Source organism: Ceratotherium simum, chromosome 7 (genome assembly GCF_057802395.1).
Source record: "Ceratotherium simum simum isolate JZ-2026a chromosome 7, ASM5780239v1, whole genome shotgun sequence".
NCBI lineage: Eukaryota > Metazoa > Chordata > Mammalia > Perissodactyla > Rhinocerotidae > Ceratotherium > Ceratotherium simum.
In genome coordinates, this window is record NC_141906.1 from 74,459,555 (window position 1) to 74,531,643 (window position 72,089).

General features: G+C 35.1%; 3 protein-coding genes and 1 pseudogene across 3 annotated transcripts; 1 reads left to right on the forward strand and 3 right to left on the reverse strand.

Annotated features, from left to right (window-relative positions):
* The first annotated feature begins 4,480 nt into the window (after positions 1-4,480).
* LOC101397142 (olfactory receptor 8G5-like) lies at positions 4,481-5,440 on the forward strand. Its single transcript, XM_004443613.2, has one exon. It carries the CDS (start codon positions 4,505-4,507, stop codon positions 5,438-5,440), a length of 936 nt encoding a protein of 311 aa, XP_004443670.1. The 5' UTR covers positions 4,481-4,504.
* A 30,782-nt stretch (positions 5,441-36,222) lies between these two features.
* LOC101397394 (olfactory receptor 8B8-like) lies at positions 36,223-37,203 on the reverse strand. Its single transcript, XM_004443614.2, has one exon. The coding sequence runs from the start codon at positions 37,156-37,158 to the stop codon at positions 36,223-36,225; it is 936 nt and encodes a 311-aa protein (XP_004443671.2). The 5' UTR covers positions 37,159-37,203.
* Positions 37,204-47,839: 10,636 nt separating this feature from the next.
* On the reverse strand, positions 47,840-48,828 carry LOC101397646 (olfactory receptor 8B3-like). Its single transcript, XM_004443615.2, has one exon. It carries the CDS (start codon positions 48,767-48,769, stop codon positions 47,840-47,842), a length of 930 nt encoding a protein of 309 aa, XP_004443672.2. The 5' UTR covers positions 48,770-48,828.
* A 21,482-nt stretch (positions 48,829-70,310) lies between these two features.
* LOC101397905 (olfactory receptor 8B3-like) lies at positions 70,311-71,241 on the reverse strand (annotated as a pseudogene).
* Positions 71,242-72,089: the final 848 nt, after the last annotated feature.

Below are 72,089 nucleotides of genomic sequence, written 5' to 3' on the forward strand. Positions count from 1 at the left end.
TGTAAAGAGGAAGATTGGCAACAGATGTTAGCTCAGGGTGATTCTTCCTCAGCAAAAATAAATAAATAAATAAAATAGCTCCTCAAGTAATCTGGAAAGTTGATTTAAGGTTCAAAGTTGATAATTTTAGAAGTAGTAATATGAACAAATTATTTAGAGTTGGGGAGGTAACTTTCAAAAGTAGAAAAAAACTTTTTCAGAGCTATTCTACAGAGATTACATTATCTCTTGGGAACAGAGCTAAGAGCATAGCGAGGGTGATTAAGGAAGATTTGTCTTTCATTATAATCATGTTTACATTCTTACATTCATCGTGTTTTGTAAATACTGTAATCTTCCTAGATGACACTGATGATCAACTATATTGAGAAGTCCCTGAATTAATAAACACTCTTTGTGTTCAGATATGGTCTTCTACATCTGACTGTAAAGCACCCAGCCCACAGATCACTATCTTACCCACCAACTTATTATGAGAGCCTGTGCCACCAGCTTATATGAAATAATGGTGAACTGTGCCTGTGTCATGTTCATATTGAGCAACTGAAGTACTGACCTTGGCATAAAATTCCTGACTTGGACAAATTGGATTCGAGAAAGGAAGACATTTACTGATCCAATATGTGGATTTTAAATGGACACGGATACAAGGAGAAATGGTATAGAGCATGAAGGCTAGCACATTAAAATATCCACCTTGAGTTTGTAGAGTACAATATTTATGACCTTTGAGAATCAATATCTTGATTCTCCTCCAATATTGGCCTGAGATGGTATTTTTTATAAATCCTAGGAGATGACCAGAAGTAGCCAAATTATCTCTTCAGGATTTCACTGGTGTCTTAAGATATTGATTATCTGTTTGGACATTATATCCAGGAATTGAATTACGTTGAATTTATAAATATGTTTTGTAGACTTAATATCTTTACACTATTCAATCTTCTAATACAAGTGTACAGTATATCCCTTTCCTTATTAAGGTTTTCTCTAGTTTCTCTCAGTGTATAAGCTTTGCACATATTTTGTTAGTTGTATTCCTAGGTATTTAATGATAACTTGTTGCTATTTTATCTAATACGATTTTTAAGTGATCATTTCATTTGTTGCTTCTTTCAAAAAATACAGAGAAATATCAAATTGATGGAAAACAATATGCTCTGCAAACTCTAATGAAAAATAAATATTGTGATAATATACTGATATCAGACAAAAGAGGGTTTAACCACGACACGTTAATAAATATAAAGTGGGCCATTCCATAATGATAAAGGGTTTAATTCAAGATTTGAACAACTAAAGGGATAAACAGACAAATCAGAAATTTTAGTGGGAGATATTAGCATACTTATCTCAATAGCCATTAGATCAACAGACAAAATAATCACTATGCATATGGAAAATCTAAACAACATAATTAATGAAGTGGATATAATTGAGATATATACACCACGGGACCTCAAAAACAGATAACATATTTGATAACATATTTTAAGATGGACTGGGAATATTTATAAAAACTGATCTTATGCTTTATCATAAAGATATCCTAGCAATTTGCAGTAATTTAGATAATTCAGAATATGTTCATTTAACACAATGAAATTAAGACAAGAACTTAAAAACAAGAATAGCTTAAAAAAAAAATCTCACCAACTGTAAAGTTAATTCACTTCCACATAATCCATGGGACAAAAAAAAAAAAAATAGAGCAGAAATTATAAAATATTTTAAACTGAATGATATTGTAAATTTGATATATCAAAACTTATGAGATATAGCTAAAATGGGGCTTAGAGAGAAATTTATACCTAATATGTACATATTAGAATAAATAAAATTTCAAGATGTTGATTTAAGCTTTAATATTAAGAAGTTAGGAAGAGAAAATTATATCAAAGAAATGTATAAAGAATAAAATAATTAAGTTATTAGAAATACTTTAATAGAAAATAAATGTATAATTCATAAAATCAACATAGCCAGAAGTTAGTTTGCTTGAATCAATTAATAAATTTGGAAAACTCCTAGAATGAGAGATCAAGACAAAAAGAGAAGAACCACAATTTACTGATTTCAGGAATGAATAAGCAGAAATCTCTGCATAGTCTACAAATATTTTTTTAAATATTAAAGAAATCATTATGAAAAATCTATTGCAACACATTTGATAATTTTCAAAGTGGATGAATGTGTTGAAATTTCAACTTAGAAAAGCTGAGAAGAAAGATAAAATCTGAATCAGTGATATCTATGAAGTAAATTCACTACCTTCCTAAAAATTCTCACACAAAGAAAACAAAACCACAGGTCTAGTTTGTTACACTGATGAAGAGTTCCAAATATTTAAGGTAAATTTTTTGCAATTTATTCCAAAAAACAATGTTTTTAAGATTTCTGTTATTGCATGTATTTTTATTTATTCCTTTTTTAATGTTGAATAGTATTCCATTCTCTCTTTCTTTCCATATATATATATGCAGATATGTATGCATGTATATATACCACAATTCATTTGTCTATTCGTCAGTTGATGAACATACGTTTGAGTTGTTTCCAGTTTTCAAATTTTATGAAAAAAGCACATTTTTGTATGTCTTTGTGTATACAAATGTTTACATTTCTTTGGGGATAAATACTGAGGAGAAAAATTGTTGGATTAGAGAGTAAATGTCCCTTTAAGTTTATAAGAAATTGTGAAGTTATTTTCCAAAATGGTTGAAAAGTTTTACATCCCCTCATCAGCTTTGTACGAGAAGTCGCGTTGCTTCTCACCAACACTTGGTGTCGCCAGGGGTTTCTTGGTGGGTCTCTTTTACATCTTCCAATATAGGTATGTAGAGAGGTCTCATTATGGTTTTGTTTTTCATTTCCTTGATGACTAATGACATTGAGCATATTTTCATATGCTTATTGATTATTCATATATTTTTTGTGAAGCATATTTTCAGATATTTTAAACCTTTTAAGTTTGCCTCTATTTATATTAAAAATTGTAAATATTACTTACATATTTGGGATAAAAGCCCTTTGTCAGATATATGTATTGCCATGGGCTCACTTTTTCATTTTCTTAATAGTGTCTTTTGAAGAGCAGTATTTAATTTTGATGAAGTACAATTTAACCATTTTTATGGTTAGTTTTTTTATTTGTTTGTTAGTTTATTTTGTTTTTATTCTTATTTTTGTCTGTGCATGATGTCCTTGATAGAAAATCTTAAACCACATTATGATCTCAAAGATTCTTCAGTGTTTTCTTCCAGATATTTTACAGGTTAGCCTTTGTGCTCAGATCTGTTATTTCAGGTTTATTTTAGTGTAGACATGAGATAGAAAATTTTAGATTTTCTATATTTCCTATATTTTTATAATTCAACTGTAATCCATTTGAAAATTTTACTTTGTTGCATACAATGACTAAATCATTGGTTTTCCATTTAACAGAATAAGGAACCACATTTATAATCGTATGTTTGTTAACTGTATGCCTCTACTGTGGACAAAAGATGAAGGAGAAGAAAAGAGGATTGTGATATTAAGACTTCTGTTTGTTTCTGTAATTTGAAGTGAGTAATTGTAGCCTATTTTCCAATTGATAAAATGTTAATAGGTAATAATGACATCACAGTAATGATCATGCTTACTTTCTGATTGATAAATCTCTCTCAATTTTACTACAAGTGGGTGACATTATTTCTCTTTTACAGATTTGGAAGTCAAGACACAAAGAGTTTGTTTTACTTGTCTAATGGTATCAGCTGGTAAATGATGGGATCAGAATATGAGCACAGGCGCTTGGACTTTAAGGCCTGTCCATTTAACTGCTACTCATTCTGCTTCTCTCAAGCAAAGGCAGAAGTACTTGGTCCAGAGACCACAAATTTGCTATCTGTGGGCCAATCCACTTGGTAGATCTGCCAATGATTGTTGTAGGTGTTGTTTCATCTTAATAATATTTGAACTTCTGAAGTTTTATGTAGAATTCAGATTTCCCAATAATTATTTTAAAAATTGAAAGGTCTGAAAATAATAAGGTCTCTGTTCACCCCTTCTAGAAATTAATTGCAGGCTATTAAAGACTACTTATTACCCTTAGTCAGGGCTTGCTCTCCCAAGTTGTCACTCAGCCAGTTTTCCTCATTGACATTAGCTTCTTTAATATTTAAGTTTGTGAGTCTCAACTGAGAAATATTGGCTTGATAATCATTGAAATGTTCAAAATAGGAAATAGGCACTTAAAAAGTTTTCAATGATTATAAACATGGCTAAACTATATTTATATGAAATATATTTATTATATTTAAAAATGAGGGTTAGTAAATATTAAATCCAGATGAATTTTATTTGCATAATTTGACCCAGAGTTAAATGTTCACATATACCAAGAAGATACCCAACCATGAATCATCTATATGGAGTACCCTACTCTAAATAGACAAGAATAATGAAGTCCCTCCAACAACCACGTTTTCCTCTCTCCTCTTCAGAAACTCCCCAGAGGAAAATGGCAGCAGGAAATCACTCCACAGTGACTGAGTTCATCCTCACTGGGCTAACACAACAGCCAGAACTCCAGCTGCCCCTCTTCCTTCTCTTCCTGGGAATCTATGTGGTCACGGTGGTGGGGAACCTGGGCATGATCACACTGATTGGGCTCAGTTCTCACCTGCACACCCCCATGTACTATTTCCTCAGGAGCTTGTCCTTCATTGATCTCTGCCAGTCCTCTGTCATTACCCCCAAAATGCTGGTGAACTTTGTGACAGAGAAGAACATCATCTCCTACCCTGAATGCATGATTCAGCTCTATTTCTTCCTTGTTTTTGCTATCTCAGAGTGTTACATGTTAGCTGCAATGGCATACGATCGCTATGTTGCCATCTGTAGCCCCTTGCTTTATAATGTCATCATGTCCCATCAGGCGTGTTTCTCCCTCATTTGGGGAGTGTATATTATAGGCCTAGGTTGTGCATTTGCTCATACAAGCTGCATGTTTAGGGTTCATTTCTGCAAATTCGACGTGATCAACCATTATTTCTGTGATCTTCTTTCCCTCGTAAAACTCTCCTGCTCTAGTACCTTTGTCAATGAATTACTGATTCTAATCTTTAGTGCAATTAATATACTTGTCCCCACCCTGACCATTCTTAGCTCCTACATCTTCATCATTGCCAGCATCCTCCGCATTCGCTCCACTGAGGGCAGGTCCAAAGCCTTCAGCACTTGCAGCTCCCACATCTCAGCTGTCGCTGTTTTCTTTGGATCTGCTGCATTCATGTACCTGCAGCCATCATCTGTGAGCTCCATGGACCAAGGGAAAGTGTCTTCTGTGTTTTATACTATTGTTGTACCCATGCTGAATCCCCTAATCTACAGCCTACGGAATAAAGATGTCAATGTTGCCCTGAAGAAAATGCTAGAGAGAAGAATATTCTTATAATTAGAAATAACATAAGGATGATTTATTAGTTCAAGTCATTGGCTATTACTTTGTATGAATTGATATGTTTAATTTTAACTCATCTGTCATAAACATATGTGTGTATATATTCTCAAAATATATTTATATGTTGGATATATATCAAACATATATCCAAGTATCCATATATTGAGTGGAATTCTATTAACATTAGTTCTTATTCCAAGGTCTTTTCATGCCATTTCTCTATGGATTCTTCTCTCAACTTATCATTGAGACATGAATTAGAAGAAATACTATGGACGAACTGGATACATGGATGAGCTGATGCTATCACAATCACCTCCTCCCATTTTCTTCCATACAAATGATAAAAACACTTGATGAATGAAAATATCTTCTAGCAGTGATTACTAACCTCCTTGCTTCTATCCAGTCAAAAACAATAAAAGTTATAGGAATATGCTGACTGCAATCTTTAGCTTTTACACATGTCTAGTTAGGAAAAGTCTCTCACTGTATCCCTCTCCATACCTTCTTTTTCTGAGTCAATTCCTCTATTTCTTACCTAAGAAACCTAATCAGAACTTTAAAATCTGAGTTACAGACCCATGTACATATTTTTATTGTGCCCAATTCAATATCCTCTGCTTTAACATCTATTATTCTAGTTTGTAATGATCTGTTTATTGCCCAAATCCACACAGCACTGTAATCTCCATCAAGGTAGCCCCCTGTACATTGGGTTTACTGCCATATCTCCAGGTAGCAGAATGCCTGCTACCTAGTTGGTCTTTGATAATTTTCTTGATATTTATTTTCCCCCTATAAAATATTTATATAAAAACTGCTATGTATCCAATGCAGTCTTCACCCATTAACCGCTTCATCTGCTATATATGTTCTTTTGGTTTTAGTTCAAACCAATTAGGTGTAAGTTTGGAGAATTCTTTAAGGATCTGTAAGATAACTGATAACATTTTTAGTTGTCTCTACACAAGGATTAAGAAATAGTAGTTCTGAGTTCCTTCTCTGGCAAATCTCAACACAGATGTGGTAACTTGTGAATACCTGATTTTTTAAGTCGTTAAATACTGTCAACAACCAAGGAGTCCCTGAAGCAAATATAATTTATTCTTGAATTCAAGTATGCAGCGTCAGAGACTCAAAAATTTTTAATTAGATTTTAAGTCAATGAGTCAATTTAGCAAATCACGTGGGAGAGTGATATCCAGGGCCCAAACAACTCCATCTGGGGCATCACAGGCAGAACAGAAAATAACTTCACCTACGTTGGCATAGAAGACATGCTTTTCTCTTTAGACTTAAGAAAAGAGGACATTAAATGTTTAAATATAAAAGCCTTGGTTACTGCTTCCAGTGAACACACTTTGCCCATCTTTTGTTTTTTATTTTGGGTTTTTGGATTTTTTAGTGGAAGTGGTTAAGTTTCTCTGCTTGACTTCCAGTTTACGCAGACTGCTTTATCTATATGTGTATTCACAGTCTTGTAGTTATCCAATTTGTAGTTCCTCCAAATCATTAGCTGGAGAGACGGTAGGAAAAGGAGCCACAGCTTTTATGGGCTGTTTCCTGGAACTCTAAAAATGTTTAACACTAAGCATACCAAGTACACTAAGCAGACCCAGTAGACCTGGTCAAGATCCCGATCAATCATGGATCCTATTGTTCTGAGCCAACAAAAATCCTACTGTGAATCCATTTCTTCTGCTTGAGGTTGAGTTAAATGATTTCTCTAAGCTAAACCAATCCATTGGCTTATTTGGTTTTATCAGTGTACCTTGAGATAACCAATAAAATGTGCCAGAATCTGACCTGAAAAAATATATCTTTAAAGGCTATAAGAACTCAAATGTCATTTCCTCAGAAAATTCATCTTTTAAACTCCAACTAAATTATTTCCTATGCTATCTCTCTCTTCTAGCTCTCAGATACTACCTCCTTTCTTCTTAATACCGACTGTTTATGGTAATTGTGTGAACTGAATCTTTATTCTTTAAATCTCAGTTCGCTGAGGGGCTGGCCCAGTGGCGCAAGCAGTTAAGTGCACAAGGTCTGCTGCGAGGGCCCGGGGTTCACAGGTTCAGATCTTGGGCATGCACTGACACACCGTTTGTCGAGCCATGCTGTGGCGGCGTCCCATATAAAGTAGAGGAAGATGGGCATGGATGTTAGCCCAGGGCCAGCCTTCCTCAGCAAAAAAATAGGAGGATTGGCAGATGTTAGCTCAGGGCCGATCTTCCTCACCAAAAAAAAAAAACCTCACTTTGCTGAATTGACTGAAGCTCTAATAGGGCATAGAGTACGCACTCAAATAGTAATGATTGACAATTGTACCAGACACCTCTGATAACCCTATCACATCCTCTGAAAACCTCTCATTTCAGCTTCATATACATTTGTTCATTCTGTGCAGGTGCAAACTCAGCTTGCATCGACACCCTTCTATTTAAGTATGCACCATGATTTTCTTTTCATATTTTTAAATTAACGTTAATTTTTAGAAGTGTTAAATTTATTGAAAATTATGAAGATAGTAGATTCCCATTTACCTGCACCTAGTTTACCCTATTGTTAACATTTTACATTAGGATATCACACTAATTACAATCAACAAACAATTATTGATAAATATATTAACTAAAGTCCATATTTATCCCTTAGTTTTTACCTAAGGTCCCTTGTTTGCTCCATGATCCCATCCAGGATATCAAATTAAATTTAGTCATCATGTCTCCTTAGGTTCCTCTTTGCTGTGACAGTTTCTCAGATTCTCCTTGCTTTTGACAACCTTGAGAAGTACTAGTTAGGCATTTCGTAGAATGTCCCTTAATTGGGAAATTTCTGATGTTTTTCTTATTGTTACACTATGGCCATGGGTTTTTGCAAAGAAGACTACAAAGGTCAAGTGCCATTTCACTATATCATATCAAAGATACATACTTTCAACATTCAACATGACTTATCACTGTTGATATTAAACTTTTTCACCTGATTAAGGTAGTGTCTGTTTGGTTTCTGCACTGAAAAGCTACTCTTTTTTCCCTCTTTTGTGCGCTCTTTGGAAGGAAGTCACTAGATGCAGCCCACACTTAAAGAGTGGGAAGCTATGTTCCCACTCGTTCAAGGAAGAATATCTACATAAATTATTTGGAATTCTTCTTTATGGGATTTTTCTTTTTCTCTGTTTACTTATATATCCAATCATTTATTTATATTATCAGTATGGACTCATGGATGTTTGCTTCATACTTTGGGTTATAATTCAATCTACTATATTTATTTTGTTGCTCAAGTTGTTTTAGCATTGGCCATTGGGAGCTCTTTCAGTTGGCTCCTGTGTCCCTTTGACAAACCTCCGTTGATCATCAATGGGATGTTTTTTATGATAACTTTCTAGCACTACAACATGCTTCAGTCTCATCTTACATAATTCCTGCCAAGTCCTAGAGTCAGCTATTTGTCCAAGGAGTCCTGCTTCATTTCATTGGAGAATGGTCTTAGAGACCAAGATCTAGGGACTAGGTGTGCTTGTTGCTAGCATGGTGTCATTGCTTCTAGGCCCTCTTAGCTGACAGAGCAAGAAAATACATATATGCCTATTAACCTATGTTGATACTTATATCTGTAAATATTTCTATGCATAGTAATCTGTATCTGTATTAAGCTAAACATGAGTTCATATTGTCTATAATTCTATTCTGTTACCACATGAATTATTCTAGCCTCTTCTGCTTGCTTACATGTAAACTCCAACTCAAAGAGTAAGAAATCTGGCTTCCATTATCTGCCATACATTTACTTAACTGTTCAATTCCACTATATGTGTATAGCAGTGTCGGAATTGCTACCCCATATCACTACAGGAATCAACTTTATCAACTACAGTACAATACCTATGTAAAGTTTTTTTTTCTTTTAGTTTCCTAAGTTAATTAGATTAGCATTTTTCCCCACCTCCATTAGTGAGATTGTTTCATACATTTGTAATATATTTAGATTGTTTTGTCACATTCTGCATCCATTCTGACTTCCTCAACATGCTAAATGATTTTGTTCTTTAAATTTGCATATGTTAAAGTTTACTCTTTGTGCTACAAAGTTCAGTGGTTTTTGTTAATGCATAGTGTTGTGTAGCAACAACTACAGTATCGTATAGAATCATTTCACTGCCCTGAGAAATCTCCTGTTCTTTCCCTAGTCAATCCTTCCAAATCTTTGGCAACTACTGATCTATTTATTGTCTCTTTAGTTTTACCTTCACCAGAATGTCACATAGATACAGGTTGTATCCACTTCAAACCAGCTTCTTTCACATAGCACTATGCCTTTAAGATTCATCCATGTTTTTTCATGGTTTGATAGCTCATTTCTTTATATCGTTCAAATATTCCACTGTATAGATATACCACAGTTTGCGCATCTATTTATCTATTGAAGGACATTTTGTTTGCTTCTAGTTTTTTGGTGATTATGCATAAAGGTGCTAAATTTATTTGCAGGTTTTTGTGTGGGCATAAGTTTTCAAATCAGGTAGATGTATATGTAGGACTGCATTTGCTGGATCATATGGTAAGAGTATGTCTAGCATTGTAAAAAACTGCTGAACTGTCTTCCAAAATGGCTATGTTGTTTTACATACCCAACAGCAATGAATGAGACATCCTTCCTCTCCATATCCTCATCAGCAATTGGCATTGTCAGGAATTTTTTGGATTTTAGCCATTCTACTTGGTATTTAGTGGTATCTTGCTGTTTTTAATTGAAGTGTCCCTAATGACAAATAATGTTGAGAATATTTTCATATGCTTATGCATATAGAAGATACATCTATGTATCTTCTTCAGTTATTTGTTCAGATCTGTTGCCCATTTTTAAGTAGGTTGGGTTTTTCTTTTTTCTTTTTTTTGAGTTTTAAGTGTAATTTGTATATTTTGAATACAAGTCATTTTCAGATATGTATTTTTTCTTCAGCATTGTATTGACTATTATGGTCTTTTGCCCTTTTCTGTGAATTTTAAGATCATTTTGTCAATATTTACAAAAATGCTTGCTGGGATATTGTATGAAATTGTACTTGATGTGCAAACCAAGTTTTGAAGACGTGACATATTAACAACATCCTGTCTTCTGGTCCATGAACCTGAACTGTCTCTTTATTTATTAAGGTCTTCCTTGATTTATTTCACCAGAGTGTGGTAGCTTTCCACATATGATTCTTGTACATATTTTGTTAGATTTATGCCTAAGTATTTCATTTTTTGTGTTATTATAAATTGTAATATTTTTATTTCAAATTCCAGTTGTTCATTGGTGGTATATAGAAAAGCATTGACTTTTATATATCGACCTTGATTCCTGTGACCTTGCTATACTTGTTTATTCACTTCAGGATTTTTTGTGTGTATTCTTGGAGATTTTCTATAAGGACAATCATGTCATCTGATAATAAAGAGTTTTATTTCATCCTTCCCAATATGTATATCTTTGATTTCTTTGTATCATTGTACAAGTAAGGACTTCCAATAAGATGAGTAGGAGTGTTGCGAGAGGTACATAAGACCTTGTTCCCAATCTTAAGGAAAACATTTAGCATTATCTGTTCATATTTTCCTGGGGCCTTCTTCCCACTGCTGGAGCCAACCCAGAATTTTAGGAGAGATCTTTCTCTTGGGAACAACCCTTAGCCAATAGAGCCTGTGTATAAATGTTCCATCTTCCAGTCCCTCAGGGTGACTATAATAGTCAGGGTTCTCTGGAGAAACAGAGACAAGAGGGATTAGTTCATATGATTTGGAGGCAGAGAAGTCCCACAATCTGATGGTTGCAAGCTGGAGACCAGGAAAGGCAGTTGTGTAATTTCAGTTTAAGACTGATGACCTGAAATCTGCAGAGCTAATGGTGTAAGTTCCAGGCCAAGTCAGGAGGCTGAAGAAGCAGAAGTGCTGATGTTAGAGGGCAGGAGAAGACTGAGATGTCCTAGTTCAATCAGAGAGAGTGAATTTACTCTTTTTCCACGTATTTCTTTTATTCAGGCTCTCAAAGATTGGATGATGCCCACTCAAATTGGTGAAGGAGATCTTCTCTGCTCAGTTTACCAATTCAAATGCTAATATCTTCCAGAAACATCCCCACAGATATACCCAGAAATAATTCTTTACTAGCTCTCTGGGCATCCCTTAGCCCAGTAAAGTTGACACGTAAAGTTAAACATCACAGTGATAATTCTGGGAGGCACAATATGCACTCCTCAGCAAATGCCCATAAAATTGAGCTGCCCTTGCCTATAATCAGCATTTCAATAACATACTCTTATATTGGATTTTTTCTTCCTGTCTTATTCCCCTGGATTCTCCACTCCTGATTCCTGGACCTGTAGATTGGCATAAATTTCCACTTTTAAAACAGTTAGTCAATATCTAGTAGAATTAAGATACGTGTTGCTATACTCCAGTCATTCTATTCCATGATATTAAACCTACAACCAAATAATTTTCTTAGCACCATTGTTTATAATCATTTTAAAGTTCATCAAGAGTAAAATAATAAATTATTATAAATTTATAAAATAAAATATTATATCACTGTAAAATAAAGGATCTACATACAGTGAAACGGTTGAATGTCCATAACATAATTATTAAAAAAAAAGGATTTTGAAAAAGTATGTATAATATGGTTACATGAACTTAAAAAGTTCAAAACCTGGGGGGCCGACCAGGTGGCATAGTGGTTAAGTTCGCATGCTCTGCTTCGGTGGCCCTGGGTTCATAGGTTCAAATCCCTGGTGAGGACCAACACAGCACTCATTAAGCCATGCTGTAGTGGCATCCCGTATACAAAATACAGAAAGATGGGCACGGATGTTAAGCTCAGAGTCAATTTTCTGCAGCTAAAAGAGGAGGAATGGCAACAGAGATTAGCTCAGGGCCAATCTTCCTCACCAAAAAAAAAAAAAAAAAGTTCAAAACCTGGTAAAAATAAACTATAGTTTAAGGGCACATATATGTGGTAAAACTATAAAAATGTCAAGGATTTGTTTGTCATTACAGTCAAAGACATGTACAGATATTATTGTCAAGTATGATACTGAAACAATTGTATATATTTCTATATATAGACACATATATTAAATCTGTACAGATATATGCTATAAAGGTATACTAAATTTTTTTTTTATATTTTTGTAGGTATGCTATACTTCAGAATGAAAGGGAAAATTGACATTGGATTAAAAAGACTAGGCAAGAAAGAAAATATCAATCCAATAATTTATATATGAAAATTCCCTGATATAGGAATAATAAAGGAGAAATATACCATTAGTTGAGGGAGGCTTACCTGGAGCAACAGTATTGGAATGGCACCAGTTGAAGGGACTATCAGAGGAAAACTAGAAACCCTCAGATAAAGATCTGGGATGTGCCTTCTATCTGTTCTTGAATCTCTCTCTCTCTCTTTTTTACTAATGTTGATAACAAACTAAATATATTTTAGAATTAAATTACATATCAATTAATAAAAATTATTTCAATTAATTTAAATTAGTAATGTAATTTTTATCTAAATTTTAAAAATTAATTTAAAAATAAATATTTTTAAGATGAATAAAACTCTTTTATCACTGTGATGAAAGTGGCTCAACGTTGAAGTTGACTATTTGAATATCATATACCTAACACATGTTGTTAACTGTTTAATATGGCGATACTGCACTAAATAATATAGCCTCTAAGGTCTGCATTTTATAGAAAGAGAGCTGTCTTAGATCACTACTTCTCTGCGACATGGGAAAGCAAATGCATTTATTTATCAAATCCCACAATAGGAATTAAAATAAAATTCAAATACAATTTGACTTATCCTTTTTTTAGTCAAAAACCATAAAGATATGCCTCCCAATAAAGTAATGCTTTTATTTTTTAATATATTTATTTGAATATCTCTTAAATATAATCTTGAATTAAATAAAATTCAAAGAGATTCATAAAGTCTATTAGATAGAAAAATAAATATTAATTTGGTGGTCAACTTTGCATGTATGAAGATGCCAACTTCTCTCCTTATTCCTATTTTGAGGCTCGTGTGTTATTTATTTATTTACAACAAAAGAACATACAGAAACCAATGAACGAAATTCACGAATTCCCTAAAATCAGCTCAATATCCTCTGGATACTGACAAAATGATTCTAAAGTTTAGATGGAGAGGCAAAATATGCAGAATAGCCAACACAATATTGTAGGAGAAGAACAACGTTGAAGGACTGACACTATGTAACTTCAAGACTTTCTGTAAAGCTATAGTAATAAAGACAGTGTGAAATTAGCAAAAGAATAGACAGATCAATAGAACCTAATTGAAAGCCCAGAAAGAGACCCACACAAATACAGTCAATTGATCTTTGATAAAGATACAATAGTCATTTGATGGGAATAATATAGTCTTTCAACAAATGGTGATGGGACAATCAGACATGCATGAGTTATAAAAAAGGGATCTAGACACAACCTTACAACTTTCATAAAAATTAACTCAAAATGGATTATAGACCTAAAAGTAAAACAAAAACTATAAAAACTAGAAGATATCATAGGAAATATTCTGAGTGACCTTGTGTTTGGTGATGACTTTCTGTATATAACTCCAAAAACCTGATCCATGAAAGCAAAAATGGATAGGTTGAACCTCATTAAAATTAAAAACTTCTGCTCTGTGAATGACATTGTCAAGAGAATGAGAAGGCAAGCCACAGGTTGGGAGAAAATCTTTGCAAAAGACATATCTGATAAAGGACTGTTACCCAAAATACATAAAGAACTTAAAATTCAACAATAGGAAAACAAAACAAAAAAAACACATTAAAAATGGCAGAAGTTGTGAACAGGCAGCTCACCAAAGAGGATACACAGATGGTAAATAAGTGTGTGAAAAGATGTTCAACATCTTTTGTTGTATATGAAACTTTAAAGTATATGAAAAGATGTTCAACATTGTGTTATCAAGGAATTAAAAAAAGTAAAACAACAGTAAGATAACACTACACACCTATTCAAACGGCTAAAATTGAAAAACTTAGAATACCAAATGCTGGTGAGGATATGGAGCATCAGGAACTCTCCTTCATTGCTAGTGAGAATGCAAAAATGGTACAGCCACTTTGGAAGACATTTTGGCAGTTTCTTACAAAACTAAACATACTCTTACTAATATGATTCAGCAATTCCACTCCTTAGTATTCACCCAAATAAGTTGAAAACTTATGTCCACACAAAAATCTGCACACAAATGTTAATAACAACTATATTCATAATTGCTAGAACTTTGAGGCAGCCAAGATGTCCTTAATGGGTGAATGGATAACCAAACTGTAGTACATCCATACAAGGGAATAGTAGTCAGGGCTAAAATGAAATGAACTACGAAGCCACAAAAAGACATGGAAGAACTTAAATACATATTACTAAATGGAAGAAGCCAATTTGAAAAGGTCACATACTGTGTGATTTCAACTGTATGATATTCTGGAAAAGGCAAAACTTTGGAGGCAATAAAAAGATCAGTGATTGGCAGGGGTTATAAAGGAGGGAGGATGAATAGGTTGAGCACAGAGGGTTTTTAGGGTAGTGAAACTATTTTGTATGATACTATAGTGGTGGACACGTGATTATCCATTTGTCAAATTCTACAGAATGAACAACAACAAGAGTGAACTCTAATGTAAACTATAAACTTTGAGTGATAATGTGTCAGTGTAGGTTCATTGATTATAACATATTCTGGTGCGGCATGTTGATAGCGGGGAAGGCCGGGGAGGGACAGGAAGTACATGAGAATTTCTACTTTCTACTCATTTTGCTGTGGTTCTAAAACTTCTCTAAAAAATAAAGTCTGAAAAAAAAACAAGTAAAATTGATTAAGACTACGTATTAAGAAACACAAGTTAGTAAACCACAAAACCAAAGTTTTAATTTTATTTTATTTGTTTGTTTATTTATTTATTTATTTATTTATTTATTTATTTATTTATTTATTTTGTGAGGAAGATCAGCCCTGAGCTAACCACCATGTCAATCTTCCTCTTTTTGCTGAGGAAGACTGGCTTTGAGTTAACTTCCATGCTGATCCTCCACTTTATGTGGGACGCCACCACAGCACGGCCTGACAAGCGGTGCATCAGTGTGTGCCCAGGATCCAAACCCGGGCCACCAGCAGCCGGGCGTGCGCACTTAACTGCTATGCCATGGGGCCGGCCCTGATTTTATATTTTAATTGAAGGCCAAATAACTAGGAGGAAATAAACAGCCTCTTGAAAGTATTACAGTCCAACATTGTAACTCCCATACTCAGAAAATCAATTCATATCTTAAAGTCTATCGGATTGTGACAGGCAGAATTCTATAACAGTCCCCTGGTATATAAACTCTGTATAAAACTTTGAGTGTGGGAAGGGCCTGTGAATATGATGGGCTTTCTTTCATCATAAGTATGTGAGTACGCTATGTTATATGGCATAGGTGAAGGGATTTCGCAGATGTAATTAAGGTCCTTAATAAATTGACTTTATTTAATTTATTTGTGTTTTGTTTTTAAACAGTCAATTTTTTTTGTAGTTGTTTCTAACAATTTTATCTTTTTTTTTAAATTGAGATATAATTGACACATAGCATTCTATTCGTTTCAGGTGTATAACAAATGATTCAGTATATGTGTATATTGGAAAATGATTACCAGAATAAGTCTAGGTAACATCCGTCACTACACATAGTTACACATTTTTTTATCTTGTGATGAGAACTTTTAATATCTACTCTCTTAGCAACTATCAAATAATGCAAAGCAGTGTTATTAACTATAGTCACCGTGCTGTACATTACATCCCCAGGACTTATTTATTTTATAACTGGAAGTTTGTACATTTTGATCACCTAAACAGTTAAATTTTTAAGGACAAAGACAACATAGGTTCAATGCTTGAAATTTCTCAGGCTCTGGAATTGCTGTTGAGGGAATTATGAAGTGTAGAATTTACTAAAGCATAGCAGATGCAGAAGATGGATGGTTCAGTTCAATCCTATAAATATATGTATGACAGGCTTCATGCTAGGTGGCGATACAAAGAGAAATAATATCTAGACTTTTCCATGGTGGTTCTTGCAGCCACCTGGAAGATTTCCATAAACATGAGCTCATTACCTTAAGGAGTATAGAGATATTGCTCAAAACTTCTATAAAGCCATTTCTGTAATTTTTCCCAGGAAAAGAGATTGGGCTAAAGTCCACCAATGCAAGCATAGACCCAAAGAAACTATCTTTGATTGTTTTGAAAGGCTTAAGAAAACCTTCAAACAACACTGTTGGATGGCTTCTTGAGAGTTTTCAGGATCATCAAAATGATCCTAATTCAAATTTAATTTTCTGACAAGGATTAGATGGGGAATTAGCAGTTAATAAAGAAACATGAATTGGATTGGACTTTAATGCATGCTAGTGCTCTTGTCACTATTGCAGATAAACTATCTAAAACCCTACAGAAAAAAAAAAGCCACTAAAGTTATGAGTATACAACAGCAATTGTTTAGTGGCCCAACAAAAGCCATCCTTTTAAAATCTAACCAGAAATGAAATGATCCTACCTGTTACTATTGCAAAATCCTGGTCATTTCAAATGAGATTGCTGTAAACTCAAATGGGATTTAGGGCATGACACCAATAAACAGGAATAGGGGTGCTCTGAGGGTTACAAAAGAAGGCATTTCCCCTCCTCCTCACAAATAACTTAGGGGAAACTGAGATAACTATCAGAGGGGAAACTTCAAAAGCCCTTGTATCTCTTGCCCGGTCAGACATGGTGCTTGAAAATATGTTGCTAAGACCGATGTCGAAGAGCATACTGCCTATGTTTTCTTCTAGAAATTTCATAGTTTCAGGGCATACATTCAAGTCTTTAATCCATTTTGAGTTAATTTTTGTGTATGGTGTAAGGTAAGGGTCTACTTTCATTTTTTTGCATGTGGCTATCCGGTTTTCCCAACACCGTTATTCACAATAGCCAAGACTTGGAAGCAACCTAAGTGCCCATCAAGAGACGAATGGATAAAGAAGATGTGGTATATGTACACAATGGAATACTTCTCAGCCATGAGAAACGATGAAATCCAGCCATTTGTGACAACATGGATGGACTTTGAGGTATTAGGCAAAGTGAAATAAGTCAGAGGGAGAAGGTCAAATACTGTATGATTTCCCTCATCAAGTAGTAGATAATAACAAAAACAAACAAACACATAGAGACAGAGATTGGATTGGTGGTTACCAGAAGGTAAGGGGGGAGAGAGGAGGGTGAAAGGGATAATTCAGCACATGTGTGTGGTGATGGGTTGTAATTAGTATTTGGATGGTGAACATGATGTAATCTATGCAGAAATAGAAGTATAATGATGTACACCTGAAATTTATACAATGTTATAAACCAATGTTACTGCAATAAACAAAAAATTAAAAAAAAAAACAGCCCTTGTAGATATCTGGGTTACATTATCTATCCTCAACCCTACCCTTATTCTTTGCCCTCTCCCTCAGAGTAAACAGACAGCTCAAATGATAGAGGTTTCAAATTTTCCAATGCAGGCTTTTAAATCAGAACCACTAATTTTTCAATTAGGAACCATCACAGGAAAATATGTCCTTCTCCTGGTAAAATGTGCTCCAATTCATTTGATTGGATGAGATCTTCTAGAAGCATAAAATGCCCATATTGCCTTTTCACAAAAGGGTGAAATGCTTCCAGGTTTAGAAAATCAGGATGCTGACCAAAATGTACTTACTGAAAGGTTGATGATTGTGAAATCAACAACTCAAACAGAAGAGAAAACTGATGACCTGTTACTACAAGTGTCTAGAGAATTATGGTCATCATCCTCTTCAGATATTGAGAAAATTAAATCACCCACTCCTATTAAGGTGACTTTTGACATCTCTAAGCCTCTACCTAATATTCAGCAATATCCACTTAAACCAGAGGCACTAAGTGGGTTAAGGCCTATCATTTGGGAATTTCTTGAAAAGGGACTTCTAATTCCCTGTACTAATCCCTGTAATACATCTAACTTGCCAGTAAAAAAGCCAAGTGGGAAAGGCTGGAGTTTGTTCAAGATCTGAGAGCTATAAGTAACATTGTGATTCCATAACATCCTGTGGTTCCAAACCCACACACTTTGCTCTCAGCCATTCCAACTAACAGCTTCTATTTCTCAGTCATTGATTTATGAAGTCTTCTTTAGCATGCTCATAAAAAGGAATAGTCAATATCTTTTTGCCTTCATGTGGGAAGATCGCCAGTATACCTGGACAGTTATGCCACAGGGCTAGACTGAAAGCCTGACTTACTTTTCCCAGATACTCAAGGATGACTTAGCTACTATAGAGTTTCCTAATGACTCCACTTTAATTCAATATGTGGATGACTTTCTCTTATGTTCAAAGACCAAGTTGGATTCTCAGGACACAATTTTTCTGTTACAATAGTTAGCAACTAAGGGACATAAAATGTCCAAGGTAAAACTATAGTTTTGTCGGGCCGGCCCCGTGGCTTGGTGGTTAAGTGAGCGCGCTCCAGTGCTGGCGACCCGGGTTCGGATCCCGGGCTCGCACCGACGTGCTGCTTCTCCGGCCATGCTGAGACCGCGTCCCACATACAGCAACTAGAAGGATGTGCAGCTATGACATACAACTATCTACTGGGGCTTTGGGGGAAAAAATAAATAAATAAAATCTTTAAAAAAAAAAAAAAAAAAAAAAAAACTATAGTTTTGTCTGCCTACTGTGAAATATCTAGGACATTTAATACCTAAGGATGAACTGTTTATTGATTCTGAAAGGATTAAAGGAATCTTGGCTTTTTTTTCTCCCTAAGACAAAGAAACACTTAAGGAGATTCCTAGGACTAACTGGATATTGCAGGTACTGGGTGCCTAAATTTTCACTTATTGCCCAACCTTTATATACATTACTTAATTCTGTCCAGCCTGGTTTAATTGAATGGATGCCAGAAGGAGAGAAGGCAGTAACTACCATAAAGTCTGTTTTGGCTCAAGCATCAGTCTTAGGACACTCTAATTACAGCATATTGTTTTTCCTCTTCATACAGGAAGATAAAGGAAATGCCTTACCTATCAACTCAAAAACAGGGAGATTAACATTGACCTATAGGGTATTATAGTTAGAAATTAGACTCAGTGGCAAAATGGCTTCTGCTTTTTCTGAGAGACATTTCAGCAGCAGCCCTCTTATGCAATACCACTGAAGAAATAATGATGGGGTCTCCTTTAACTATCTATGTTCCTCACTCATTTGAGTCTCTCCTAAATTCTCATCACACTCAGCATTACTCTGTAAGCTGAACTAGCCTCCTGTGAGGTTCTGTTTCTCTCTGCCTCTAATATTACTTTAGCCTGATGTAATAATGTTAACCTTGCAACTTTACTTCCAGCATCACAGGAGGAAGATGCTAATGACTCCATTTTGTTAACTGATTACCTACTTAATCCTAGTAATGGATTGCAGGAAACTCCCATTGATAAGGCTGATCTAATTTTGTTTAAAGATGGGTCTTACTTAAAAGATGAACAAGGACGTTATCAGGCTGGATATGCAGTAACGTCCTCAGTGGACATAATTGAGAGTTCTTATTTACCAGAGATAAAATCAGCATGGCAAGTTGAATTAATTGCTTTAACTCAAGCTTGTAAATTGGCCGGAGACCAGGTAGCAAATATCTACAATGACAGCCATTATGATTTCAGAGTAGCACATGACTTTGGAATGTTGTGGAAACAACGAGGGATTTTTAAATTTTTTTTTCTGAGGAAGAGTCACCTTGAGCTGACATTTGTTGCCAATCTTCCTCTATTTTGCCTGTGGGCTGCTGCCACAGCATGGAGACTGACAAGTGGTGTAGGCCCACACCTGGGAACTCAACTCAGGCTGCCAAAGTGGAGTGCCCTGAACTTAACCACTAGGCCACCTGGGTTAGCCCTACAATGAGGGTTTTTAACCTCTTCAGGTCAATCTATAAAGAATGGGAAACAAGTTGCAGAATTATTTAATTTTATACATCTACAGAGACAACTAGCAATTATTAAAATACCAGGGCATTCCAAACCTGATAATTTGGAAGCTAAAGGAAACTGACTTGCTGATGCAACTGCTAAACAAGCAGCCTTGAAGCCTTGCCCTATCCATCGTTGAGCATGACTGCTCCTTCCTGTGCTAACCCAATAAAAGATTTCCTTCTACGGGCTCAAGAAATCATCATGGAAGACGAGAAACAGATATGGCAGTCAAAAGTGGGAATTTTTGACACCCCCTCACAGATGTGGTTTAGGCCCAATAGAGACCCACAGTGCCTATTGGAGTGCAATTGCCACTGCTCCAGCATATATGCCAATTAACTCCATGGGCACCTGAAAAGATGATTTTATGGGGAAAACGATACTTTTGGTAACTTTCTCCCACAGCGGCCCATACAGCCTATACTTGTTGTGTTATACGCCCAAAGTATAATCCAAGGAAACAACTTCATGGGTCACAAGGCCACTTTCCCCTTCCTAAGGGACCCTTTGAGGTATAGCAATTGGACTTTGTCCAAAAGCCACCATCTGAAGAATATAAAAATATCTCTAATGATCTGTGTGTTCTCACATTGAGCTGAAGCCTTTCCTTGCAGAAAAGTAATAGCTCTAACAGTAGGTAAACTACTATTGGAGAGAATAATTCCTGTGTGGGGAATTGCTACTGAGTTACCTAGTGACCAGGGAACTCATTTCACTGGACAAATAGTTAAATCTATTTGCAACACTTGACCAATAGTGCAGCATTTCCACTGCGCTTACCATCCCCAATCCTCAGGATTGGTGGAAAGAACTAATGACACAATCAAAAGTAAGTTGGCAAAGCTTTCAGAAGCATTTAGTCTCTGGCCAAAAGCTCTTCTGCTGGTGCTCCTCAATCTTAGATCTACACCCTTTGGTAAACATCAGCCATCTGCTTTGGTGATAATAACTGGATGGCCTATGCAATTAGACAAAGGAATGTATAAACCAACTTAACTTAAAGGAGATATTTTACATTATTGTCAAGGTCTCATTGAGTCACTTAAAAGAAATGGGACATTGGTAGCTGATTCTTTTCACAGTGAGCTCCTGGGAGATGAAAACCTTAAGGATTATGGATTACAACCTGGAGATTTTGTTTATTTGAAAAGACACCAGATAAAGGATTCTTTCCAGCCCCATTTGAAAGGACCATATCAGGTGCTTTTAACCAACCCACGTGCTGCAACATTAAAAGGTGTAGACTCATAGATTCACATTTCCTCTTTAAAAAAGGTTTCTCCACTTGAGTGGGCTTCAACTCTAGTCTCTGACACCTGGCTTTGACAGACCAAGATGAATATCTCCAAACCAGGGTGAGAAGAAGACAGCATCAGCTGTAGACAGCTGTCCCAAGACTCCGGACCAGGCTTGTATTCCTAAGCTTATATCTCCTTATTTAAACTCTTTGTTGTAAGACTGGCGTGCAAGCCGGAGTAATGATTGCTCAGTGACAGGAGATGGTCAATTGATCTTATAACCCTGGACAAATTTCCTTTTCTGATAAGGATTGTGCCTAAGACTTCATTTTAAACTAATCTTTTCAAATGTTGAATTATTATCATTGTTACTGTACTTGTTCCACAATTACGAGCATTGTGAAAATAAGAAGCCATAGAAAAGCACATGTACATTTGTGCAACAACCTAAAATTAATCAAGAAACCTATGAAATGCTTCCTCTGTTACTATGTATACCTCTATGTTTGTCCACTATATCCAATTATTTTCCCCCAAAGTGGACAACTGGGCAAATAAATGAGATAAAAGCCTGGCACTGAGGGACACGATTGACCCAGGGCAGGCAGCAACCTCCCTGGTGCTGAGGGACAATATTTTGATCATCAATGCAATCATCTATCAAAAAGTTATAGATCCAAAGGGGGAAAATGATAAATAAATGACAAGCAATAGGGTATATTGGAGTATACGAGGAAGCCGTTTGATGTAAAACTAATTTGGCCTCAACTTGTTTTTTTCAAAAGGGCTTGACATGGCCATTAAGCATGCTTTGTATATCTGCTTTAAGTGTTTGCTATTTCCCAAAGACAAGAACAATGCCCTTAAAGATAAGGATGTAACTTCCCCCACATTGGCATTTCCCTATTGATAAGCATCTCTCCCTAAACTAAGGATTGATTGCTGACCTGCTGAGCTCACCTCGTGAGCACCCACCTTGTGACCACCAACGTGCTGTGTTCACCATATTGCTATACCAACCTAATTGCTGTACCAGCAAAGCAAACTCGTGACTATTATAAAAGGGATATTCAAATCATATGTGATGCATGCTCTTTGCTGGTATATAACTGCTCTGTACACCCCCACTTCTTTGGAGTGCTCCCTTCCTTTGTGATAGGGCTCTCCTGGGCTATATGGTCCTCAGGGTTGACTCATAATAAACTTACCCCAATTTTGATTTATAGATTGTTTATGAATTTGTGTTGACAGAGGCAAAACTCAGATGGTGAGAGACATGGACACAATTAGATTGTGCCCATATTTTTATGCTTTGCAAAACTCTTCTATGTATACATTATTACCTTTGTTTCTCAAAATAACTTTGCTAAGTTGATAAGGCAGATATTATTATTCATCTTAGAAAATAGGAACCATAGCAAGACTGCCTCCAATATATTAGGAATCAGCAAATTACATTCCCTTCTAAGAGTTAAAATTTTATACAAATTCATACATTATCACACAAAAGACTCAAAGGTACCTTCATGAACACGGTCATTTCCAGGATAGTATTAATTGTTTATAATTTATTGAATATGTTAACTTATCTTAAAAATAATCTATCTTCAGGGGTGAGTGGGAGGTGAGAGTTGATCAGTCACAGAATTTTAGAAAAACCAAAGTCATGGAGACAGATGCTGGAATCTAAGGAAAGAATGGAAGCTTAATCAATGAACTTGCAGTATTCTGGTCTCTGTCAAAACCATCTTTCAGAAGAAAGGAGTGTAGGAATTTAGATATACTATATTCCAAGTATTCTTCTATTGCCAAGTGATTCATAATGCAAAACATACGCATCAGACAATCAAATTATCTAACTGGATCATTTCCCTGCATTGGTTCCTGCCTGCTATCAGTCTGTGGTAATATTTTCACCAGTTTGTGGTGAAAATGTGGTTTAATGTTACCTTCTGTCCTTTCATGGGGTGGGCTTTTAGAATGAAAGTATATGCTCCCCCATGTGTTTAATGTTTAAATATCTTTTTTGTGATGGTAGTTACTTTTAAAAATAAAAATTATTTCTGTGCTTTTAAATGCAATAACTTTGCAAAATAAAAATAGTTAGTCCTATGCCTGTCCTAGGTTCTCCTCCTCCTTTTTCTTCAATTTACTGATACACAAAACCCAAAAGTTTGAGAATAGATGATTTTTTTCACTTTGTTCCATTTTCCAACCTAATCTGTACTTCTTATTTGGCTGCATACTCAGACCTCTTTACAGGGAGAAAATAAATCATGCAGACTGCATTATACAGGTTCCTGTAACAAATAGAGATCTCTTTTTAAATTAATACATTGGCCTTCAGGTTATGGATCAATCTCCCCATAGCATGACTACATTAAGAGACTGATAATACCTTCAAGGGTCTTGAGTTTTTTGTAATTTAATAAGTAGCATTCTGCTTCTGTACATCAGCTTATTGAACTTGGTTATTGTGAAATTCGTTCCCAAAAGAACAATTTCTTGTCTGCATGCAGAGAATATTAGGTTTCTAAGCTTGCAAGGCTGAGGGCAGATTCTAGACCATGATTAATATTCCAGGGTAGTGACTGCCATTCTGTGGAGCCTCTTGAAACAGCCTGTCAGGCTTCTTCTGATGACATGTTTATCTATATTACAGAATCTCTACACAATTATATTGATAGAACTGTGGAAGACAAAGGCTAAGGCATTTTGTGATGGAGACAGGTTTCAAATGCACGTCTTCTAAGTCCTGGCCCTATGCTCTTTTGATAATTCTTCAATTTTTCCACTAAAGTAACTCCATTGGCACACAAGAAATAATAATAGGGACAGGGCATCAGGAGGGGAAGACCATTTAAGGTTGTTGCAATATTTAAAAGTCTATTTCATGTTCTGTTTCCTAGTAGATGTACAATTTTCAGTATAAAAATTGCTGTTTTCGTTATCACATTTTTAAGTAAACTTAGATCTTTAAGAAAATGAGCCTTCTTTATCCTTTACATGGTTTCCCAAGCCTACCTTGAATTGCGCCTTGTCCTCAATTTGAGAAGCACTGTATTGTTTCCCTCTGGCCATTTTAAAAGACATCCTGTGGATGTTCCGTGAGGTATTTGCATGTGTAGATGATGTTATCATTCCTAAATAGATTTTAAACCTGTGTGCAGAAATGTATGTATATTTTGTACACATTAGGTGTGATATTCCGTTACAAATAACTCTGTTTCCCAAAATGACAATATACTGAGATGCTTCTGTAACTAAGGAGTTATAGTCATTAAAGAGAAAGTTCCTGAGAAGTGAACACACATCTTGTTTGTATCCATTTTAAATAAGAAAATCCAAGCCCTGAGGAGGGAAGAACTTCATAATTTTCAAGTCAGAGGGATAATAACAAATGATGATATGTCGAATTGGTAGTGATTTGCAGTTTGATTTGTTTACACCTTTAACTCATCTTACTCTCATAGGAAAGGCTGGAGTAGTGCAATCTTTTCATTGATAAGAACATTCAGGGATATCATTTAACAATTGAATTTGGAGCCAGATTTTCCTGTCTTCCAACTTACTTAGGGCCTTTTTACTAAGAAAGAAGTGGGAGACTAGAACTATGGCCAGCATAGCACTGAGTCCTTGAAATTTGGTACCCTGAGCACTCATGTCAGGCTGGTTCCATGAAACTAAGTTCTCTCCACTTATTTATTGGCTGTTGGGTTTCCTGTTCTGGGAAATCACTGCTTGTATCCTTTGCCTATTGTTATATTTGATTGTTTGCCTTTGTTAATCTGTGGAGGTTCTTTATAATTCTGGATATCAATCCTTTGCTGGTTGTATGTGTCTCAATTATTCTTTCCCAGTTAGTAGCTTGTCCTTTAACTTTATGCATGATACTTTTGTTCTGTAGATTTTTATATGGCTATATTCATGAGTCATTGTCTTAAAAATTATGCTGACTTGGGGTCATATAGTATTCTATTATTTTTATTTTTACATTATAATCATTTTTAGATAATTATATAGTAAAATGAACAGGTATTAAGAATACAATTTAGTGAGGTTTGATAAACACAGTCACTCAAGTAACTAGCACACCTATGAAGATACAGAGCAGAGGTTGGCAAACTGGTCCTTGGGCCAAATCCAGACCACAATTAGTTTTAATATTGCTCACGAGCTAAGGTCTTTTTATTTACGTTTTCAATGGTTGAAAATATCAAAAGAACATTATATAAATTTCAAATTTTAGTGTCCATAAATAAAGTTTTATTGGACACAGCCATGTCAATCATTAACATATTATCTACAGCTGCTTTCTCTAGAGGGTAAGAGTTGAGCAATTGCAACAAAGACCCTATGGTTCATAAAGCCTGAAATGTTTGCTATCTGGTTCTTTATAGAAGAAGGTTGCCAATCCCTGATGTAGACCATTGCTATCACCCCCGAAAGTTCTCTTGTGTTTATTTCCAATATATATGTATACTTACCCCAGAGAGGCAACCACTACTACGATTTTTATCTTCATAGATTTGTATTGCCTCTTTATCATACTTGAAATAAATTGGATCATGCAGAATGGCTTCTTTGGTGTGTGATTTTATCTGTCTTATTGCATGCACAGATAGATTTTTCCTTTTTATTAATTACTAAATAGTATTCCATCACTTGCATACACCATAATTTGTTTATCCATTCATCAGATGATGGACATTTTCCTGATTTTTTGTTATTATTTATAAAGTTGCAATAGCATTCTTGTATGTTTTTATTTACATAGTGTTTGTAACATTTTATACTCCAGCATGTAATACTTGAGAGATACTGTTGCTCTAAATCCTCTCCAATATTTGGTATTTTTAGTCTTCCTAACTTTAACCCATTTAGTGGGTGTATAATGACATCTCTTTGTGATTTCAATTTGTATTTCCATTGATATTGAGAATGTTTTCATGTGTTTGTTAGCCCTTATAAACCCTTTATTGCAAAGTATTGGTTTTTACTCATTTTTACTGAGATTTTTGTCTCTTTATAATTGGTTGTAGAAATTATTTACAAAAGTTGATTATGAGTCCTTTGTTGGACACGTGTGTTTTTTTTGTGTGTATGTATGTATTATTTTCTTCTAGTCTGTGGTGTGCCTTATTTTTTCTTTTTTAATGATGTCTTTTGATGATCAGAAATTTTTAATTTTGATGAAATTGTGTTTATAATTTTTTCTTTGTATTTTTTCTGTGTATTTTTGTTCTTTGTATTCTATCTAAAAAATGTTTCCCTACCTCCCAGTCACAAAGATATGCTTCTCTGCTTTTTTCTGTAATCTATCTGTAGTGAGTATGTGTGTATAGTGTGAGGTATGAAATCAGGTTCTTTTTTTTTTTTTTTTTTTTTGGTGAGGAAGATTAGTCCTGAGCTAACATCTGCTGCCAATCATCCTCTTTTTGCTGAGAAAGATTGGCCCTGGACTAATATCCATGCCCATCTTCCTCTACTTTATGTGGGATGCTGCCACAGCATGGCTCAACAAGTGGTGCATTGGTCTGCGCCTGGGATCTGAACCCATGAACCACGGCCCGCAGAAGCAGAGTGCATGAACTTAACTGCTACGCCACCAGGCCAACCCCCAGGTTCAGTTTTTGTATGCAGATATCCAGTCAATCAGCACCACTGCTGAGAGTATTTTCTTTCTTCTATTGAATTACGCTGATGCCTATATCAGAATTTATTTTTACTGAGCAATTAAGGGTCTATTTCCACACACTCTATTTTGTTTAATTATGTATTTGTCTATTCTTATGCCACTTCTACACCGTCATGAATATGGTAGCATTACAATAAGTCTTAAAGTACTGCAGTCTAAATCTCCCAACTTTGTTCTTCTTTCAGATTGTTTTAGCCATTCTAGGTCCTCTCTATTTTACATAAATTTTAGAGTCAGCTTGCCAAAAAGACTGTGGAGATTTATATTGGTATTTCATTGAATTCATAAATCAATTAAGGAGAATTTGCATCTTAAAATAGTGAGCAAATCATGAGCATGGTATATCTCTTCATTTATATCTTCTTTAATTTTTCTCAACAATGTTTTGAAATTTGCAGTGAACAGATCTTTTATATATTTTGTGAAATTTATTTCTGGACTTTTTCTGGTTTTGATGCAATTGTCTTGAGATGTAATTTCATTTTCTTATTACTTGCAGAAAACAAACAGAGATAAAATTATTTTTTGTATGTTGACTTTTAAACTGAGATCTTGGTGAGTTCATTCACTTGATTTAGAAGCTTTGAGGTTTTTCACATACAATTGTGATAGCTGTGAAAAAAGGCAGTTTTATTTCTCCTTATCAACACTTATACCTTTTGTTTCTTTGTTCTTTATTTCATTGTTTTGGAGCTAGGACATCCAATACAATATTGAATATAAGTACTCAAAGTGAGTATCCTTCGCTGCCCCTGATTTTCAGAGAAACATCTTCAATATTTCCACATTAAATATAATGTTAGCAGTTGGTTTTTCATAAGTGCCCTTTATCATATAAAGGAAATCCCTTTTTAATCATGATTTACTTAGTGTTTTTGTCATGAATGGGGGAAGCTGATTTTGTCGACCACTTTTTCTGCATCTGTTGACATGGGTAGATGATTTTTCTCATTTATTCTGTTAAGATAGATGAATACAATGCTTATTTTTGGATGTTAAACTGAATGTGCATTCCTAGGATAAACTCACGTAGTTGTATATTATATCATTTAGATATTGCTGGATTCAGTTTGCTAATATTTTGTTCAGAATTTTCACATCTATATACATAAGGTACATTGACCTGTAACATTCTTTCTTTAATTTTTTTTATTGAGGTCATATTGGCTTACAACGTTGTGTAAATTTCAGGTGTACATTATATATCAGTTTCTATACAGACTGTATTGTGTCCACCACCAATAGTCTAGTTTTTATGTGTTACCCTACATTTGTGTCCCTTGACCACTTTCACCCTCACCACACCCTTTCCCCTCTGGTAACCAAAAATCTGTTCCCCTTATTCATGTGTTTGTTTATCTTCCACACATGAGTGAAATCATATGGTGTTTGTCTTTCTGGGTCTGGCTTATGTCATTTAGCATGATACCCTCAAGGTCCATCCATGTTGTCCCAAATGGCACAACTTTGTCTTTTTTATGGCTGAGTAGTATTCTACTGTATATATATACCACATCTTTATCCATTCATCCATTGATGGACACTTGGGTTGCTTCCACTTCTTGGCTATTGTTAATAAGGCTGTGATGAACATAAGTATGCATAAATCTCTTTGAATTGTTGATTTCATGTTCTTTGGATACACACTCAGTAGTGGGATAGCCTGATCATATAGTATTTCTATTTTTAATTTTTTTGAGAAATCTGCATACTGTTTTCCATAGTAGCCCCACCAGTTTGCATTCCCACCCGCTGTATATGAGGATTCCCTTTTCTCTACGTCCTCTCCAACACTTGTTATTTCTTGTCTTGTTAATTATAGCCACTCTGACAAGTGTAAGGAGATATATCATTGTAGTTTTGACTTGCATTTCCCTGATAATTAGTGATGTTGAACATCTTTCCATGTGCCTGTTGGCCATCTGTATATCTTCTTTGGGAAAAATGTCTATTCATCTCCTTTGCCCATTTTTTTATCGAGTTGCTTGTTTTTTTGTTGTTGAGTTGTATGAGTCCTTTATATATTAACTGCTTGTCGAAGATATGATTTGCAAACATTTTCTCCCAGTTGGCGGGTTGTCTTTTCACTTTGTTCATAGTTTCCTTTGCCTTGCAGAAGCTTTTTAGTCTAATGTAGTCCCATTTGTTTTTTGTTTTTTTTTCTTTTGTTTCCCTTAGCTGAGTAAACGTAGTATTCAAAAAGATACTGCTAAGACAGATGTCAAAGAGTGTACTGCCTATATTTTCTTCCAGAAGTTTTATGGTTTCAGGTCTTACATTCAACTCGTTAATCTATTTTGAGTTAATTTCTGTGTATGGTGTAAGATAATGGTCTACATTCATTCTTTTGCACGTGGCTGTCCAGTTTTCCCAACACCATTTATTGAAGAGACTTTCCTTTCTCCATTGTATGTTCTTGGCTCCTTTGTCAAAGATTAGCTGTCCATAGATGTGTGGTTTTATTTCCAGGCTTTCAATTCTGTTCCATTGCTCTGTGTCTGCTTTTCTGCCAGTACCATGGTGTTTTTATTACCATAGCTTTGCAGTATATTTTGCAGTCAGAGATTGTGATACCTCCAGCTTTGTTCTTTTTTCTCAGGATTGCTTTGGCTATTTGGGGTCTTTTGCTGTTCTATAAAAATTTTAGGATTCTTTATTTTATTTCTGTGAAGAATGCCAGTGGGATTCTGATTAGGATTGTATTGAATCATAGATTGCTTTAGGTAATATGGACATTTCGACTATGTTTATTCTTCCAATCCATGAGCATGGAATATCTTTCCATTTCTTTATGTCTCCTTAATTTCCTTCAATAATGTCTTACAGTTTTCAGTGTATAGGTCTTTCACTTCCTCGGTTAAATTTATTTCTAGATATTTTATTCTTTTTGTTGTGATTGTAAATGCAATTGTATTCCTGACTTATCTTTCTGCTAGTTCATTACTAGTGTATAAAAATGCATCTGATTTCTGTATGTTGATTTCAAACCCTGCAACTTTGCTGAAGTTGTTGATTATTTCCAATAGTATTCTGGTGGATTCTTTAGGGTTTTCTATATATAGAATCATGTCATCGACAAACAGTGAGAGTTTTATTTCTTCCTTTCCAATTTGGATCCTTTTTGTTGTTTTTTCTTGCCTAAATGCTCTGGCCAAACTTCCCATTCTATGTTGAATAAGAGTGGCGAAAGTAGGCACTTGTTCCCATTCTCAGAGGAATGGCTTTCAGTTTTTCACTGTTAAGTATAATGTTGGCTGTGAGTTTGTCATGTTCGCCCTTTATTATATTTAGATACTTTATTTCTATATCCATTTTATGCAGAGTTTTTACCACAAATGGACGTTGGATCTTGTCAAATGCTTTTTCTGCATCTATTGAGATGATCATGTGATTTTTATTCCTCATTTTGTAAATGTGGAGTATCACATTGATTGAATACAGATGTTGAACCATCCCTGCATCCCTGGTATAAATCCCACTTGATGATGGTATGTGATCCTTTTAATGTATCGTTGTACTTGATTTGCTAATATTTTGTTGAGGATTTTTGCATCTATGTTCATCACTGATATTGGCCTATAATTTTGGGGTTTTTTGTATTGTCTTTGTCTGGTTTTTGTATAAGGGTAATATTGGCCTTGTGGAATGAGTTAGCAAGCATCCCATCTTCTTCAATACTTTGGATTAGTTTGAGAAGGATGGATATTAAATCTTCTTTGAATGTTCGGTAGAATTCACCAGAGAAGCCATCTGGTCCTGGACTTTTGATTTTTAGGAGTGTTTTGATTACTGTTTCAATCCCTTTACTTGTGATTGGTCTATTCAGATTCTCTGTTTCTTATTAATTCAATTTTGGGCAGTTGTATGATTCTAAGAATTGATGTTTTTCTAGGTTATCCAATTTGTTGACATATAGCTTTTCACGGTATTCTCTTATAATCTTTTCTTTTTCTGTGATATCTATTGTAATTTCTCCTCACTCATTTCTCATTTTATTTATTTATTTATTTATTTATTTTTAATTTTTTTGTGTGTGTGTGAGGCAGATCAGCCCTGAGCCAACATCCATGCCAACCCTCCTCTTTTTTTTTGCTGAGGAAGACTGGTCATGAGCCAACATCTGTGCCCATCCTCCTCCACCCTGCATGGCACTCCGCCACAGCATGGCCCAACATGCGGCATGCTGGTGCGCACTCGGGACCCAAACCAGGGACGCCAGCAGCAGAGCATGCGCGATCAACCGCCATGCCACTGGGCCGGCCCTAATTTTATTTGAGTCTTCTTTCTTTTTTGCCTAGTGAATTTGACTGAGGGTTTGTCAATTTTATCTCATCAAAGAACCAGGTCTTAGTTTCTCATTGTTCCTTTCTACTATTATTTCTTAAATCTCTATTTCATTTATTTCTGCTCTGAGTTTTATTATTTCCCTCCTACTACTGACTTCTGGCTTTGTTCTTTTTTTTTTTTTTTAATAGTTCTTTTAGATGTTGTTTAAGATTACTAATTTGAGATTTCTCTTGTTTGTTGAGGTAGGCCTGTATTGCTATAAATTTCTCCCTTAGTAGGTTTGGCTGGATTATAGAAAATCAAAAATTCTAAGGAAAAATTTAATATTATTTTGTGGTTTTGATAAAGCAATTTAATTTTTAACATGGTGTCAAAGGTTTGATATTTACTATGGAATCATTATTAATCTCTTAACACTCAGGAAAACAAGTTTGATGTTTGTTTTAAATATCACAAGGATCAATAGGAATGCCACTATGTTGCCAATAAATCTATACTTTGTAATTGTTTCTTCTCTATAGAGTCCAAGTACTGGGATGACAAGCCCCTAATGGGAACTTTTGCTTACAATCATCTCCTTTAGGTCCAAATAGATCCAAATAAAATTTTCCTTCAATAATACGACTGAAGGTCAGCAGAATTACTTTTCTTGCTCTGCTTAGTTGGTCTTAAACTGTTACTCTTTATCAATACTCTTTGAATTTTTATGCAGAATCAACTCCATGATTTTGCCAGAATCAGAAAGATTCTGGGCCATTAGTATTGGATGATAAAATAAGTGTGTGTGCTCATATATTTTATGCAGGATTGAGTTATTTTGCAAGAAAGGAGCCCACCAGAATATCTAGCTCACCATACAGCAGGAGGTGAAAGCATATATCTTTTATTTGTTACCATTACATTTACAGAAGTTTTAACTGTTGGGTTGAAAAACATTTTTTTTCTTATGGTTTCTTCTTCTGCCTTTACCCTGAGATTGGATGAATATTCACATATATTTTCTTTAGCTCTTTTATAATTAATTTTTTTTTTTTTTTTTGGGAAGAGACCAGCCCCGTGCTAACATCTGCCAATCCTCCTTTTTTTTTTGCTGAGGAAGACTGGCCCTGGGCTAACATCTGTGCCCATCTTCCTCCACTTTATATGGGACACCGCCACGCATGGCTTGCCAAGTGGTGTGTCGGTGCACACCCAGGATCCGCTTTTATAATTAAATTTTTATATTCAATTGTTTGATACAGATGAGATTTATTTTGGTATATAGATTTCTGTAAATAGCTAGCTAGCTGTATTTTATTCTAAACAACAAATACATTGCTCTACTGCTATTTATTAAAAATCTACCATTTTCTTACTGATATGAAACATCACCTTTAGTGTGTTCTAACTATTTACATGTACTTGAAATTATTTCTAGGCTTCCTATGATTTTCCACTAATCTGTCTACTATTCTAATCCATTTTAAAGGTAAGTTAAGCATATTTTCCTACTTTCTCCTTCTTCTCCAATGCTTAAATTGAGATCAGATTTCTGCTTCCTCTACTTCCATAAACTTCTCTTGCCAAGTTTGTAGATTCCCAATACAAAGGACATTATCTGTTGCTTACCTCCCCTAACCTCTCTACAACAGTGAACACTAGTGACTCCTCTTTCCTTCTTGAAATAGTTAATTATCTTTCCTGGCACCACAAAATCTCCTTTTAAGCAAAGTTTATAAGTGCCCACATATTCCCCTCTCCAGAGACAGTTTTAGAATCACAGAATATTAGGAGTGGAAAGTTCCAAATCACCAGTTAACCAAACAGTAATATCATAATAACTTGAAAAGAATATTAAAAGTGCAGATTCCTGAGCCCTGCTTACAGATATATTATGATTAAGTCTGAGATAGGGCCACAAGATCATAATTTTTATTATTTTTTAAATGATTCTGACACATATCCCAAGTTGTGAACTATTAATGCAGTTCAACCCTATTAGTACATAAGTCAATAAGCTGAGACACAATTATCACAAAATTTTTTAAAATGTATGGAACACTTGGCATAATACAGCTAAGCCTCTTATTTCGCAGGTTACTAATCTGAGGTTCTGAAAATGAAAGGACACTGCTGTACAGTGGCAAATCCTGAGCTATCCCCCTTTTACTATAACTTGAACCCCAAGCAAATGAATAAAAATCTTCACAAAAAACCTTTTGAGTAGATGTCATTATTTTTTCCATTTTAGAGACTAGGAAACTGATATCTTCAAATGTTAAGTAACTTTTTCAGAGTCATATAATTAGCATATGACAGAGTTGAAATTCAAATGCAGATAGTCTACTCCAGACACTGTGGGCTTACTCACTCTGCTTTGTTTCTAGGAGTCTTCCCAATTCATACCTTCCTGTTCTGACTCTTGAATACACACAACAATCTAGATAAAAACAAATAAATCTTTGTTTTCCACCACTGTACTTTAAGGGAGGATTGAAAAGAAAAGTGCTATGAAAGTAAATTTTTACAAAAATCATTCTAGGAGGCAGAAGTGGTAACAATTCTTTGAGTGGCTCTTCTTCTCCCCAAATATCCCCTCTTTATCACTCAAAACTTAAAGTCACATAGGAAACATTCACTTATTCTGTCAATACTTATTGTGCCTTTACTAAGGCCCAGACACTCTCCTAAGCACTGGCGGTATAAGAAAGAATAAGATATACATGGTGCCTTCTCTCACAGGGAAGACAGAGAATCAGGCAATTACAAAAGCACGTGAACATTGATCTCATTACTTTGTGTCAGGCCTGCCAGCTACACACTGGGAAATACAAAAAAAAAACTGCCTAAACTTTGCAAGGTAGGTTAGACAACTGATCTCTGAAGCAGTAACAGAAAACAAAGAGAGTTAGAAACAGGTAATAAGTGTGTGCTAGAAAAAGAAAAGCAAATAGAATATAATCATGGAAGAAACCTCATTGTTCAACGAGCAAAATGTATTTTCAAGAAAAGGTGGCAAAAGAAAACAAGGAAAACTCTCTACATACTCGATAAACTCTCATGTGATTCTCTTACCGTTTTTGAAAATCCAATTTGGGTAAATACATATGTCTCTCTTACACAGCGTACTCCCTTGTATTGAACTAAAAATTTTCCTGCAAATGAGTTTCTTAAAGGTTTCCTATAATTAAATAAATAGAATCAGATTGTACATGTAAGGGGGAAAGGAATTTCAATACAATGGGATGTTCACCACAGTAGGGTAGGCACAGAATGTTGTGAGCATAAGTCTGAAGGTCATCTACCCTGTCTTTCTGTCCAGGGAAGACTTGCCAGGGGTTCTGGACTATTTAATGGACAGGCTGAGCAAGGCAAAGGAAGAGGGTACATGAAGGTGTTCCAGGCGTGAGAAAAGCTTGTGGAAAAGTGTGCAAAGGGACAAGAGCTTATTTAATTGGGGAAAATTCAGTCTAGCTTTAGCAGAATGCTGGGGAGAATTCAAGGAGGAGGAAGTTGTAGCATGAGATCAGGCTGGAGAGGTGAACAGGGTTAAAATATTAAGATCCTTGTTTGGCAGACTGTAGAGCTTGGGTTTTATCTTGAAGGGAATTGCATTGAATAGAGTAAACCAAGGTAAATGAGATCTTTTTGAAAGCATAGAATGAGCACTCTGGTTGCAGTGTGGAGAATGGATCTAAAGAGAAAATGACAAGAGATAGAGATGCCAGTTAGGAGACTGGTGTCGAGATGAGAAATGACTGTGTCATGAGAATAAGAATTGTCAGCACTTGATAAATTGGGTGTGGAGTACAAGTAAAGGGCGAAGAGTCAAGGAAGACATCAGTTTGGGATTTGAGCAATTAGGCAGAGGACAATGTCATTCACAATTGTAGAAATCACAGCAAGAGAAGAGAGCTTGGTAAACTTGGAGATGTTGCTACAACAACTTTAATTTTCAATGTAAAGTTCAGACGCCTGTGGAGCATTCAGACAGAGATATTAGAAAATTATAATATAAGTCTGAAGACCAAATGTGAATTCTATCTAAAGTTTTCTGTGAAGGAATTTTTTCCATAATCAGAACTTTTTTATCTGCTATGAACTAGTAAGCCTACTTTAAAAAGATGTGAATACTCTTTCTAAATTGTAAGAGGAAAACACTGGGAGGGAAGAAAGAGAGGAAGAACAAGAAGAGGAAAGAAGAGAAGAGAGAACAAATTTCTCAACTATTAGGCCCCTAACACTATGCTACAAACATCCATTTGCATTAACTTTTTCTTCCCAATAATAGTATAAGCAATATGATGCCCTGATTTTGCAGAACTTTCAGCCCAGGCCTTCTAATTCCACATCTAACATTCTTTCTATTATACCCCACTTCTTTCTATATAAAAGAAATATATAGAGGAACAAAAACCATTTAAAAAGAAAGCTGTATTCTCTTATAATAATTGATACCACTCTAGCTCAGGAAAACGATTTTCTACTCAAGCTTTTTTTCAGGGCTACCTTAACCTCCTTATTCCTGAAGCTGTAGATCAGAGGATTGAGCATGGGCACCACAATGGTATAGAACACGGCGGACACTTTACCCTGGTCCATGGACAAAACAGAAGAAGGATGAAGGTACATGAGTGCCCCTGACCCAAAGAAAACAGAAACAACAATTACATGTGAGCTACAAGTGCTAAAGGCTTTGGACCTTCCTTCAGTGGAACGGATATGGAGGATGCTGGAGAGGATAAAAGAGTAAGAGACAGTGATGGTGAGGCTGGGCACAACAATATTGAAGCCCACAACAATGAGAACTACCAGTTCATTGATGTGAGTGCTGCTGCAGGAGAGCTCCAGGAGAGGGAGGATGTCACACATGTAGTGGTTGATGGTATTGGCATCGCAGAAGGTCAACTTCAGCATGCATCCTGTGTGGGCCCAGGCAGCAATAAATGCCCCCACATATACAATCACAGCCAGCAGAGAACAGACCTGAGGGGACATGGTGACTGTATACAGCAGGGGCTTGCAAATGGCCACATAGCGATCATAGGCCATCACTGTCAATATGTAACATTCTGCACTGACAAAGAAGCAATAGAAAAAGAGCTGAGTCATGCATCCTGCATAGGAGATGGTGTTCATCTTTGACGCAAAGTTTTCCAGAAGTTTTGGGGTGATGACAGGAGAGTAACAGAGATCAATCAAGGACAAGTTAAAGAGGAAGTAGTACATGGGAGTGTGAAGGTGAGAATTCAGTCCAATTAGCGTGACCAAGCCCAGATTTCCTGCCACAGTGACAACGTAGATTCCTAGGAAAAGGAAGAACAGGGGCAGCTGGATCTCTGCATATTTGGTTAAACCCACAAGGATAAATTCAGTAACTGAGGAACTGTTTCCAATGTCCATTCTCTTCCAGTGGGATCTGAAAGATAGAAGAGTAGAGTCATATTTGAGGCAGATCCCAGATTTCTCATGTAAATCCCATGCCCAGTCCTCTCTGGAGCCTAGAAACCCAGAGACTCTGCTGAGGTTTAAGAATTTTATAACAACCTGGATCTGGCTCTGCTCATACAAGGAAGACAAGTACATGGGAGGCATCAGCATAGTTTCAAGTAATACTCAGAGAAATGTATCAAGAGGTGAAGTGTAAGGATTTCTCGTCTTTTCTCTGCTTCGGTTTGTCACTAATATCTTTTATTTCCTCACTTACTCCAGTTCATACCTGTTAATCTTTACTCACCACACTTTGGCTACGGTGTACTGGCCACTAATCCAGATTGGATGCAGCGCAGGTTGGAGATCATGAGCACGTGTCCATAACAGAGTTGGGGAAACACGGACTCTCAGAGACTCTTTGCCAAGAAAGCCATTAAGTCAGGAGTGGAAACTGTGTCTCCTTCCTGGGAAATTCTCTAAGGGACAGAAGGATTGGAGGTACTGCAAACCCTAGAATCCCAGCTCTATTTCTAATCTCTACTTTCTTCCCACACAGACTCTCTAATCATCTGCACCTCAGGAATTGAGCTGGGGAATGCAGAAAAGTCTATTACCTTCCATGGCTCTGGGTTTACAAGACATAAACCATAAAGGATTCAATTCTCACTCTTCTTTGCTCAGAACTGTCCTGGTGGTTTCCTCTCCAACCCTGTTCTCCAAAGAGAAAGATCTGCTGTGTAAGAGATAACAGAACTGAACTGAACGCCCTCTCTTCCGTCTTTGAGGACGGGCTCAGAGCATTTATAAATCTCAGCTCTGAGAGTCAGTCAGATAAAGATTATGATTTTTAATTATGATTTTGCCCAGAGGTGATCATTAAACTACAAAAAAGGAATATAAACAGCACTCTTTGTTTCAACATAATAACAGGTAGCATCTGTACGGTATTTTATTCTGAGCATCATGGTCTCAAGGGTTTGATACAGAGGCTTTCCCAGAAGCCCTCCATACTTCAAATCCTTTAGGAAAGGCAGATTTATGAGATTGCTTATACACAGATGAAGATGCTTTAACCCTGGTGTCTTTGGCAGCTCAATATTCTACTCAAAATTTCACATCAGGGATTGCACATTCCCCCAGGACAAATGAGGTAGAAATCTTTTCCTCTTTCTTTGAATTTTAGGTACAATTGCTAACATACAGCTAATGACATTTAAAGTATCTATACAAAAATATTACTGCACATACTCATCCTCTCACACATATGTATTTTTAACATTATGGAATTCATGATCATATGATGCATACTTCATATCTTTTAGAGAACATCACTCCCTTCTCCTTTTTTCTCAGCACTCTTCCTGTCTTAGCTCCTCTCTATCCATCACCCCCAGTTATTCATGTTCATAACGTAGAACACCTTCTCATATTTTCCTACCTGCTTTTATAACCAAATACAATTATAGAGGCCTTACAACTGATTAAAAACTACGTATTTTTGACCTCCTGTTTTTGTTATCAATACTTCATTAAAGTCTTTTCAATATTCTACATTGTGAATATATCATGCTTATCTAAACATTCCACCTTGATTGAAATCCATAATTTTTCCAGTGTTTTTACCACCAAATCAATGCTAAAATAATCATCATTGTGCATACACCTTGATAAACCAGTACTTTTAGTTCAATGAGATAAATTCCCAGAATGTTGTCTTTCAGTTTAATATCAGATAGTTTTCCCAAAGCCTATAATAATTCACATTTCCCCAGGCAATGTATGAAACTACTTTTTCTTATCCCAGGATTTCTACCATCAAAAATTGTATTGGTGTTTTATAAACGTGACAGTTTGATAGATGTAAAGTGATGTATCACTTTAACTTTAAATTGCATTCCCCTGTTATTGATCTTGAGTATCTTTTCATAAATTTGTAAACCTTTTGAATTTTCTTTTCTGTAACTTGCCTGATAATGTTCTTTCTCCATATTCTGTGGTGTCATTTTCTCACTTCTGTCCAATTGTGGAATATAACAGATATTAATCCAATGTCTGTCACTTGCATTAAACTATATTTTTTCCTAATCCTCTATTAGTCCACTGATTTGCTTAAGGTATTTTTTCCCAAACAAAAGTTTTTAAGCTTAATACAATGAAATATGTCTACTTTTATATTCATAATATATACATAATTACACTGTATATCAAAGCTCTGATGCAACCACTTTAGTTTGAGAAATGATTGTCTCTTATTTGCATTATTATGAAACCCTCCTAACTAGATCCTTGACTCACTCATTGTCTCTTACAGTCTATTCCCAACACAGCAGCCAAGATCATCTTTTTAAAACATAAATCATATTATGTTTTAAATTCCTATATTCCATTTCACTAAGTTTCGGAATGGCCTATAAGATCGAACATGATGTCCCTTGTTACATCTCTGCCTTCATCTCCTTCAACTCCCTCCCTCACTCCTTACAACAGTCCTTAGTGTTTTTCAAACACGCAAAAAGTATCACCTTAGAGATTTTTCATTGGCCGTTACTCCTGCCTTAAAGGGTATTTTCCCAGATAACTACTTTAAATGTCACCTACCCAATGAAATAAGCACCAATCGTGATTCATCTTTATGTCCCTAACATATAAGATATTTCTCGACATATGGTTTGTCTTCTCTTTGGATTTCTTCTTCTTCCTAAATGCCATGTATGTGGAGTGGGGCTACTATGAGGCTATTTCTTAAAATTCAAGTTTGATTTGGTTGACTATAAAATATTCTATTTGAAGAGTTTGCTTAAGAGATACTATTTAAATAAATAATGAATTTTTATTTTTAAATGAGAGAAAAATTATGGTCCTAAATCTAGTTAAGTTCGTAGATGAACACAACACATCTGCAGAATGGTTCACCTCTAAAGGGATCTGGTACTCTGATATTTTCTTATATGAGACTCTACTGCAGAAGGCGGGGGAATATGAACAACAGCTATGGCTGATTTTCTTTTCAACTTCACCTACATTTCAATGAAGACACTTGTAACTTTCTGTATCTCAGGAAGTTAATTTTTTTAAAAAAAGGATTCTAATGTGGATATACGTCTGGCCTTAGGGTTGTTGATAAAAATATTACCAAGAGTTCTAAGTCAAAATGAGTGAGAGGAAAAAATATGAAATTAAGAAATGACCTAGAGATGGAAGCTTGGTTTATTGGTTAAAAGCATTCATAGCTAAACTTAGCGGTACTTAAGTAAAAATTTCAATTCATAAGCCATGTTTTCCTCCTTTTCCTTGAATAGCTTCTAAGGTTTTACTAAAGCTTGAATATTTGAATAAAACAATATACTTTATTCTGATTTTAAGGGGACAACTCTTGTTTTAAATCTGATACTTAAAGCCCCCAATAATTCCAGCTAGCAAAGAGTAAATTATCTGAAATGAATAAACCATGAAACGGCCATATTAAGTTTCAAGTAAGCAGACATCACACACCAGAGCCCTGTGACTCACTACGACAACTTGGCAGCCCCAAACATGTCGCTCAGCCACTGGTTTATTCAAATAATATTAATTGAGCACCTATGAGTACTATAAACTGAGAATATAATAGTTAATAAAGTAATGGTATAGACCTAGAGATCTTATGTTTTAGTAAGACATGAAGATATTTTCTGAGTACAGAAGCCCAGGACATTCTCCAGGTGGGAGTTGGGGCTCTTCAATCAAATATCCATTCATTAAAGCTCATTTGACTTAAATATAAAACTGGCTAATACATTCAGATTATAATATATTAGTTTGAGTTTGACATAAATTCTATGTTTGAAATGCAATTATGTCAATTAGTCTTAGATATATATTAGATGATAGGTAGATAGCTGATAGCTGATAGAGATAGAGATGTACAGCTTGTAGCTTGTAACTAAGCATGTCAGCTCCTGAATGTCTGGCAACGGTCCACAAGAGTCACCACTGTATCCAGCTAACCCATAGGAATCAAAGTGGACATCTCTCCAGGCAGATAAGGCAACAAGACTTGTACCTGTTTAGACTTGCTCATGGTAGTAGGTTTCCTGCCTGACCAGACAAGCAAGGACCAGTTTGGTGGAAACCTCAGCATGCTACATCAACTCCGTTCACCACACTCAGTAGGATGCATCTACCCTACTTAGACTAGAGAGAAACTCTAAAGCCTTACTTTGTTCCATTTTTTTCTCCATTGTCTTGAAGAGTGGAGATGGTATTGAAATATGTGTTTTTTTAATGCATACATTTGGGTGTGTTCTCTGTGCAAAAGCATTCATTTTGAGGGAAAAGAATCTGCTTCTAGTATTACATTCAGATTAACAAATACCTATAAAAATATTTATAATACTATGTGATACACGCTACAGTAGAAGTAAACACCAGTGGGATGGAAACCAAGGAAGGGAACCCTCACCCAGTCTCAGGGAATTAGAAAATGCTTCCATAAAGATAGGGCCAGTAGGTAATAGGGTGGGGAAAATGAGGAGATAGTGGTCCAAGTGGGGGAAAAAGTATGGATGAAAGGTTAAAACTGTACCAACAAAAAGACAAATGTTCTCGGGTGTCACAGTTGATACTTCACTCTGTATTGTTTAATCCACTGTGGCTTATTTGGCATATGGAATTCTGCAACACATTACAATTTCTATAATGAGCTCCAATTGCAAACTAAGGTTTCGATAAGCAGAGCATCATTTCATTGATGCAATTTCCCATAAATTGAACTTTCCTTAGAGAATAGGGAGAGGTTTAGAAACTTAGAGAAAAGTAGAAGCCTCTTTTTTTTTTTTGAATGATAGGGTATTAGAAGGCTTTAGCCTGAATATTGTAAGAGCAAATTAAAAATTTCACTGAATTTCTCCTCTGCAGAATTTTCCAGTTTTGGATTTCAATCCAAAGATTCAAGTCAGAGTTCTGTCAAAGTAATGTTAACCTTTTCACATTTCCTAATCCCAGGGTCAGTGGTGAATGAGCTCTTGTCCTTGCCCTTATTTTACATAATTGCCCCTTTCTAGTTTTAGTCTTTTATGGTTCATTTAAACCATAAAATTCATCTTTATCATTCCTAGCAATAACTTCCAAAATGTTCTTTTCCACCATTTTTAAAAAATCAAATAATTCCTTTTGAATCCATGGCAAGTTCTCAGTATTGTGATCTGTTGATAGAAAGGGAAGAACCACGATGATTCCATTATGAGTATATACACACAAAGACCAATGGCCAACTTCTTATTCATTCTCCACTCCCCTGAGTGTATCTGACTTTGACCTTTAGACTCAGGTCTATCCTGATCTCCAGAAACAATGCTTATCCAGGAAGGTGAGATACAAAATTCTCTAACCCAATATTCTGGGGCTCAACACAAAGTTACTTACTCTGAACTTTTATCAGAATTGTGATGCCTGATTCTGAGTCAATCATTATGTTTTATAATGTTTCTGGTTATTGAAGCACAGTCTTTTCTTTCTGCCTAAATATATCTATATTTCTATATTCCCAAAATGTCATCATCACATAGTTGTCAAAAATAATACCTGAAGAAGTTGTTTGGGAAAGACTTTATTAAGAATGTAGAAAGGGTTGAGAAAATGAAAAATTATATTGTATGGATTGAGAATTATACCCTCTTTACAGTACCATTAACCTAAGCACGGTGATATATAACATACTCCAAATCTATTCACTAGGATTGTACCTTGACTTTCCTACTCCCATGGAATGGTGGAAATTCTTAATCAGGTTGGGAAAGACATTTCTCTCTTCCCTGGACTGATCTAGATTACTTTGTACATGTTACTCTACCTCCAGTGGTTTCTTCTGTGGGAGGCTTTCTGTACTAGGAAGGCTGTTCCTCATACTTGGGCCTTTATTCTCAGTTTTTGCCGATGGAATAGTTTAATGTTCACTTTAAGTAGAGCTCAATCGAACTTTTCTAACTTTAATTTCTTGTGAAATTTAGCATAAACACATAGATAAAAGTCTATAAAATAAACACTTTAGGTAATTAAAATAAAATGAACACCATATAAGCAGCATGCAGATCTATAAATAGAGTACTGAGAGCACCGCAGACATTCTATGCGTCCCATTCTTCCATTCTCCCCGCTGACTCTATTGGAATCCTTTCCTGGCTTTCTTTATAGCTTCATCACCTACGTGGGGCCTCATTGTCATCAGCACCTAGCCCACAGAGGGTTGAAGAGAATGTGGACAGGACCCATCTTGGCCCTGAAATGGTTTCCATCATGTTTAAAACTCAGTCACATGCCACATTTCACCGCAAGAAAGACTGGAAAATGGACATTCTGGAAGAAGATGTGGGCAGTAGCAATCTCTGCCACACTGGGCTAACTATATTGGTGTCTATCAAATATCACTGATGTGAAGATTAAATAAGATGTGGTATGTAAGAACTTACTGCTGACCCTGGGACTTAGTAAGCACTACTAACTATAATGATTACTATAAGCTACCTCTATGGGTTTCCTTTTACTGTATAGGCCAGTATAAAATAAGAATATATTCACATATTCTAAACTAGGCATTAGAGATATTAAATACGAAATGTGATACTTGCTGTAAAATTTATTTTTTGAATATTTTACTCTTATTCGTGTTCTGAAATGCTTTTATTTACTAAAAACCATTGTTCAAATATCACTGATCTTTAAAAGTATGGTAAATTTTGAGTAATAATAATAATAATAATAAAAGCCCTGATAGATTTAGAATCAAACCACCCAAGTTCAAGTCTCAGCTCTGCAATTTATAAATTGTGATCTGGAAAAAGCCATGAACATCTCTGAGCATTAGTTTCATCATCTGTGACATGGGAACTAGGACCTCCTTCCTCACGTACCTCACAGTTCTTCCCTGAAAACATCCTGAGGGACAGATGTGACAGTGCAGAGAAAACTGCAGCACAACAGTCCTCCTAACAGCAACTGTAACACCCCGCACATATATTAGCATTCGAAGTGGGTTAATTCAAATTCATATCAGAGAGACTTTGAACAGCCTCAGTGATTCCATCACCCCTTCCACTCACTGAGGAAGGAAGAAATCTCTGTCTCAGAGTGTAAAACTTCCTCACTCTGAGAGTGATTTTAGTGTTCACAGGTACATATTTTGTACAGCAAAGTCCTCCATATGAACCAACTACTTCATTTGATGCTAAACTGAATATACAGTTTATATTGTGCCAGACTTAGGGAAAAATACCATGTCTGTCCCCAACACGAACATTTGCTGACATAATCAATGTTCAGGACAAATTGTAATTTCAGAATCTATCCACAGGTAGGATGTAACTCTATTGTGTTACGTTATGAAAATCTAACTTTATATCTTTCTCTTACATTGCCTTGTTTATGACTGACATATAGCACAGTCCCACACAATGCTAGGTGCTTAGCAGCTACAAAATGTGTTTTGTTTTGTTTTGTTTCTATGTAAACAAATAAATCATTGAAGCAATAATCATCTCATCTTGCTAGATTCATCAAATCATTCACCCTCAGCCATTCCTCTTGGGAGCTGGAACCAGGAACCATCTACTGTAGGTGCTTACAAAGATTAAAAGTGTGTTGCATGCAATGAAATTGATGTTAAGCAGTGATCTCATAAAATAGAAGACTTGAAGACAGTGTGTGTGTGTGTGTGTGTGTGTGTGTAGGGAGGTCATGCAAAGAAGAGTGGAGGATGGGGTTCAACAAGTTGGGGAGTTAGAAATTAAAGGGATATAGAACAGAACCCCTGTTACTTTTGATTTTCCTCAACTGTTAACCACAGTGCACCCTGATAGTGCCTATTATGAACCTGATCCTGAGCAACAATAGCAGTTTTCCCAGAGAAAGTTTACATTAAACAAATTCAGGATGTAATTAGGGAACTTTCTTTCTGGTCTTTAACTAGGAGGACCATTTTCTGTTATAGCTCAGAGTCCAAGCTTCTGCAGTGACTTAGAAACATCCCTTTCCTAGTACACAGACATAGGCGAATCCCATGGCTTGCCTGTTTAGCTCTCAGCTGTGACAACTTATAGAATTATAGTTTCTCTCATAACTTCTTTAGTGCCAGTCCCATAACACAAGGAAGCACACATTATAAAGGATAACTCTATGTTACACATGTGAAAACACCCTAACTTGATTCCTCTCCTTTGAGAGAAGTCCAAATAGACACATAGAGCTTCAGTTGCTAACTAAAAGCTATAGCTAAGTTTACTTTTTAAAAACTTTGCCACACTAAGCTTTTACAAGCTGTGTTTACACTTTGCTATTATTTTTTATACAAAATAATCTGAAAGAATGAAACTTAATTTGAAAGAATATCTTTTCTAAAAATGAAACATTTAATTTGTATTTGAGGCTTCTTGAGTGAAAGATTAGTGACCAGGTTTAACACACACTTTCAGTCACTTCAAATAGTGATAAAATATGTAACATTGGACTCACCTTTGGAATGTTTACAAAGGTTCCCAAGTAGCATAGATATTATTTACTTATTTAGATATACTTCTCTCTCGATAAGAAAAACAATTTTATCAAAAGGGACAGTAAGTAAATGAAAAAAAGCAAAAAGAAAACACCAACCAAGATTGACTATTTTATATAAATAGAACTTGTTAAGTGAGAATCAAGCATGCTGATTTTGAGGCTAGGGGATGCCATATGAGTGGTCATTTAAAACCGTAAATCAAGCATTTAGCAATGCCGAACATCTAAAAAACACACAAGCACGCCAACATACCAGTGTTGCTAGATTTCACAGTATCTAAGTCTTGAGTGGATAGGAGAAAACAAATAAAATTGAAAATATTATTAAATTATCTCACAAAATGTTGAAATTGCTACTTGATTAAGGATTAAGTGTTTTTTGAATAATCATTTTTGCCTGTTTTCTCAAAAGAAAAATAATCCAACATACTATTTCAAAAAAGAACTTATTACAATTTGATTTATTCACCCAATGTCTGTTTCAAATTATCATTGCTCTCCCAACTGCAATTAAGGTTTTTATACCTTAGAATCCACAAAGAAGTAACATAAAGAAGTGAATAAAAACATGAGTGATTTAGTTGTTCCCAGATCCTCCAGCCCTGTGGCTTTAACTTTCTTAATGTCAAATGACTTGGGCTTTTATCCTATCCAGAGAAATCCTGTGATCTCTGTAATATTTCTAAGACATTCCAGAAAGGGGAGGAGAGTCATAAAAATGGGCTTTTATAATCCGTCATTTTACTTTCTAGATTCCTTCTTCCTAATTTGAGTTTTAATTACTATTCTCTATTTTATCTCCCAAAAAGTGTCCTCTCTCTACCTGGTTCCCCAAATTTGGCCATAGCTTTTACACCTTCATTCCTCAAAACAATACTAATGTATAGTCATTGCGAATTATAATTTTGTGGAAGTTTTGTACTGTATATTTATAATACTATATAGAACAGGATAAAAATTCAGATTGAAATGTGGCTTCTAAATCATCATGACCACTCCTGGATAGGGACTTCTTATTTATTGGCCATGTGTCTGGTTGAGTCCTGGCCTAATTACACCTTCTGGGCTCCTTTCATTCCCATACCCTCTTCTCTGAATTATAAACACTTGTAAACATTCCAAACTCATTTTTTTTGTTTAATTTTGCCAAAGAGATACTTTTCCTATTTGAGCCAATCATTTCCCAACTATACTAGCCCCAAAGGTCTCCTCTTTCTCAACAAAAAGAACCATCAAGCCACTTTTCTAATAAAAAACAAAAAAAGTAATATCCACCCTGGGAAAAATTCATATATCATCCTGGAACAAAGCACAGTCGACTTTCAAATTAGAAATATTTTCTCATATTCCATGCTTACTGAAACAAAAATAATACAATAAAGTAGAAACAAAGTATACTAGGAAGAGTAGTAGACTTAAATCAGAAGATTGAAAGTTTACTCTAGACTTCTTCATTAAGAAGATATGTAACTATAAGTAAATCATTAACCACTCTGAACTTATCTTCCTAAACACGTAATAAATATATTTTGACAATCTGTTATGTGCAGAGTTGAGTGTCCAAAGGTAAGAAAACCCTTTGCCAAAGGAAACAAAATGAATAGTATTTACACATGCAAATTGGGTTATACTTGACAGTATTTATGGAACTTTCCATCTTTGGCATTAAGGGAGATGTTTTCTTTTTGCTTACTGAAGGCTGTGAACATGGGTGTAGGAACACATTTTCTGATTCATGCTTCCAATGCCAAGTGACAAATAAGACATCCCCAACGACATTATGTCTCCCAGTGTTCCTTGATTTGATCATTTGTAGATTAATCTTCTATTTTCAGAGAGAAAAATACAAGTACAAAATGATAAAGGAAAAAAGCAGAGATAATAAGTTCCTTTTTAAAAAATATTATTATTAAATGTGAAAAAAGATGATGAAATAAATTGTGCAAATGGGGAGAATGAGAGAAGACCTACACTGAAAAAGTGAAAATAAATTATTAAGAGAACACACATTTCTTTCAAGCAGGTAAGATAGAAACAGAATAAGAAAACTACAAATAATATTATTTTAATTAAACACACAGAATCCCTTGTCCTGTGACTAACTACAGAGAGATGTTGTTTCTGATCAAAACTTTCTCCTATTTAGAATTTTTCTCATAGCAAGTTTAACATCTTTGTTCCTCAAGCTATAAATTAAGGGGTTCATCATGGGAACTGTATTGGTGTAAAAGACAGAAGAGATTTTCCCCTCATCCACAGATGTAGCAGAAGATGGTTTGAGATACATAAATGCACTTGATCCAAAGAAGAGAGCAACAGCAATTATGTGGGAACTGCAGGTGCTGAAGGCTTTGGACCTGCCCCCCGTGGAGCTGATGTGGAGGATGCTGGAGAGGATGAAACCATAAGAAACAAAGATGGTGAGACTGGGCACACTGATGTTGATGCTCCCCGCAATGAATATTACCAGCTCGTTGATGTAGGTGCTCGTGCAGGAGAGCTGGAGCACAGGGAGGATGTCACACAAGTAATGGTTGATGGTGTTTGCATCACAGAAGGTCAGTCTCAGCATGCATCCAGTGTGGGCCAAGGCACCAGAAAATGCCATCAAGTATGAACCAAGCATAAGGCTGGAATACACTTTAGGGGACATGGTAACACTATACAAAAGTGGTTTACAGATGGCCACATAGCGATCATAGGCCATTGATGACAGCACATAGCATTCAGAAATAGCAAAAAAACAGAAAAAGTAGAGCTGAGTCATGCACCCCATATAGGAGATAATATTTTTTGACATAAAATTAGTCAGCATTTTGGGTGTAAACACAGAAGAATAGCAGAGGTCTATGAAGGACAAGTTAAAGAGGAAAAAGTACATGGGGGTGTGAAGGTGTGAATTCAGTCCAATCAGAGTCATCATGCCAAAATTTCCCAACACAGTGACCATATACATTACTAGAAACAGGAAGAACAAGGGGAGTTGGAGATCTGGCTGATCTGTTAACCCCACCAGAATGAATTCTGTCACGAAGGAGCCATTTCCAGTAGCCATTCTTCTCTAAGGAAATCTGTGGACACAGGAGGAAAGGTTACATTAGAGAACAACTCAGCTCTGCCTGCAATATTTCATCTTACAAGAGAGTGTATACACTGGAAATGTCTGAGACATGCCCACCTGGACCAGTAGAATCTGCCTTACCACTACCATGATACTAAGTGACACTGATATCCATTAATGGAGTCTAAATAAGCTAAATATAACCAAGAGTATTACAAACTTAGTCTACAGGGGGAAGGCCAGTGCTTCCATATGCAAACATGACTACTGGAAAAACTAAAGAAGAAGGGAAAGGTAGGGACCAGGACAGAATTTTCTTTCTCTCATCTCATGTTGTCTTCATTCATGTGAACCCTCCCCTTACCAGTAAAATTGGAGACAGCAACTCTTGCAACCTAGTGCTGGCCCCTAAAGCAGATTAGACTTGTTGAGGTGGGAACCACACATACTATTGCTAATCCAAAACTAAGGAACTAGAGCCCAGGAGAGGTTAATTTACTTCCTCAAGCCACATAAATGCGGAAGAGAGAGAGTTTCACCCATAGAGAGGGAACTTACTGAGATACCGCACCCTCTGAGCCCCCTAATGTCTCTGGATATACTCTGATCTGTCCTGAAACAAATTCTTCTACCAGTTTAACTTGAATCTCAGAACTGCACAAAATGGGAAAGGAATAGTGTTAAGTCCCTGGACTTCTATCACAAAACAAAGAATATATTATTATAAATGGAATTCTTGAATCTCAGAACCGCACAAAATGGGAAAGGGATAGTAAGTCCCGGGACTACCATCACAAAACAAAGAATATATTATTATAAATGGAATTCAGAAACTCACCCTCCTTAGGTCAGAATGCCTCAGTCCTCTATTATCCTTGGTATTTACCCTCGTAGTACTGGAAAGGCAATTTCAGGTTCTGAGGCTTTGTTTCCTTTGATACTAAGAGGATGCATCTCATACTTAAATTCAGCTATATTCTAGATCTTTCTGAACTGCAGATGATATTTTGTGATTATGACTTCAAGTGCTCTCAAGTAGCAGAGAAAAATGAAGTCTATTATTATCACATTTGCTACTTGATTAGACACAGATGGATTAATGTGAGTTTAATGATATAATGCACTTGGTTATAAACAGAGTAGAAGCTCACTCAATCTCTTCCCTGGGAAATAGATTCTATGTGTAAAAAGGGAAGAAGGATATTATAAACCCTGGACCATGATGTGTCTTTAGCTCCTTAGGGATTCAAGACTTTACTCATTTTCACTTCACTCCAGGGACTGCAGTACATCCCTCACTGCAGATCTCAAGTAAACTCCCAGCTCCCTATTCTCTTTAATTCTGAAGGGAATTCCACTGAACTGTTTTATTCCCCATTGATTCCCATACCCTAAATGGAAATTTTTTTCTGCAAGTGTTCTGTCTCGTCCTCCTTAATTCTTCATCTGAAATTTTTCAAATATTGTAGTAACTCACTTCAGTTGTCGTCTTTCCTGAGATATCTCCCAAATAGTTTACAATGTTACATATCCCTCCTAGACTTTTAACTTTTAAACACTTACTGAAAATTCTTCCTGACTATCTTGCTGGGTTGTTATATGTAACATTTCAGTCACTGAGATTGTCCATTTGTTCTCGTCATAGAAGAGAGTAGGGGCTGTGGAGTTAGAGGAAGTGTGTATGAATCTTACCTCCCTACTTCCACTCTTACTAACTGTAGTATTTTGAACAAGTTACTTAATCTCTCTGTTCCTCTGGTTCATCTTTGTTAAATAAGGATGGTAGGGCCGGCCTCGTGGCTTAGCGATTGAGTGCTCGCGCTCCGATGCTGGCGGCCTGGGTTTGGATCCTGGGCGTGCACCGACGCACCGCTTCTCCAGCCATGCTGAAGCCGCGTCCACATACAGCAACTAGAAGGATGTGCAACTATGACATACAACTATCTACTGGGGCTTTGGGGGAAAAATAAATAAATAAAATTATATAAAAAAAAAAAGGATGGTAAAAATAGCATCTCTTTCATTAGGTTATTTTGATAATTAAACAAAGAAAAATGTAAGTAAAATGGTTAAATCCATGCCTGGCATATATCAAATAATCAATAAAAGTCAGTTGTAATTTTTTTATATTCTCATAAATTCCAGTAGACCCTCCATCATAACAATCATCATACAATTTTTTCTTAATTCCTACGTTCCCCTATAAACTATAAGTTCTGTGAGAACAAACATCTTTTCTGTCTTGTTCACTATTTTGCACTTGGATCTAAGAACAATGCCGAGTACATAGAAGGAACTCAATAAATATTTCTGAAAATCATGTTGTTCTTTGGTTGAGAACTTTCACAATATATTCCACATTTCTCACATGCTAAGCAATAGTGTCTACAACCACAATGACCTCCATCCATGTCCTTCAGCCACCACAAAAGTTCTGGCTTTTTAGGTTTTAACTGAACTGTGGTGCTGAGCTGTAGTGGCTCCTAAACATTATTCTAGCATTTTTCCACATACTCCCTCTTTTTTAGCCATGTACACTGCTGCTGGAATAAGCTCCAAAAGGACAGCTCTGCCCTTCTCTAGTTCAAGAAATTTAGATGGTTTTCCATTACCCACTTGACAATTAAAGCTGTGTAATAAAAAGCATAAGTCTCAAAACTATGATTTAGTCTTGGTTAAAATTAAAGAAGAAATTGAGTCAGAGTTTTATTTGATGAGAAACCTGGAAAGAAGTATTTTGATGGATTTAAGTATTTTGCATACATTAAGTGTTATACAAACTTTTTGTTTTCTCACAAAGGTAAGAAAGACTGTTGGAAAATTTTTACATTTCAGAGACCACAAAGTATAATGAGCAAAAATCACAGACCGGATGAACAAAAGATAAGATTTAAAATTTAAGTTTAAATCTGCACAAACTCACCTTCTCATCATAATAAGTTACATCTTCTCTCTTCAATGTTTACTGAAAAGGAGCAAGAGTCTTACTAAGGTGTTAATTTGTTATAATATTTTTTTTATTTGATATCTCGGGAGTGTAAACATCAACCTGTGTTATCAATTAGAAATTTTCTAGCTTCAAGTTACAGAATGCTCAATTAAAAACCAACTTAAAATAGGAGCTTATTTTTCTCATCTATCAATAAATTTAGAGATATAGTATCCAAGGTTTGGTTCAGCAACAAAATACTCTCATCAATGACTTAGTCTCTTCCATTCCACTGTCCTCAGTTTGCTGGCCTTAATCCTCAGGCTTGTTACCTCATGGCCATAAAAGAGGCTTTCTAAGTTCCATAAGTCACATCTAAACACAAATATATCCAAAGGAGAAAGCAAACAAAGAGGTAAAAGAACTCTCTTGATATATGTCTTTATATCATGAAATGAAACATCTCCAGAAGCCAATGGATGACTTCCTTCCATTTTTCTTCAGTCGTGTGGCTATGCCACATGGCCAACCCAGCTGCAAGGAGTACTGACTAAGTGAGAATCTCCCATTTTCAGCCTCTATCAAGAAAGAAGTTTCTGGCATTAGGGAGCCTGGAAGGAGGAATCTGCCACAAAGAAAAAGCTTGTGAAAGATATTTGTAATAAGAAATTGTGTTTTTCAATTTAAATATAGAAGATACTTGGTTTTTTTTTAAGTGATTTTACTCTTTTACACTTTAAATCAACTTGGTTGCCTTGGGATATTCAAATCATTTCATAAATATATATACACACCTATTTGAGGGTGAAAAATAAACATACATAACTATATATTTACATACACACTACTTATATGGAGGGGGAGAAGATCATCATTCTATAATAAGAGAAGGTTCTCTTATTAATAAAAAAAGCATCAGGGTGTTGGTCCAAGATGGCAGTGTAAGAAGATCCTGAACTCACCTCGTCCCATCAATACCTCAAATCTACAGCTACATATGAGTCGTTTCCCTTTGAAAAAGATCTGAAAACTAGATGAGGTGCTCTCCAGAACAAAGGATAAAAGGAGCACATGGAGATGGGTAGGAGAGGCGGAGACATGGTCTGGAGAAAATTCTCACCCTTGGTGCAGTGACACATGGTAAGGAGGGATCCTACTGGACAAGCGTTTTTCCTATTGGAGCAAGGGGTTGGTGCCCTACATCAGGCACCCCCCAACCTCTGGGATCTGCACCAGAGACAAGACTCCAAAATGTTTGGCTTAGAAAACCAAAAGGGCTGACCTCCAAGGGACCCAAAGTGCTATAGGAAACTTAGATTCCCCTTTTAAACGGTTCACATGCAGTCTCACTCACCCTAAGACTGGGCAAAAAACAGCAGTTGGAAAAGTGCCTGGACTATATGTGAAGGAGACTCATTTACTAATCTATAAGTGTCAGCTGGAGGGGTAGGGGATAGTTGAAATGCTCCCCAGAGAGGAGGAGCTATTGGATGTCATTATTGCACTCTCTACCTAACCTGCTAGCACAAGTTACAAGCTCAGATGTGGCACCTGCCTTGCTAAGACAGGCAGGGGCAAACAGTCAGGGCACTATCCCACCACCTGGCTGAAACCAAAGAGCACAGGTGGTTGCAGCACTCCCCTATTCCTTGGCTGGGGCAGGTGAGTGGAAATGGTGGCAGCATTCTCCTGCTCCCTAATTAAAGTCTGCAAGCTTAAGCAGTTGCAACACTTCCCAGGCCTCTGGCTGGGGCTGGCAAGCACTAGTGGTCAAGGCGTTCTCCCACTAACAGCCTAAAGCCTGGAGTGTGTGCACAGACACGGCACTCTCACGCTACATTGCTGAAGCCTAAGGGTGCATGCAGTCAAGATATTTTTATGTTGCCTTCTTGAAGCCAGGGAGTGTGTCCCCCACATTCCAGCCACCTTGCTAAAACTAACAGGCACGTGCAATCCACACAAGGGACACCACTTGATAACCTGACCCTAGTGACCAAGAAGGCTAATATACCTAAACTCCATAGGTATTATTTGTGATAGCCAAGATTTGGAAACAACCTAAGTGTCCATTGATGGATGAATGGATAAAGAAGATGGATGAATGGATAAAGAAGATGGATGAATGGATAGCTATATCTGTATCTATATCTGTAATGAAATACTACTCAGCCACAAAAAAAGAATGAAATACTTCCATTTGGGAAAACAAGAATAGATCTTGAAGGTATTATGTTAAGTGAAACAAATCAGACAGAGAAGACAAATGCCACATACATCACTTATATGTGTAATCTAGAAACAAAACATACAAACACAACAAAACCCAGACTTATAGATATAGAGAACAGATTGGTGGTTCCGGAGCGGAGAGGGGTTAGGGTAGAGGTGACATGGATTAAAGGGATTAAGAAGTACAGACTTTCAGTTGTAAAATAAATAAATCATAGGAATGTAATGTACAGCATGGGAACATAATCGATAATATTGTATTAACTTTGTAAGATGACAGACGATAACTAAACTTATTGTGCTTATCATTTTGCAATGTATACAAATGTTGAATCAGTATATTGTAGACATAAAACTAATATAATACTGAATGTAAAATATACCCCCCTCCAAAAAAAAGCATCGAACTCTCTGAAGCCTTCAAACTGCTCAAAATAAGGAAAGCCTCAAACACAATACAGTGACTTGTGGTACCACAATTATAAGACTTTTTTTGGGGGGGGGAGGAGGCAACGCCTAAAAGACAGAAATGGAACAGACCACCAGGCACTAAATTTCTGATGGATCAAAATAAAGATTATTCCTTTTGAAATTTTCATTTTAGGTTTCTTTGAAGCTGCTTCCTACCTTTAAATATCTTGTTTAGAATCTCCCAGTGTATCATATAATATTTGAAATGGGTAGACTAACTAAATTAGGTAAGAAAAGGGATATTCATTATGCAGCATTTTGGAAAAGGATCTAAGGTAAAGAGAATATTATTAATTACATGAATTGAGGCCAGAAATCCCCCAAGGAAACTCTACAACTATTTATGATGTTAAAAAAGAGACACTAGGCTCTTTTCAGCGGTATTCTTGTACCAAATCTCACCCTCTATCTCAAAGAATGTCTGACTACAAACAATAAAGCTTCAAGAGGAAATTATGATGTATTAAAGGCTGACTAACCTGACTTTGTTTCTTAGACTCTGAGTGAAGAGGAGAAAGAGAAAGAGGACCTAACAACCCATGACATAAGTGACCAGTGCTCAATTCTTATCCCTTGTTCAAAACTAAGTGACCATGTTTGAGAGCTTTGTTTTCATTTCTTCAAACCATTCCATAGCTTGAAATTTCTGAACAGATCAAAAGAATGGAAATCCTGTGTGCAAAAGCAATGAACAATTACAATTATGGAAAACAGCACTCAGAAGTGTGCCTTATCAAATCCTACAATGTAAGAACACGTACTACTTGAAGAGAGGTGAAGTAACCTGAGGTTTAAACTATTTTGGATATTTATTGTCCTATCAATGACCTACATATGGGAAAACTTTTGCCTCTGAGATTTGTTAGGTCATAAATTCTCTATATCACCTAGAACATAACTCATGATAAAGGAAAAAGGGAACACTGAGTCTTCAAGGGAAAGCCTTCTTACAAATTTCAAAATGTCCTAAAAGTAAAAATTTTCTTCTGTATCAAAACTACCACAATGTGAAATATTAATCTGTGTTAACTCTTCCTGGGAATTAAGGAATAGAGTTATGTAGTCTAAGTAGGTCCTTATCAGAGAGGGGAAATTTTCTCATGTGGAAATTACTGTTTCCATGATAATGTAGGTAGACCATTCACTTCAATGTTAACTTCTGATTTAAACAAGACTTGAATTGACTAAAGGAAAAAAAATTGCTCTGGGTAATTTCCTAACTGAACACTCAATAAAATATTTAACAATCAAAGTAAAATAATTGTACCAAATTTGTCCAATTTTTTAAAGGGGAGAAAAATATCATAAATTCTCATACAGTTGGAGAAAACATTGGTAATTATTTTCAACTCTCCTTTTACTTCCTTGATCTCATTATGGGAAGAATTTGAGTTTTTAGAGGAGTGTTAAGAGCTAAAGAAAGCAGTTTTTTCAAAAAGTAGTTCAAAAGAGAAGAAATTTAAAGGCCCTTCCTTTTTCCTCCCTACTTTCAATCTTGCTGTTCTTGATGATCACAAATGAAAATCGTAGCTTATTCTACCACCACTCCCCACTCTGTTTTTAACTGTTAACCAATGAGAATAAAAAGCCTTAAAAACAGTGATGCAAATGTAGTAGAAAATTCATACAAATGACATGTGAAGGAAAATGGGAGAGCTAGAGTACGGAGATAAATTGATTGCATTTAAATACATGAGACGTGTGTACACATACACACACACATACATATAGATATATATGTCTCACATATATTTCAATGCATTAAATTGAGGTTCCAAAAATAAATGCTCATATTTATGATCACTTCATTTTCAACAGAGATGCAATGACTATTTGATGGAAATAATAGTCTCTCCAACAATTGGTGCTGGAGCAATTGGAAGTACACATTCACAGGAATAAATTTAGAGCCCTACTTCAAAAAATAAACAAAATTAACTCAAACTAAATTTTAGATCTAAATGTAAAAAGTATTGTTATTAAGCTCCTATAAGAAAACATCAGAGTAGGGGCCAGTCCGGTGGCGCAAGCAGTTAAGTGCGTGCACTCCGCTTCCGCGGCCGGGGGTTCGCTGGTTCGGACCCCGGGCGTGCACTGACGCACTGCTTGTCAAGTCATGCTGTGGCGGTGTCCCATATAAAATAGAGGAAGATGAGCATGGATGTTAGCCCAGGGCTAGTCTTCCTCAGCAAAAAAAGAGGAGGGTTGGGCGACGTTAGCTCAGGGCTGATCTTCCTCACACACAAAAAAAAGAAAACATCAGAGTAAATCTTTGTGACCTAGGGTATGGCAATTGTTTCTTATGTATGACACATAAAACAAAAATGTGAATGAAAAAGGATATGAATTAGACATCATCAAAATTAAAAATTTTCAAGTTCAAAAAATATCTTCATGAGAATGAATAGAGAATCCACAGAATGGGAGAAAAATTTGTAAATCATATATCTGATAAGTATCTAGTATTCTTAATACATTGAGATTTCTAACAAGTATAAGAGCATAAAGAGACAACCAATTTTCAAATGGGGAAAGAATTTGAATAGACATATCTCCAAAGAAGATATACAAAAGGCCTATAAGCACATGAAAACATTCTAAATATCATTAGTAATCAAAGAAATGCCAATTAAAAACACAAGAAGAATCACCTCACACACACTAGAATGACAATCATAAATAAGAAAGATAATACCAAAATGTTGGTGAGCATTTGAAGAAATTAGAACACTCACATACTGATGATGGGAATGTCAAATGATATAGCCAGGTTGCAAAACAGTCTGGTTGTTCCTCAAAATATTAAACATATAATTATCATATGACCCAGTAATCCCTCTCCTCAGTATATGCCAAAGGGGAGTGAAAAAATATATTCCCACAAAAACTTGTATATGAAAGCTTATAGCAAAATTATTGATCATAGCCAAGTAGAAAAATCCAAATGTCCATCAACTGATGAATGGATTAAACAAAATATGGTATATCCATACAATGGAATATTATCCAACAAAGAAAAAGGAATGAAGTATCTTTACAAGTTATAACATGAATGAACTTTGAAAACATCATGCCAAGTGAGAAAAGTCAGTCACGAAAGACTACATATTATATTATTCCATTTATATAAAATATCCTGAAGAGGCAAATCTATAGAGATACAAAGAAAGTTGGTGGTTGCCTAGAGTTGGAGGTGGGGAGAGAAGGGACTGATGGTTAAAGGGTCCCCTTTGGGGATGATGTAAATGTTCTAAAATATATTGTGGTGATAGTTACACCACTCTGGGGTAAATTAAAAACCATTGAATTTTACAATTTAAATGTGTGAATTATATGCTATATGAATTATACCCCAATAAAGCTGTTAACAGAAAAAAAAATAGTAAGCTCTAAATTTTAAAAAAAAGATGAAACAAAAAGAGAAATCAGAAGGCATTTTGAAGGATATGATAATGCAACCACACATATCAAAAAATTGGTAATGTTAAATATAGTGCTACATTGTAATTCATGGCACCTAAGTGTCTATACTGGAAAAGAAGAGAGGTTTCAAGTCAAAGACTTTACTCTGACACTATGAATGTAAAAGAAAAAAAATCTAATTAAAAACACAAAAAAGCAGAAAATAAAATGATAAAAATAATGGCAGAAAGCAATAAAATAGGAAACAAAGAGCAATGTATAATATAAGCTTTTAAGATAACTAAAAGTGACAATCCACTAGCTGGACTGGTCAAGCATAGAAGAGAAAAGACATAAATTACCAATATCAGAGGGCATTGCTACAGATCCCAAGGCATTAAAGGGAAAGTAAGAGAATAGTATAAACACATTTATACTTAAAAATTTGAGAACCAGTGAAATAGACAAGTCCATTGAAAGACACAAATCACTGTATTTCACTGAAGAAGAAAGGACATAGAATGATCTTATATCTATTAAAGAAAATGAATTTTCAGTTAAAAACTTTCCCACACTCCCAAAAATAAATTTCTTAGGTATAAATCTAACAAAATATGTATAAGACCTATATGAGACCTATGTGAGAAAACTACAAACCTCTAATGAAAGAAATCAAAGGCAAACTAAATAAACGGAGAGATATTGCACGTTCATGGATAAGAAGACTCAATGTTGTCAAGATGTCAGTTCTTCCCAAATAATATATAAATTCAATGTGATCCCAGTGAAAATCCCAGCAAGTTATTTTGTGGCTATTGACAAACTGATTCTAAAGTTTATATGGAGATGTAAAAGATCTAGAATTCCAACTCAATATTGAATAGGAACAAAGTTGGAAGAATGATACTACACAATATCAAAATTTACTATAGAGCTACGGTAATCAAGACAGTGTGATATTGGTCAAAGAATTGACAAATAGATCAATGGAACTGAATAGGAAGCCCAGAAATAGACCAACATAAATATAGTCAACTGATATTTGACATAAGAGTAAAGGCAATACAATGGAGAAAATGTAATATTTTTAACAAATGGTACTGGAAAAACTGGATATCCTCGTGGACAAAAAGACAAAGACATTCACTCTTCACAAAAATTAACTCAAAATGGATCATAGACCTAAATGTAAAATGAAAAACTATAAAACATCTACGAGACATCATAGGAGAAAACCTAGATGACCTTAGGTATAGTAATGACTTTTTAGATAGAACAACAAAGGCATGATCCATGAAAGAAATAATTGACAAGCTGTACTTCATTAAAATAAAAAATTTCTGCTTTTCAAAAGAAATGTCAAGAGAATGAGAAGACAATCCACATACCGGGAGAAAATATTTTCAAAAGACTTATCTGATAAAGGACTGGTATCTACAATATACAAAGAACTCTTAAAACTCAACAGTAAGTAAAAAACCTGATTAAAAATGGGCCAAAGACCTTAACAGAAATGTCACCAAAGAAGATATACATATGGCAAATAAGCATACAGAAAGATGCTCCACAGTGCATGTCATCAAGGAAATGCAAATTGAAACAAAAATGAAACCCCGCTATACCCTAATAGAAGGGCTAAAATCCAAAAGACTTACAAAACCAAATGTTGCAAGGATGTGGAGCAACGGAAACACTCATTCATTGTTCACGGGACTGGAAAATGGAACAGTCACTTTGAAGAGAGTTTGCTGGTTTCTTTTAAAAGCAAACATGCTCTTATATATGGTCCAGCAATGCTCCTCCTTCACACTTACCAAGAGGAGTTGAAAATATATGCCTGCACAAATACCTTCACAAGATGTTTATAGAAGCTTTATTTATAATTGCCATAACTTGGAAGCATGAAGACATGAGTCAGTAGGTGAATGGATACGCAAACTGTGGTATACACAGAAAATGATATAGTATTCAAGGCTAAAAATAAATAAGCTCTCGAGCACTGAAAAGACATGGAGGAATCTTAAATGCTTATTACTAAGTGAAAGAAGCCAATCTGAAAAGGCTTTATACTGTATGATTCTAATTATATGACATTCTGGAAAAGGCAAAACTATGAAGAGGGTAAGAAAATCAGTGCTTGCCAGGGGTTGAGGTGGGGGAGGAATGCCTAGGCAGAGCACAAAAGATTTTTAGGGCAGTGAAAATACTGTATATTATACTATGATGGATACCTATCATTATACATTTGTCCAAAACCCTAGAATGTACAACACCAAGAGTTAGCCCTAAGGTAAAATATGGATTTGGGGTGATTATGATGTGTCAATTAGGTTCAAAAATTGTAACAAATGTATCACTCTTTTGGAGAATGTTGATAATGGGAAGACTATGCATTTGTGGCAGCATGAGTATGTGGGAAATCGCTGTACTTTCCCCTCGGTATGGCTGTGAACCTAAACAGCTCTAAAAAATTAAAATCTTAAAAAATCTGAAGAACAACAACAAAACATTTCCAGAAAAGAAATTATAGGCCCAGATAGCTTTGCTGTTAAATTTTTACCAAAAATTTACAGAAGATATAATACCTGTTCTATAGAAATGCATTGAAAAATTAAAAAACAGGAAAAATATTGCCCTTTATTTTATAACACAAGCAGTACCCTGATATCAAAACCAGACAAAATAGTTACAAAAAAGGAAAAATACAGAACAATATCCATCATAAACTTAGATGCAAAAATTATTTATGAAATTTTAGGAAATTCCATCCAATACTTTATAAATGAATAATACATCATAAGAAGTAAGGTTTAATCTCAGGAACGCAAGGTTGGTTTAATATCTAAATATCAGTAAGTATAATTCAACATATCAAATGAGTAAAGTAGTAAAACTGTATAATCATCTTAATAACACAGAAAGACATTTGTCAAAATTCGATTATTTTTTTTAACAAAACATAAATAAAATGACTTTCTTTCAACTGCCTAAGAGTTCTAACAACAAAAAAATAATCTACAGCTAACCTTACACTTAAAGGTGAAGAATAAATCCATTACCTCTAAGTTTGGAAACAACACAAAAATTTCCACTCTCACTAGTAGTATTTTACATTGCACTGGAAATTATAGTGAAATAAGGGGAAAAAAGTGGTAAATAAGTTGCATTAAAAAAAAAAGACTATCTCTGTTAGCAAATGACATACATAAAAATTCAAATAAATCTACAAAGTAATCCTAGTAGAACTCATAGTGATTTTAAGAAAGTCACAAAATGTAGTCAATGTTTTTTCTATTTATGAGCAGTGAAAAACTGGAAATTGAAAGTTTTAAAATGCAGTACCATGTACAACAGCACCAAAAATCATGAAAACTTAGGTATAAAACTAATCAAATATATGCAAGATATGTATACTACAAACTAAAAGATAATTAAAGAATAGAAGACATATAACTAGAAAGATAATCTGTATTTATAGATTGGAAGACTCAGTATTGCTAAGATAGCCATCTTCTATAAACTGATGTATACATTCCATGAAATTATGTTAAATTTCAAGCCAGATGTTTTGTAAAAAGCTGATATTCAAATTTATACGGAAGGCCAAAAACATGAATAGTCAAAATTGTTATTGAAAAAAATAAAGTTGGAAGACTGACAATAACTGATTTTAAAACTTACTGTGATGCTTCAATAATCAATATTGTGTGGTATTGGCAAAAGGACAGAAAGATAGCTCAATGAAACAGAATATAGAGTTCAGAAATATACCCCCATATACTAGGTCAATTCATTTTGACAAAAGTGCAAAACAGCTTAATGAAGAAATTACAGGCTTTTGAAACAAAGCAGCTGGAATAATTAGATATACATAACCAAACCAAAACAAAAAAATACATACAAACCTTAATCCTTACTTCACCACCATTAACCAAAATTATTGCAAAATCAATCATGGACATAAATGTAAAAAATAAAACTTTACGACTTTTAGAAGAGAACAGAAGGGAGAAGCTTTGTGACCTAGAGTTAGGCAAATATTCCTAAAAAGAGGACACCCAGAGCACATTCCATAAAAGAGAACATAGTAAATTTGAACATCATCAAAATTTTAGAAAATTCCTCTAAGAAAGGCAATATTACAAGAATTAAATGACAAGCCAAACACTGGAAGAATATATATTCAAATCATACGTATAATAGGAAACTTTTATCCAGAATATACAAAAATTACTTAAAACACAAAAATAAGTAAACAAAAAACTGAATAAGGAAATAAGCAAATGATGTGAACAGGCACTTCACCAAAGGAGATAGGTGGATGATAAGCTTATGAAAAAGATACTCAACATCATTAATCATTAGGGAAATGCAAGTTAAACCATAATGAGATACCACTACAAACCTATTAGAAGAGCTAATTTTTTTTTTTTAAATGACTATACCTAGTGCCAGTGAGGATGCAGGGCAACTGGAAATCTCATGCATCATTGGTGGGATTTCAAAATGGTGTGGCATGTTTAGAAAATAGTTTAAAATTTTTTTATAAAGTTGTCCTCATCCAAGTTATTCACTAAAGTAATTGAAAACTTATGTTCACATAAAAACTGTACAACTATAGTCGTAGTGGACTAACGCTGCTCCCAAAACTCCTTCTCTTCTTTTCGTGTGGAAAGGTTCAAGATATTTATAACTCTCTGTCTTGTAGGTCAGTCAGATATAGATCATGAATTTTAATTAAGATTTTTCCAGAGGTGATCATTAAACTATAAAAAGGAATCTGAACAGCATTCTTTGTTTTTACAAGAATAGTGGCTATCTACTGTTATGATACATAAAATATCATGTAAGTTATTTTATTTTGAACTTGAAGGTCTCAAGGGCTTGATATAAAGACATTTGCAGAAGCCCCTACATAATTCATATCCTTTAAGAAAGACAGAGTTATCAAATTGTTTATACACGGATGAAGATACTTTAACCCTGGTGTCTTTGGAGACAATATGCTAATCAAAATTTTATGTCAGGGACTGCAGAATCCCCCAGGTCAAGTAAGGTACAAAAGTTTTCTCATCTCCCATATCTCTCCTATTGCTTTTTTGACTTTTAAATACAGTCACTAACATATAAGTAGAGACTTATTTGAAATACCTCATAAACATATTACTCGCACATTCACAGTCACTTAGCATATATAATTTCAACAATGATATAGACGATCATGTCACGCATATACTTTATAATCTTTTAGAAAAAAATCACTTTTCATTTACTCTTTTTTTCTAATTTTTATTGTGGTAAAATACACAACATAAAATTTATCATCATCCATTTTTATTGGTATAGTTCAGCGGTATTAGGTGCATTTATAATATGTTACCATCATTGCCAATCATCTGCAGAAGACTTTTCATCTTCTGAAACTGAAACTCTAGATCCGTTAAAGAATAACTTCCCATTCTCTTTTTCATCTCAATACTTGGCAACCCCCATTCTACTTTTCGTATCTATGATTTTGACTAATCAAAGTACCTCATATAAGTGGAATCATATAGTATTTGCCTTTTTGTTGACTGGTTCATTTCACTTAGCATAATGTCCTCAAGGTTCATCCATATTGTAGTACAAGTCAAAATTTCCTTCCTTTTTACAGCTGAATTATATTCCATCAAATATATATGTACTGCATTTTGCATATCCATTCATCCATCAATAGACACTTGGGTTGCATTCATATTTTAACTATTGTGAATAACGTTGCTATGAACATGGTTGTACAATTTCCTACTTTTTCAATTCTTTTGCATTTATACCCAGAAGTAGAATTGCTGGAACATATGGTATTTCTATTTTTAATATTTTGAAGAACCATGATATTGTTTTCCACAGCAGATGTACCATTTTACACTATCACCAACAATGCAAAAAAAATTACAGTTTTCCACACCCTCACCAACAATTGTTATTTTATGTTTTGTTTTTTTTTGGGGGGAGCAGTAGCCATACTAATGGGTGTGAGGTGGTATCTCATTGTAGTTCTGATGTGAATTTCCTAAATGATGAGAAATGTGGAGCATCTTTTCAGGTACTTGCTGACCATTTGTATATCTTTTTAAGATTAATATCTATTCAAGTCCATTGTCCATTTTTGAACCAGGCTGTTTATTTTATATTTGTTGAGATGTATTGTAGGTTTTCTATGTATTCTGGCTACTAAACACTGATTAGAAATAAGATTTGCAAATATTTTCTCCCATCCATTGGATTGCCTTTTTTCTCTGATGATAGTGTCGTTTGATGCAAAATTTTTTATTTAATTTTTATAAAATCTAATTTGTCTACCTTTTCTTTTGATGCCTGTGCCTTTGGTGTCATATCCAAGAAATCATTGCCAAATCCAATGTTGTAAAGATTTGCCCTATGTTTTCTTCTAAGAGTTTCACACATTTAGGACTTATATTTAAGTCTTTGATCCATTTTGAGTAATTTTGGTATATGTTGTTAGGCAAGGATCCAACTCTATTGTTTTGCACGTGGATATCCAGTTTTCCCAACACTATTTGTTGAAAAGACAGTTCTTTCCTTTTTAGAAGGACTTGGCACCCTTGTTAAAAATCCTTTGACCATATATGCGTGGACACTACATCTGAGCACTATTCTTTTCCATTGATTTCCATGTCCATCTTTATGCCATTACCACACGCTTTGATTACTCTAGCTTTGTATTAAGTTTTGAAACCAGGAACTGTGAGCTCTCCAAATTTGCTTTTCTTTTTCCAGATTCTGTTTGGCTATTCAGGGTACCTTGAGAGTCCATATAAATTTTAGGGTGGATTTTCCTATTTCTGCAACAAATATCATTAGGATTTTGGTAAGGATTGCATTGAATCTGTAGATCGCTTTGAGTAGTATTGACATCTTAAATATACTATGTCTTCCCATCCACGAACATGGGATATGTTTCTGTTTATTTATGTCTTTTGTAATTTCTTTCAGCAATGTGTTGGTAGTTGTCATTGTAGAAGTCTTTCACTTCCTTAATTAATTCCTAAGTATGTGATTCTTTTTCATGTTATTGTAAATGGAATTGCTTTTTTAAATTTCTTTTAGAATTGTTCATTGTTAGTTATAGAAATGCCAGTCATTTTTGTGTGCTGACTTTTATCCTGTTACTTTGTGGAATTTCTTTATTAGCTCTAACAATTTTTGTAGAATTTATAGGATTTTCTACATATAAGATCAAATCTCATGTCATCTACGAAGAGAGATACTTTTACTTCTTCCTTTCTCCTTTTGATATCTTTTATTTCTTTTTATAGCTTAATTCTCTGGCTAGCACTTCCAGTACTATGTTGAATATAATTGGCAAGAGTGGGCATGCTTGCCTTGCTCCTGAGCTTCGAGGAAAATCTTTCAGTTTTTCACCATTGAGTATGATGTTCCCTGAGAGTTTTACATACATGTCTTTTATTATGTTCAGGTAGTTTCCTTCTATTCCTAGTTTGTTGCGTATCTTTATAATAAAAGGTATTGTCATTTGTCAAATACTTTTTCTGCATCAATTGAAATAATCATGTAGTTTTTCCTTTCATTCTGTTAATATAGTCTGTTACATTGATCAATTTTCATATATTGACCCATCCTCGCATTCTAGGAATAAATTCCACTTGGTTATGGGGAATAATCCTTTTAATATGATGGTGAGTTTGATTTGCTAGTGGGTTTTTTTTGAGGATTTTTGTGTCAATGTTCATAAGAAATATTGCCCTATAGTTTTCTTTTCTTGTAGCATCTTTGTCTGCATTTGGCGTCAGGGTAATACTGGCCTTGAAGAATCAGTTAGAAAGTGTTTCCATTCTCCTCAACTTTTTGGAAAAGTTTGAGAAGGATTGGTGTTAGTTCTTTAAATGTTTGGTAAAATTGACCAGTGATGCCATCAGACACAGAACTTTTCTTTGTTGGGGGATTTTTAATTAATGGTTCAATCTCCTTACTAATTATAGGTTTATTCAGATTTTCTATTTCTTCATGATTTAATTTTGGTACTTTTTATGTTTCTAATAATTTTTTCATCTCATCTAGGCTATCCAATTTATTGGCATACCATTGTTTATACTACTCTTTTATAATCCCTTTCATTTAGTGATTTATTTTTAAATCATTCACAATGTCCCCACTTTCATTTCTGATTTTATTAATTAAGTCTTTTTATCTTACTCCATATAGCTAAAAGTTTGTCAATTTTTATCAGAGAACTAACTTTAGGATTTATTGGTTTTCTCTCTTGTTTTTCTATTCTCAATTTCATTTATCTGTTTTAATTTATATCAATTCCTTCTCTCTGCCAGCTTTGGGTTTAGTTTTTCCTTATTTTTCTTTAAGTTGTAATGTTAGGCTGTTGATTTGAGATCTTTCTCATTTTTTTAATGTGAATATGTGTAGCTGCAGCTTTCTCCCTTATCACTGCTTTTGCCATATCCTATATGTTTTGGTATGTTGTAGTTTTGTTTTCTTTCATCTCTGAGTATTTTCTAAATTCCCTTGTGATTTCTTTTTTGATCCATTGGCTTTTAAACAGTGCGTTGTTTAATTTCTACAAATTTGTGAATTTTCCAGTTTTCTTCTGTTACTGATTTCATACTTCATCCCATTGTGGTCAGTAGGTATACCCTTTTTGATATTTAACTTTTAAATCTACTGAGACTTAATTTACACCTTAAGATACAGTCTATTCTGGAAAATATTTTAAGTGCAATTGAGAAAATATATATTCTTCTGTTGTTGGTTTAATGTTTTGAATTCTGGTAGATCTATTTGGTTTATTGTGTTATTAAAGTCCTCTATTTCCCTACTTATCTTCTTGTTCTATCCATTATTGAGAGTGGGGAATTGAAGTCTCCAACTATTATTGTAGAACTGTCTATTTCTCCCTTCAATTCTGTCAGCATTTGCCTTGTACATTTTGATGATCTGTTATTAGGTATGTAAATGTTTATAATTGTAATATATTCTTGCTGTATTGAATTTTTTAATAATGTATAATGTGCTCTTTGTGTCTTGTAAATTTTTTATTTACATCTATTTTTTCTTATATTAGGATAGCCATCTTGCTCTTTTTGGTTATTATTTGCATGGAATGTCTTTTTTTCTACTATTTTATTGAGGTCACATTTGGTTTATAACATTGTGCAAATTTCAGGTGTATATCACTATTTTTTGGCTTCTGTATAAACTGTATTGTATTCACCACCAAAAGTATAGTTTCCATTCATCACCATGCATATGTGCCCCTATACTCCTTTCATCCTCTCCCCACCCTGTTCCCCTCTAGTAAGCACCAATCTGTTCTCCTTATCTATGTGTTTTTTTGTTTATATTCCACACATGAGTGAAATAATATGATATTTGTCTTTCTCTGACTTATTTTGCTTAGCATAATACCCTCAATGTTCAACCATGCTGGCACAAATGACAGAATTTCATTTTTTTTTTATGGCTAAGCAGTATTCTATTGTATAAGCATATACCATATCTTCTTTATCCACTCATCCTTTGATGGGTACCTAGGTTGCTTCCAAGTCTTGAGTATAGTGATTAATTATAGCAATGAACATAGGGGTGCATGTATCTTTTTGAATTAGAGTTTTCATGTTCTTTGGATAAATACCCAGAAGTGGAATAGCTGGATCATATGGTATTTCTATTTTTAATTTTTTGAGAAATCTCCATACTGTTCTACATTTTGGCTGCACCAGTTTCCATTCCCAACAGCAGAGTATGCAGGTTCCCTTTTGTCCATATTCTCTCCAACAACTTGCTATTTCTTGTCTTGCTAATTATAGCTATTCTGACAGACATGAGGTGATATCTCATTGTAGCTTTGATTTCCATTTCCCTAATAATTAGTGATGTTGAACATCTTTTCATGTACCTGTTGGTCATTTGTATATCTTCTTTGGAAAAATGTCTGTTCAAATCCTCTACCCAGTTTTTAGTCAGGTTCTTCATTTGTTTGTTGTTGAGTTATGTGAGTTCTTTATATATTCTGGAAATTAACCACTTAGCAAGTATATGATTTTTAAATATTTTCTTCCAGTTGATGGGTTGTTTTTTCACTTTTTTGGTGGTTTCTTTTGCCGTGGAGAAGCTTTTTAGTTTGATGTAGTCCCATTTGTTTGTTTTTTCTTTTGTTTCTCTTGCCTGGGGAGACATGGTATTGAAAAAGATACTGCTAAGACTGATGTCAAAGAGCATACTGCCTATGATTTCTTCTAAGAATGTTATGGTTTCAGGACTTACATTCAAGTCTTTAATCCATTTTGTGTTAGTGTTTGTATATGGTGTAAGATAATGGTCTACTTTCATTCTTTTTCATGTGGCTGTCCAGTCTTACCAACACCATTTATTGAAGATAGTTTCCTTTCTCTAGTGTATGTTCTTAGCTCCTTTGTCAAAGATTAGCTGTCCATAGGCGTGTAGGTTTTTTTCTGGGCTCTCAATTCTCTTCCACTGATCTATGTGTCTGCTTTTCTGAGGGTACAATGCTGTTTTGATTACTATAGTTCTGTAGTATATTTTCAAGTCAGGGAGTGTGATATCTCCAGCTTTGTTCTTTTTTCTCAGGATTGCTTTGGGTATTTGGGGTTTTTTGTTGTGCCACGTAAATTTTAGGACTTTTTGTTCTATTTCCTTGAAAAATGATGTTGAGATTCTAATTGGGATTGCATTGAATCTGTAGATTTCTTTAGGTACTATTGACATTTTAACTATATTTATTTCTGTAATCCATGAGCATGGACTAACTTTCCATTTCTTTTTTTTTATTTCTTTCACTAATATCTTATAGTTTTCAATGTATAGATCTTTCCTGGTTTTGTTCCTGGTTATGTTATTCTTTTTGTTTTGGTTGTAAATGAGATTGTATTCTTGACTTCTCTTTCTGCTGGTTCATTGTTAGTGTATAGAAATGCCACTGATTTTTGCACGTTGATTTTGTACCCTGTAAATTTACTATATTTGTTAATTGTTTCTACTAGTTTTTTGGTGGATTCTTTGGGGTTTTCTATATATACAATTATGTTATGTGCAAATGGCAACAGTTTTATTTCTTCCTTTCCAATTTAGATCCCTTTTATTTCTTTTTCTTGCCTAAGTGATCTCGCAACGACTTCCAGTAATGTGTTGAATGAGTGGTGAGAGTGGGCATCCTTGAATAGTTCATGTTCTTAGAGGAATACTTTTCGGTTTTTCACCATTGAGCCGAGCGTGATGATGGCTATCGGTTTGTAATATATGACCTTTATTATGTAGTGGTACGTTGCTTCTTTACCTATCGTATTGAGAGTTTTTATCATCATGTGATCATCTCAATAGATGCAGAGAAAGAATTTGACAAGGTTCAACATCTATTTATGACAAAAACTCTGGAATATCTTCTTTTTATCCTTTCACTTTCCACCTATTTGTGTCTTTATGTCTTGTAGACAGAATATAGCTTGATTCTGTTTTTTTGAACCCATTCTGTAAATCTCTGTCTTTAAATTAGTGAGCTTCCTTTAATACATTTGAGGTAATTACTAATAAGGTGGGACTTACTTCTACCATTTTCCTCTTTGCTTTCCATATATTTTATAGTTTGTTTTTGGTCCCTTATATCTTTCCTCTGACTGTTAGTGAGCTTGAGCAGCTTTTCATAAATATTTCGACCATTTGAATTCGCTTTTCTGTGGCCTCCTGTTTATTTTCTTTCCCCACTTTCTGTGAGGTTGTTTCCCATTTGTTGCCCAATTATAGAATATAATAGATATTAATCCTATTTTTGTTACCTGCAATTAAGCTATATTTGTTCCTAATCCACTACAGTCCACTAATTTGCTTAAAGTATCTTTTTCAAATAAAGTTTTCGAATTTTATGCCATGAAATATGAATATATTTATATATATATATATATATAATATACATAATTACTGGTATATCATGGCTATGACACTACCACCTTGTATATAGATGTAAAATGGATTATAACTGGTAGTCTTTGTGGAACCTTCAACCTCTGACATTTAAAGGCCATTTTCTTGCCAATCAGAGGATGGAAAGATAAGATTAGAAACAGACTATCTGATTCATGCTTCTAATAGCAAGTGGCAGATAAGAACATGCCCAATAATACAATATCACTCTATTGTTAACTAATTTGGTAAATTGGACACCATTCATCATTTCCCAGTGGAAAAAAAATTCAAAATGAGAATAAAAGAGATAATATATTTCTTACTTAATGTTATTACCAAACAGGAAAACGTTGGAGGAGACAATGTGCAATTGCTGAAGAAAAAATGAAGACTTACATAAAAGAGTGGGGATAAATTATTGAGAGAGGACTCAATTTTCTTCACCATGTTAAAAAAAAATAGAATAAGAAGGCTGTCACTAAAAATATTTTAATTAAACACACAGAATCACCCTGTCCTGTAAGTACATGTACAGACAGATACTATATCCAATCAAAACTTTCTCATGCTGAGGGCTTTTGTCAGAGCAAGTTTTAACATCTTTGTTCCTCAGACTATAAATTAAGGGTTCATCAAGGGAGCTGTATTGGTATAAAAAAAAACAGAAGAGATTTTTCCCTCATCCATAGACTCAGCAGAAGATGGTTTGAGATACATAAATGCCAATGATCCAAAGAAAAGGGAAACAGCAATTATGTGGGAACTGCAGGTGCTGATGGCTTTGGACCTGCCCCCCATGGAGCTGATGTGGAGGATGCTGAAGTCAATGAAACCATAAGAGACAAAGATGGTGAGAATGGGTACAATGATGCAATGATGTTGATGCCCACCGCAATGAAATTGATGAATGTGCTCATGCAGGAGAGCTGGAGCAGAAGGAAGACGTCACACAAATAATGATTGATGGTATTGGCATTACAGAAAGTCAGTCTGAGCATGCATCCAGTGTGAGCCATGGCACCAGAAAATGCCATCAAGTATGAACCAAGCATGAGGCTAAAATACATTTTAAGGGACATGGCAACACTGTACAAAAGTGCTTTACGGATGGCCACATAGCGATCATAGGTTGTTGATGTCAGCACATAGCATTCAGAAATGATAAAAAAATGGAAAAAGTAAAGCTGGGTCATGCATCCCATGTAGGAGATGATATTCTCCCTTGATATGAAGTTAACCAACAATTTGAGTGCTAAGACAGATGTCTAAGAGACATCTAAAAAGGACAAATTTAAGAGGAAAAAGTACATGAGAGTGTGTAGATGTGAATTCAGCCCAATTAGAGTTACAAAACCCATATTTCCCAATAAGTAACCATGTATCTTACTAGCAACAGGAAGAACAGAGAGAGCTGGAGATCTGGTTGGTCTGTTAATCCCACCAAAATGAATTGAATCAAAAAAGAGCCATTTTCAGGAGCCATTCTTTCCTAAGGGGATCTATAAACACAAAGGAAAAAGTGATATAGAGGACAAACAGCTTTTCTACGATATTTCCTCTCACAAGTGTGGTGTATGCACTGGGAATATCTGAGAATAGCCCAACCTGCACCTATGGAATTACTTTACCATTATCACAAAACTGAGTGATGTGGACTTTTCCTTTTAGAGTCTTTATAAGCTAAGTATCAAAGAATATCAAAACTTAACCTACAGAGTGAAGGGAACTGCTGCCATATCCAAAGGTCACTGTTGGAAAAATGAAAGGATAAAGAAGAAGAAGGATGGGTCAGGATGAATCATCCTTATCTCATCTCAACATTTCTTCACTTACTTGACCCTCCTCTCACCAGTAATATTAGAGACTGAGTTCCTGTCTACCTCTTGTTGGCCTCAAATACAACAGACTTGATGGGGTGGCAACCAAGAATATTGTTTCTAATCCAACACTAAAAGGAAAGATTCTATGAGAGATTACTGCCCCACTTCACAGAGTAAGACCCATAAATATAGAAGGGTGAGAGTTCGAACCATGGAGAAGGAACTTACTGACTGAGAAACTGCACTCTCTGAGCTCCTTAATGTCTCTGAACATTTCCTGCTCCTCCTCTCTAACAAATTTTTCTGCCAGTTTCACTTGAGTCTCAGGACTGCAAAAACGGAAAGAAAGTGGCATATCTTAGATCTTCAGTATTCCATCTCAAACAGGGAGGACATTAATATAAATGGAATTCAGAAATTCACCCTCCTCAAGCCAGAAAACCTCAGTGCTTCCTTATCATTACTTTTACCTCTGTGGTCCTGGAAGGACAATTTCAGGCTCTGAGGCTTT

Coding starts and splice junctions, on each gene's coding strand:
- LOC101397646 (XM_004443615.2), bottom strand. CDS start 48,769: ATGGCTACTGGAAATGGCTCCTTCGTGACAGAATTCATTCTGGTGGGG.
- LOC101397394 (XM_004443614.2), bottom strand. CDS start 37,158: ATGGACATTGGAAACAGTTCCTCAGTTACTGAATTTATCCTTGTGGGT.
- LOC101397142 (XM_004443613.2), top strand. CDS start 4,505: ATGGCAGCAGGAAATCACTCCACAGTGACTGAGTTCATCCTCACTGGG.